The sequence below is a fragment of the Perca flavescens genome, chromosome 2 (genome assembly GCF_004354835.1).
Source record: "Perca flavescens isolate YP-PL-M2 chromosome 2, PFLA_1.0, whole genome shotgun sequence".
Lineage (NCBI taxonomy): Eukaryota > Metazoa > Chordata > Actinopteri > Perciformes > Percidae > Perca > Perca flavescens.
In genome coordinates, this window is record NC_041332.1 from 5957494 (window position 1) to 6029582 (window position 72089).

The 72089-nt window shown below is 40.8% G+C and overlaps 2 protein-coding genes and 1 long non-coding RNA gene across 3 annotated transcripts; all 3 read left to right on the forward strand.

The window, feature by feature from the left end:
- The first annotated feature begins 25143 nt into the window (after positions 1-25143).
- Positions 25144-29803, forward strand: LOC114573777 (transcription initiation factor TFIID subunit 11-like). Its single transcript, XM_028606096.1, has 5 exons — positions 25144-25231; positions 26674-26844; positions 27128-27754; positions 28922-28982; positions 29689-29803. The coding sequence occupies exons 1-5, from the start codon at positions 25144-25146 to the stop codon at positions 29756-29758; spliced, it is 1017 nt and encodes a 338-aa protein (XP_028461897.1). The 3' UTR covers positions 29759-29803.
- Positions 29804-49605: 19802 nt separating this feature from the next.
- Positions 49606-50834, forward strand: LOC114573867 (cell wall protein IFF6-like). The gene is made up of 2 exons (XM_028606103.1): positions 49606-49765; positions 49942-50834. Exons 1-2 carry the CDS (start codon positions 49606-49608, stop codon positions 50832-50834), a joined length of 1053 nt encoding a protein of 350 aa, XP_028461904.1.
- Positions 50835-50879: 45 nt separating this feature from the next.
- On the forward strand, positions 50880-52676 carry LOC114548834 (uncharacterized). Its single transcript, XR_003691430.1, has 3 exons — positions 50880-51073; positions 51163-51223; positions 52511-52676. It is a non-coding gene; the product is annotated as an uncharacterized LOC114548834 (long non-coding RNA).
- Positions 52677-72089: the final 19413 nt, after the last annotated feature.

Here is a 72089-nt window from a genome sequence, read left to right on the forward strand (position 1 = left end):
ATGCAAGTCACTAATCACTGTGAGTAAAACCAGCAAAACATATTTTGTTAAGAGAAAATAACCTTCTTGATACAAGATATGGAGTCAGATAAGATGAGGTCAGAGATGAAAAATAATTTTTTGTATAAATCAAACACATTTTGCTAATGTCTGCATTTTTGTTGTATGTTTATGTAATGACATTGTTTTCATTAACATTCATAGTGTTTTCACACCAAAGGTGTGAAAAATGAAGGATTGTTGAAGTTAAAAAGTTAAAACCCGGCTTATGTTTTGAAAACAATGTTAAATGGGGCCTGCAGCTAAATTTAATCAAGTAACTACACTAATCAGCATTTGACTGCCTCACCCAAAACCTAGCTTCTAAAGAATTGATCAGGTCTTGTCTGACATTTAGCATATGAAGAAGACTCATTGTGCCCACAGGAAAGGTAACTATTGTTTCTGGTAACAAAGGAAATGCAAACTCTGTAAACTTGAACAGAATTGGCACTACCATGTGAAACAACCTTTGACTGTGACCTGGGGTAAACCTAAAATCAGAGGTGTGTCTTTAATCAGAGACCCACAATTCCACAGGAATATAATTTGGAAACTGAGGTGATTTCGGCACTTCAATCTGTGACCCCGACAGGGGAAGCACGTTGAAGTCCGCTGTTTACAGCGTATTGTTTGTCATGTCACATGACTGTTCTTCTGTAACTCCGCAAGGAGAAGCATGAGATCAGTCCACTGTCGGCTGCAGTGTTTTATGTTTTATGTTTGATTGTGTTTTGTCTTGTCGTTTTCATGCAGTTTCATTAAACCTTTTGCTTAACTTTCAATTACCACTTTACCATTGACCCAAAACAATGGACAAAAGCATGCTAACCCACGGCTAATTAGCACCAGGAAGACTACAAACAAACAGGAGGGCTGTGGAATGGGTGATAAATCAACAAGTGGTAGTCCTCCCTGGAACTCTTTTGGTGCAAAGCCCAAGAGTAAATCATTTTCCTGGGAAATGGGAGGATGACTAATGGGCAGGGCACAGCGCCCTGAGATTTGTGATATGACCGGCTGGCCTGCATTATCATCCAGGCAGAGCGCCTCTTCAACCCCTGTACTTAGCAGGACACAGCCGTGGACAGCTGCAAAAGGGAAAATTAACAACAAAATGCCTCCCCAACAACTGAGTGTGCAGGTGGAGAACAGATTTGGTCCTCTGCTGCAGGACCCTGGACATGACCTGGATTGCGTCTCAATGTTACACAGCAGGATAAGGACTGAGAGCCATTCTAAAAGTGAAAAGCTAAAGGGAAAGCTAACGACTGGGCCTCAAACTCTGATTGTGGGTGACTCTGCTGTAAAAGATATAAAAAGCAGTAAAAACACCAAAATACTCTGTTTTCCCAAAGACATTGTGTCTGACCTGGCCTAAAGAATCCCGGATATCATAGCAGCACACCCAACTGTGAAGAACATTATACTGCATACAGGGTTAAATGATGTTGCAAAGCAAGAGTCTGAAGTGCTGAATCAAACTGCATGTACCGACCATTCTCTGCAGTTCATTGAGAATTTGAACATTTTCTGGAACCACAGAAATCTTTTTAAAGCAGATGGACTTTTCCTTAACAAGCCAGGAGTAAAGCTGTTCACTTCTAGCCTCCTTTACTTTCTGCGCCACACATCTCCCTCTGCCAAGGACACGAGATGAGTTGAATCAAAACAAGAGGAAGTCACAACAAAGTGTGGCAGTGATCCACCACAGCCCCCACCTGAGCAAAGATTTGTCCATGGGAAACCACAGAGCGGAGACGAGAAATCTCAACCCCCCTTTTCACCCTTCCAACACTTCTCAAACCCCCTTACCAACCACGATGCCTTTGAGGACCAATCGTTCTCCCCATTCACCATTTCCCCTGTTTCCCCCTGCCACATGTTGGGGTTCACTGACCGGATGGAGCAGCTGGTAGATGCTGGAATCAAGTTTGCCCCACTGCCTTCACCCATCATTTGCCCCCAGAATCAAACTGACCCTGTTTTGACTCAATCACTGAAAGTAAAACGCCGGGCACCTCTGCCCCCTCAAGGACTACAGCGAACTCATTCTCCCCAGACTGATAAGGATGCTTGTGTACAAAATGCAACAAGCTTTAACTGATATGTGCTGGGTCCAGGCTGCACGCCTAGTGGCACTCATGATTCTTTCCAGGACAAGCCTGGGCCCTGTGTATTAAATTCTTCTTCAATCTATGTTGTGATAGGTAATAGAAAAAGAATGGTGAATCCGCTAAGTAAGAAAAAGAAGCACTTAACTGCCAACGTAGCAAATTTAGCATCCATTCTCGTCAGCAACAGCCTGTCCCAAAAATTATTTTAACACACTAACACTAGCCTTACTAAACGTCAGGTCTTTGGCAAGTAAATCATTTTTAATCAATGATTTTATTATTAAGCACAATCTTGATTTTATGTTTTTAACTGAAACCTGGTTAGACCATAATAACAGTGCTGCTGTTCTTATAGAGTCAGCTCCCCCTAACTTCAGTTTTATGAGTGAGCATAGAGTGAATAAGAAAGGAAGTGGAGTCACCATTTTGTTTAATGACTCATTCCAATGTACTCAAATATCTTATGGAAACTTTGCTTCTTTTGAATATGTGGCTCTTCAGCTAAGATCCTCCCCTCGACCTATACTTCTAAATATCTACAGGCCACCTAAATACTGTGCATCCTTCTTTGACGACTTTACTGAACAGCTGTCTATAATCTGTATTAACTTTGATTGTGTAGTTATTGCTGGTGATTTCCACATTCAAGTTGACAACCCCCAGGATAGAGGGACCAAAGAACTGTGTTGTATTTTTGAAAACTATGGACTGACTCAGCATGTGACGGAGCCCACGCACAATAAGGGGCACACACTGGACTTGATTATCTCGAAGGGTTTGAACATTTCCAAGGTTGTGGTGACTGATGCTGCTCTCTCTGATCATTCTTGTGTCTTCTTTAATGGCGCTATCTCTGTGCCCAAAAGTGTCCAAACAAAGGTAATCAGAAAATGGTATATCCCTGAAAACACCAGTGAAACATTCATTCAGCTTTTCTCCTCCACACCCACCCTCTCAGGGGCCTCAGTGACTGAGCTTGTAGACAATTTCAATTGTAAAATTACAAATGTTATTGATGCTATTGCTCCCACTAAAGTCAAAGCTGTCTCTGGTAAGAAAAGATCTCCATGGAGAAATGTCATACTAGTAAGAATAGAAAAAAGAGAGTAAAGATACAAGATATGGAGTCAGATAAGAAAAAGCAGAACGCAGGTGGCAAAAAACAAATCTCCAGGTCTATTATGACACATACTGTATAAAGAGAGACTTCGCATTTATAATTTGGATCTGAGGAATGCTAGGCTGTCCTTCTCGGACATTATTGCCAGAAACAATAATAATTCACGTGCTTTGTTTGCTACTGTCGATAGGTTAACAAACCCTCCAGTACCAGTAGCATCTGAACTTTTATCCACCAAGGCCTGCAATGATTTTGCCACCTTCTTCAAAGACAAAATTCAGAAAATTAGACAAACAGTCAGTGCTTCCATATCGAGTACAGAGTATGTGTTGTCACAGTGTGCACGCAAAACAAATTCCAATATGACCGAATTCCATATGATTAATCGTAAAAACCTGGAGGACATTATACAACATCTGAAAACCTCCTCCTGTTGCCTTGATATTCTGCCAACGGGCCTTTTCAAAAATGTTTCGAATTGTTTGGCTACAGATCTTCTACAGATTCAGGTATCTTCCCACAGGCCCTGAAAACTGCTGTCATCAAGCCAATCTTAAAAAAGAACAATCTAGACACGTCACTAATGAGCAACTATAGGCCGATATCAAACCTTCCGTTTTTAAGTAAAATCATTGAAAAAACAGTTTCACAACAACTCAACCTTTTCTTGTCACCAAACAACAGTTTTGATGCCTTCCAGTCGGGTTTTCGACCACATCACAGCACTGAGACGGCTCTTGTTAAAGTCTTTAATGACATCCACTTAAACACAGATAGTGGCTTAGTATTACTTGATCTCAGTGCTGCATTTGATACGGTCGACCATGACATATTACTAGACCGATTGGAAAACTGGGTTGGTCTTTCTGGCTCAGTACTAAAGTGGTTTGAGTCTTATTTAAAGAATAGGGACTACTTTGTGTTTATAGGGAATTATGCATCAGAGCATACAAATATGACGTGCGGAGTTCCCCAAGGCTCAGTTCTGGGGCCTCTCCTGTTTAACATCTACATGCTTCCACTGGCTCAAATTATGGAAAACAACAAAATAAGTTACCATAGTTATGTGGCTGACACACACATTTATATAACCTTATCGCCAGGGGACTATAGTCCAAAACAACAACTGACTAAGTGCATTGAACAAATTAACGACTGGATGAGCCAGAATTTTCTTAAATTAAATGACGAAAAAACTGAGGTGGTAGTTTTTGGAGCAAAAGAGGAACGATTGAAAGTCAGCGCTCAGCTTCAAACGACAATGTTAAAAAAAACAGACAAAGCCAGAAATCTTGGTGTAGTCATGGACTCAGACCTGAATTTTAAAAGCCACATTAAGACAATTACAAAATCAGCCTATTATCACCTTAAAAATATATCAAGGATTAAAGGACTTCTGTCTCAGCAGGATTTGGAAAAACTTGTCCATGCTTTTATCTTCAGTAGACTGGACTACTGCAACTGGTGTCTTTACAGGTCTACCTAAAAAATCAATCAGACAGCTGCAGCTGATTCAGAACGTTGCTGCTCGAGTCCTCACTAAAACCAAGAAAGTGGATCACATCACTCCAGTACTGAAGTCTCTACACTGGCTTCCAGTGCCTCAAAGAATTGATTTCAAAATACTTTTACTGGTTTATAAATCACTAAACGGTTTAGGGCCAAAATACATTTCCGATCTGCTTCTACACTATGACCCCCCCAGACCTCTCAGGTGGTCTGGGACAGGTCTACTTGTTGTCCCCAGAGTCAGAACTAAACAGGGGGAAGCAGCGTTCAGTGTTTATGCTCCACATATCTGGAACAAACTCCCAGAAAACTGTAGGTCCGCTGCAACTCTGTTCTTTTAAATCAAAGCTAAAGACCTATCTTTTTGATGTTGCCTTTATTTAAATAACTGTTCATTTGTTATACTGAAGTTGCATTGATGACAATGTATGACACTCGAAAACTGCTCTTTAATGTTTAATTACTTATACTGCACTGTAACTTTTAGTCACGTATTTTATCTCTCAGTTCTTTAAATTCTTAAACTGCACTATCAATTTTATTCTTGTCTTTTAATGTTTTAATTAGTTTTTAATCATTTTCTAACTGCTCTTTAATATTTTATGTAAAGCACTTTGAATTGCCCTGTTGCTGAAATGTGCTATACAAATAAAGCTGCCTTGCCTTGCCTTGACAAGAACTTGCAATGTATAACTATGAGACCAACTCGAAACACTACCGGCCCACCGGGAAAAGTCCCAACTCTCCTGATGGCCCTTCAGCCACTGTACCTGGTGCATATGGTTGTTGTTTGAGCTGGTAAAAGATGCCAGTGTTGTAGTACTTGAGATCCGTCTTGGTCTCCAGACCACTTTTTGAAAGTCTCGGTCTCGAAATCTCGTCTCCATCTCAGATAAAGAGGACTCTGGATTTTATTTCAAGACCGGTCAACCAATGTGTTGATGTTGAATGTTTATGATAATGTGAAGGATGAAGGGTTCCTTTATGTTTTGAGAAAATTCTCCTACTCCTTAAGCTAAGTAAAGTTTTTAAAAAGTATCTTGGATCAGCTGGAAAATGCATCGTGACAAAGCTGAAAACAGGGCTGTTTTTCTGACACCATGAAAAGATTAAAATTTTTTAAGAGATACGTGGTTCTCATAGGGCAGCAACACTACTTTAGGAACAGCTGGCCGGTGTACCTGAGTTCCTGCCGAGACACCAGTGGGTGGGTCCCTTCACTCCGCGAGCACTGATTGGTTTCTTTGCTGCGTTGCCTTCTTTTGTTTGACACCGACAACACGCGTCACATTAACCTCTGCATCCATGCACTCCCACCGATACTGACCTTAACACCTCATTGTTATAACACTGTAACTTGCTTTAATACATTTGACCTTTGTGCATCAGACATCCTGGGAAGATGCATGTGTGTTCACTTCCCATGCATTTGTTTGAATCATGTTACAGCAAAAAAATAACCTTCTCCTGCCATCTGGCTCAGTGTTGGTTAAACACTCTGACCCCGTCTGTCTGCAGGTTTTCATGCACAAGTTGTTTATTTAGTTAGTTAGTTGCAGGTTGCGATTTGTGAAGAAAGCAGAGGGTTCTTTTTTTGGATCATGCACAACAAAACTTGCAAGAATTAAATCCCCCTTTCAATACCATGGGTATAGTGCCACTTGGCCGACCATGAGAAAACGCTAATGCACTTAAATATCCAATGGAAAATAATCTCAGAATGAAAGAGCACAATGTGGTGTCAACATAAAACACAGTGCTTTCAAGCCGGAGAGCTTAACCACATTACTATTATGTATCTAATATATATGTGACGGGTTATTGTGATTGTTGGTTGCTCTATTTTGCATGTATGGATTTACACAATGAACATGTGTATAGTTGCATTTGAGAGTAATATGATTCAATAGCAAATAAATGCTAACTATTTTGATCTGCAGTGCTTACTCAGTGCATTTATTGCCAAAGCAATAATAAATGACTATAGTCATGTGAACAACTGACCTAATGTTCATATAAATAGTCATATATAGTTTGACAAAGTTTAATAGTCATTTGAGGATTAAGCAGAAGCGATTGAGAAAAACTGTAAATGTGAATATGTTCTAGTTTCTTCTCTCCTCTGTGACAGTAAACTGAATATCTTTGAGTTATGGACAAAACAAGATATTTGAGGACGTCATCTTGGTCTTTTTGGGAAACACTGATCCACAATAATCAAAAGATTAAAAGACTGAAACCTGAATAGCTTTGGGGTTTGGACTCAGTGGTGTAGTCTATGTGATACACTGGTATACACAGTATACCCACTAAGAAATCTCCAGGATTTCCATATACCAACCTAAAAATGTGCTATGATACGCAACAACATATTTTTGTGACAGACCTTTCAGTTCAGATATTTATATTCACAAATACGGGGCTGAGTAATTTGACAGCAAACTAACCAAACACTGCAGAACATGCAGACAGACTTTTCTCATATTTCATCGAGCCGCACTTTGCTGGGCGCAGTGCGTAGTGTGTGCGTTGCGACTGGGCTCAAATGCTCATTTTCCGGTGTGAGGCCGTTGAGTTTGACACCCTTGAGTTACCGATCAGGCACACGTCTCAACCATGTCCGACAGGACGGGACAAAGCCATTCAGTGATTTATAAAACAATAAAAAAAATCATTCTGTGACAGATAACCAATGTTTAGATTTCAACATACAAGAGTACACCCACGCAACCTGTGGTCACTCTGTGTGATTGTGACTATGATGCTTTATCGTGGCTGTAATTTGATACTAAAGACAACACAAGCTGTCAATGTCATGTTCAGCTGTTGGATGAACAGTCTCTGATTTCATTTTTGGTTGTTCTTTCTATATGTACTTCATGTTTTCACAATGGACACAGAAACTGTGTTGAGTCTTTTGACTATTGTTCCCGTTGCTTTGAGGAAACAAGCCATGATAACAGGTCGGCCCACCGCTTGAAGTCATGATATATAAACTCAGATTTTTCTGTCTGAAGACACAGAGCTGCAAACTTCCATCAACTAAGAAAGTTTATCCTCTACTTGGAACAACATTTGAACCGTAAGAAACATCTTTTTTCTGTTATCATTGTTTGTATTGCCATTTTGTCAGTGCTGTTTTTGGTATATTGTATTTGTTATATTCGATGAAGATTTCATCACGTTTTGTTGCCATGTTTGTTTTACTCTTTGTAGGACCAGTTATTGGTCTTTGCCTGCTACGTTCCTGCTACGTCTTCTGGATACAACTTGTACTTTATGACTGTTTTTACATTAATGTTGGGTATAATTAAAAGGCAGATGGTGTCTTATTAACTTTATTTGCCGTGATGTTGTGCAGATTGTTTATCTAATAAAAGGATGACAACAAAAACATGGACATAAATTTCTGTAAATATAAATCTTTAAATTCAGCCTTTAAGACTTTTTTCCACCTAAGAATAATGTTTGTATGCTTTTTCCTCGGTTCATTTCAATCACAGATTTTCTAGAAATGAGGATAAATATCTCGAAACAAGACGGAAAAAAACTTGCATTTTATCATTTGAATAGTTGACTTTTCAATAGATGATTTGATTTGTTCTGTAGTCAGGTCAAATAATCTCATCCTACTGGCAGATATTTCACTTTTAAAAAGAAATAATGAACATACAGTACAGGACTTATTTGTGTGTCATTGACAATAAAAACTTTATTTTAAGTATGAATTTTTTTTAGGATGCTTATGAAAATATACTTTTAGGGACATGAACATATCTTTCTGTAACTATACTTCTTTAAATTAAGACTTTAACTACACTTTTCTTTTTTGAATAGATGATCTCATTTGTTGTGGAATCAGGTAAAACAACAGTAGATGAAATTCTTCAGCACAGTGTTCTGCAATAATTATTAATAATCAGAATCATCACCGATAGTTCTGCTTTTTCTCACCATGTGCTCCTGACTTTTCTTTAGCAGAAACATGTTTTAAACTCTTCTCACCAACAGACGACCCTGTTCACTGTAAACTCAGCTGAGTCTACACCTTTCAAAAGTTCTGTTATTTGTCAATGGAAACTGGTTCCAAATGCACTGAATGTTTTTCTCAAAAGCACTGAATCTTTTAGGTTTTTTGACAGCACTCGTTTCCAGTTTCTAAAGTGTACTTTTACCTTTTTTTTACCTTTATTTATTCAGGGAAGATACACTGAGAGGCAACCTCTCTTTTGCAGGAACGCTCTGATCACATTTACACAGTTACAGATTCATACCTGGAAGCTGCCCAGTACAACTGCAGTCTGATCTTCTGGCTACTGAGCAGCTCCACTGGAGCAGTTGGGGTTAAGGTCCTTGCTCAAGGGCACCTCAGTGGTGGTAATGAGGGAGAGACAAGAGTTGATCTTTCACTTTCCCCCACCCAGATTTTATCCTCTTGGTCTGTGGATTGAACCGATGACCTCCCGGTCACAAGCTAGCTTCTTTAACCTTTAGGCCACCACTGCCGTTTTGTTGAAGATACCTACATACTTTTACTTAAGAAACATTTTCAATGTAGGACTTTTACTTGTAACGGAGTATCTTTACATTGTGGTATTACTACTTTTACTTAAGTAAAGGATCTGAATACACTGATCAGGTTACATCTTTAAAGGTCCAGTGTGTAACGTTTTTGTGCTGCCCATTCACAAACTTGTCCCTTTTTATGAATATTTAACACCACCACCAATTTCAAGTATTCCTTTTGGCTTGAAATTTTACATTTGCACTTGCATGAACTGGGGTAGACGCTCCCTATTCATGCTCCATCATGAAATACGTTAGCCGGTAAGGGACATACAGGACATGCTGCTCTGCCTTTTGCGTTTTCGCTGTCACACGATAAACTCACAGGTGCTGCTAATGCTGCTAATGGGTATCGTCGCTTCCTGGACCTGGCAAGTTTGAAGAAGGAAACATGGAGGACCACAGCACCGGCGTCATCATAAAAAAAAGAATGAACATTGGAGCTGCCTTCCAAAGATTGAAAGACCTGATGAAGGAAAAGGGGATCGGCTACAGTAGCTGTAAACTGCGTGGCACGAGAGAGTTGATTGCGATATATGATCTCAACGCTAGATGGGAGAAATTCCCACACATTGGACCTTTCAAACAATAAATAATAAAATAATAATGTGCACGTTGCTGTTCTTACAGTGATGATGAACAATCAGCAATGGCTGTCAGACTGGTTAGCTATCACATTCTGCAAACTCATGATGTTAATCATGAACACCTGAGGTTGGCTGATTACTTATGGTTATTATTTGCTGAGTTGTTGGGTAGTGAGCGCATGGCTCTGTTTCAAGCTCTTTTGTGGGACATTTCAAGCATTCTTGGGGCCTCCTGGAAGCCACGGGGCCCTAAGCAGCCGCTTAGTTTACTTATGCGTAGGGCCGGTTCTGGCTGCTGCTGTAAATGGAGCTTGCCCCCGAACTCTTCTTAGGTGTGGGCTGAGCCCAAAATGGCTTCACCCCTGCAAATGAAAACAATTTGACTCACCTAACGTCATCCTCCTCTAACCCTGGTGATTTTTTTTCCCCACAGAAACCGTTGACATGAAGTTTGGGTTGCTGGTGGTATTGGCGGTGGCCGTTCTGGTGCCCAGCCTGTCTGAGGGCCGGATCGTCTCCAGATGCGAGCTGAGAGAAAAGCTCGGGCAGGTGATCACGCTGCCCCCACATCTTCAAAAGTTCAAGCAACAATACCTGGCAAGAGGTGAGATTAATAAATCTCCTGAGAGTTAAATAAGTCACATCATCACCTCCAGAGTGACTAGCATGAATCACTCTCTGACATAATACAGAGCAGGAAGACAGATAAGAGTAAGAGAGTTTGTTCTTGCAAACATGAAGAAAACAAACACTGCAGAAAGAGATGTCCACATGCAAAAGATACATTAATTAATTGATTGACAACAGCAGTGACATGACATGTAAGATAATAAAAGTATAGGGCTGCAACTAGAGCTGGGTGATATGGAGAAAATCAAATATCTCAATATTTTTGACCAAATTCATCGATGTCGATATTGCTGCGATATTGTTGGGTTGACAAAACATTTACACAATGAGATTTGTCATAAATGATCATCAATAATGTTGATATGTTGTCTAAGTGAGTAAAGGCAAATAATAAAACAGAACAGTCTGGTAAGCTCAGAAAATGACATCACTTTACTGTAATGCAGCCTGTAAAACCATGAAACGACAACATTTATATTAAGATATCCATAATTTAACACGATATCTAGCCTCATGTATCGATGCTGATATAATATCAATATATTGCCCAGCCCTGCCTGCAACTAACAGTTGTTTTCATTGACGATTAATCCATCAATGATTTTCTCCAATTATCCAGGAGTTGTTTTCAGTAGCGTTTTATATGTAAAAAACAAATTGGTGGGGCACCAACCATTTCAAAAGATAGGTTTACATACTAGTAAAACTGCAATACTCTGTATCGCTCTCTGTTAACATGTCAAAAACAGCAAACAGCTCCACAAAACACTACACTACACACACACACACACACACACACAGCCTCAAAATTACCACTGTCACTAACCTAAATTGGTAATGAAATATTTAAGGTGACACAAACCAGAACAAATGTGCCCAACATACATGAATAGCATTGAGCTCAACACCATGAAGGCCACAGACTTTTTAGGGATACAGATCTATACAAACCCATTCTATGACATTGACATTAATAGACCAGCATACCTATCAATCGATCCAACGCAACATGACCAATTCACAGACCAGCACCATAAAGGCTGTGTCCCACCTGCAGGGGCATAGAGAAACATTCTGGGCCCTGTAGAAAAGCATTCTCTATGGGCCTCTCCCCGCATAAATTCACTTATTGACTATCACCTTTTTTGTTTTTTACTTCCACTTTATTTTAAAATGTAACCTCTATTTTGTCCTTCTTTGCTTCCTTCCATCTGCATGCATGACTTATTTGTTGCAGTTATCTGTGAGGTGAACAGCCGGTCACGTCTCAACACCGGCCTGGTCAAGGTGTTCGGCAAACACACAACTACAACCACAGCCACGCCAACAACTATGGTCAATGAAACTACTATCCAACTGAATACCGCCCAACCAATCCGGACAGATGCCACAAATTCACCCCTAGTCATAAACAGAAGAAAGCGTGCGGCGAGCAGCGAGGCAGGCAGCGTGGTGTCTGACTTTGTTAATACAACCACAGCCAAGCCAACAACTCCGGTCAAAACACGACGGACTACCATCCAAAGAACTACCAAGCCAACAACTCCGGTCAAAACACAACGGACTACCATCCAAAGAACTACCAAGCCAACCACTCCGGTCAAAACACAACGGACTACCATCCAAAGAACTACCAAGCCAACAACTCCGGTCAAAACACGACGGACTACTATCCAAAGAACTACCAAGCCAACAACTCCGGTCAAAACACGACGGACTACCACAAAAAGAACTACCAAGCCAACAACTCTGGTCAAAACACGACGGACTACCATCCAAAGAACTACCAAGCCAACAACTCCGGTCAAAACACGACGGACTACCAGCCAAAGAACTACCAAGCCAACAACTCCGGTCAAAACACAACGGACTGCCAGCCAAAGAACTACCAAGCCAACAACTCCGGTCAAAACACAACGGACTACCACCCACAAAACTACCACTGCTCCAACGACCACTCAACCAATCCCAATAGGTGCCACAAATTCAACCCTAGGCACAAATGGAACCGGAGATGGCAACAACAGAAGAAAGCGCGATGCAAGCAGCAAAGAGTCTGACTCGGCAGAGATGGACTCGGGGCTGGAGGAACTGCTGAACTGGCGCAACGAGACGGCGGATGAAGACGAGGCTGAGGAAGATGGGGAACATGAGAAGCGACCCAGTGAGGAGACCGAGCAGTCATCTCTCGGCCTTTACGGGATCTTCCAGCTGTCTGACGAGACCTTCTGTAATTCCGGTTATCGCTCCTCCAAAAACAAGTGCAACACAACCTGCGATTGTAAGTCTTTCAACCAGACACATAGAGACATGATGAATATTTAATGACATATTTTGCACATTAAAAACTGTTCTTTTTTCTCCCCCTGAAGCCTTCACTGATGACAACATTACCGACGACATTGATTGCTTTGTGAAGACTGATCAGTGGGGGTAAGTTTCGAAATTTACCATCATTGTATTGGAATTGTTTAAGTTAGAATGAATATTGCGTATAGATAGTGTAAAAGTAATGTATATGTAATAAAGCTCAAAAGACTTTTTGTGAAGGTGACTTTTTGGACACGTGCCAAAAAGTGAGCATCTGACAAGAAGTAGTTGCCGTCTGCAGGAACGCCCTGTGCCTTAAGTCCTTTTTTTTTCCACTTGCTCCCAGAGGTCGTTTGTTTAAGCAGCAACATACGACCTATATTAACATTTATAGCCTGTTTGATAATAAAAAATATTTAGTTATTTTTTCTCTTACGTTACCAAAGTCATGTTCGGTGTCACATGGGTAAAGCCTTTAACTCAAAACATTATCTTTTCCTTAACTTAAATTAAGTAGTTTTGGTTCCAAAACATAACCAAACTGCGACCCAGAAAACGTTAAGAACATGTTTAAATTTCAACCTTTACATAAAAAAAATGTGACCAACGTTCTTTGGTTTAGATATGAGCCATTATTTCTTGCCACTGCTAGGGGCGCTATTTTATGAAAAGCTCCTGTGGGTCGTATTAGAGGATGGGGATAAATAACTCATAGTCTCTCATTGTCAGAGAAAGGTCTGGCTAGTCCACACAACATTCCTGGATGGGAGAAAAATGTGCTCTTGTTTATTGGTATTTCTTTAAACCAATCACAATCGTCTTGGGCGGTGCTAAGCGCTGGGTGGAGCAACGGTGCCTCTGCAAAATAGTCTCAGGAAGGAACTTGTTTTGGTAGAACGTGTGCGTTCAAAAGTAGTTTTAGTCGTGCAACAGAAAACTCAGATTGGACAGTTAGTCTAGCTAGCTGTCTGGATTTACCCTGCAGAGATCTGAGGAGCAGTTAACCATAGTCCTCAGAAATCCACTGAAGTTTAGAACGCCAACACAAAGAAAGAGGAAGGTGACGGATATCGGCGAAAATACATGCATCCGGCGGAATTTGCTGCGGCACCGGAGCAATCCCTGAAGTGGAACGTTGAGGATATAGACTAAAGAACTCATAGCATCGTATGGTTAGGACTTGTTGTTGGAAAGGTTGTTTCTGCCTTAGAATGATTCAAATTAATGAATGAGGCTTATATTTGACAGATAGCCCACCCAGAAGTTTGTACCTTTTGAAATACCTTTTTAAAAAGGGACACTACAACCAGTACATTTTCCAAGGGAATTTTTAACGGGCTGCACACACTCCCACAGAAAGCGATTTTCTCCTTTAAGGATTTTGATTTTTAGCTATAATGTCTAAACCATCCAAGGTAGACAGACCATGAGCTAGGAGGTTGTAAAAGAAAATGAATTGAATTCAAACAGTAAAGAACAATGAAACAATAAAATGATAAAATGCTGCTTACTGACAAATTGATAACGGCTGTACTAACATTCTTTTACTTTTTTCTTCGTCACAATAGGTTGTTTTTAGATTCTCGCGAGTGCCAATATAACACCAAGCACTTCTTCGACGAATGTTAAAAAGAAGCTGACACGTTTTCCACCTGCTGCTGAAGCTCACACCAACAATCATTTCTTCTACCTTCAATGTGACCTTTGACCCTCATGGTTTCATCTCAAATATTGTGGAGCATGTCACCAGCATGTAACCAGTGAGATTTCTTTAATAAAGTTTGTTTCAGTTCCTTTGTGATTGAATTTGCCCCCAAAAATCTCCAGAACTTGAAGTTGAACTGACAAATGTATCTCAGTAATTTGAATAGTTTTGATGATATTGTTTTACCTACTTCTGCTATCTGTGATTTTACAATAAACGTATATCTGTAATGTACGGTTGGTATTTGAGTTTTTATAAATAACACAGACTGATCTCAAGTCTTTTCTGATCAGACTACTTATTCTGATAACTTACAGTAAGGCAAGGCAACTTTATTTACTGTATATAGCACATTTCTGCGACAAAGTACAGTCATCTATTCCAATTCCCTTTTTAACAGTGATATCTGGAAATGGATTGAGGAGACTTCACAGATGACCGATTCAAATGTCTTCAGATTAGATGCAGCTTCATTCAGATCTTTTGAGTTACTTTCACCAAAATAACAGCAGAAGTTTGACTTGGCAGCTAGCTTGTGAATTCTTACCACCGGATCAATAAAGTCTCCTCTTTATCCACTTTAATACATCATAGAGTATTCATAATATTTTGTATAATTAATATGGATATGCAAAGTAATTAAAGCTATAAAAAATAGAGAAGTAAAAACGTACAATAGGCAAGTAGGAAAAAATTAAAATACTGAATTAAAAGTACCTTACAGTTATACGCCATAGTTACATTCCACAGCTGATAAAATGCAATGATGTTTACACAAGCCTGTCCTACAGTGACTGGAAACTTGGTACTTAGCTAAAGCTAATTAGCAGCAAGATGCCTCCCTTCTCCGTGGATGATTATCACAAACTTCTACTGAAGATTGCAGTTCTGGAAACCAAAATTCACCAGTTAGAAGTAAACGTGGAAGTGAATGGACCATATGGGAATGACTTGGCACACTAATGTGGAACTGAGGAATGCAAGGTGGTCCTTCTTCTCTGACATTGTCACCAGAAACAATAATTCACATGCTAAGTTTTGCTACTGTCGGTGGGTTAACAAACATGCATTTTACTGTTTGGGTTGCAGAGATAACAGCTACACCATTTTATAGCAGACATGTGGAACTAGTTTGTATCACATTTTGAACACACTGGCTTAGAAGAAGAAGGAGAAGAGCTCCAAGATACAGACAGAAATGTCAAAAATGTTACAACCATCCCCGGTCTCCCCTACTACAGCCCTGTTTCAAGGCAAGGCAGCTTTATTTGTAAAGCATATTTTAGCAACAAGGCATCTGTTGAAGGCAAGGCAAGGCAGCTTTATTTGTATAGCACATTTCAGCAACAGGGCAATTCAAAGTGCTTTACATAAAACATTAAAGAGAAGTTAGAAGACAATTAAAAACAATTTAAAAACATTAATAAACAAATTAAAAACCTTAAAAGACAAGAATAAAATTGATAGTGCGGTATAAGAATAAAAGTTACAGTGCAGTATAGGAAATTAAAGTTAATAAAATAGATTATTTAAAGAAAAGCAACATCAAAAAGATAGGTCTTTAGCTTAGATTTAAAAGAACTGAGAGTTGCAGCGGACGTACAGTTTTCTGGGAGTTTGTTCCAGATATGTGGAGCATAAAAACTGAACACTGCTTCCCCCTGTTTAGTTCTGACTCTGGGGACAACAAGCAGACCTGTCCCAGACGACCTGAGAGGTCTGGGGGGGTCATAATGTAGTAGCAGATCAGAAATGTATTTTGGCCCTAAACCGTTTAGTGATTTATAAACCGGTACAAGTATTTTGAAATCAATTCTTTGAGGCACTGGAAGCAAGTGTAGAGACTTCAGTACTGGAGTGATGTGATCCACTTTCTTGGTTTTAGTGAGGACTCGAGCAGCAGCGTTTTGAATCAGCTGCAGCTGTCTGATTGATTTTTTAGGGAGACCTGTAAAGACAAAGTAGTCAAGTCTACTGAAGATAAAAGCATGGACAAGTTTTTCCAGATCCTGCTGAGACATAAGTCCTTTAATCCTTGATATATTTTTAAGGTGATAATAGGCTGATTTTTTAATTATGTTAATGTGGCTTTTAAAATTCAGGTCTGAGTCCATGACTACACCAAGATTTCTGGCTTTGTCTGTTGTTTTTAACATTGTCGTTTGAAGCTGAGCGCTGACTTTCAATCGTTCCTCTTTTGCTCCAAAAACTACCAACTCAGTTTTTTCTTCATTTAATTTAAGAAAGCCCATGGGCCCACCACCTGTGGGAGGAACCGTTGGGGTCGGGTGCGATGCCACATGGGTGGCAGTGAAGGTCAGGGGCCTCGACGGACCAGACCCGGGCGGCAGACGCTGGCTCTGGGGACGTGGAACGTCACCTCTCTGTGGGGGAAGGAGCCGGAACTGGTGCGGGAGGTGGAGCGCTACCGGTTAGATCTGGTGGGGCTTACCTCTACGCACAGTCTCGGTTCTGGAACCATACTCCTGGATAGGGGTTGGACTCTTTTCTTCTCCGGAGTTGCCCAGGGTGTGAGGCGCCGGGCGGGTGTGGGGATACTCACAAGCCCCCGGCTGAGCGCCGCTGTGTTGGAGTTTACCCCGGTGGACGAGAGGGTCGCCTCCCACGCCTGCGGGTTGTGGGGGGAAAACTCTGACTGTTGTTTGTGCATATGCACCAAACAGGAGTTCGGAGTATTCGGCCTTCTTGAGACCTTGACTGGAGTCCTGCATGGGGCTCCAGTGGGGGACTCCATTGTTCTGCTGGGGGACTTCAACGCACACGTGGGCAATGATGGAGACACCTGAGAGGCGTGATTGGGAGGAACGGCCTCCTGATCTAAACCAGAGTGGTTGTTTGTTGTTGGACTTCTGTGCTAGTCATGGATTGTCTATAACGAACACCATGTTCGAACATAGGGATGCTCATAAGTGTACCTGGTACCAGAGCACCCTAGGGCAAGGTCAATGATCGATTTCATAATCGTTTCATCTGATCTGAGGCCGTATGTTTTGGACACTCGGGTGAAGAGAGGGGCAGAGCTGTCAACCGATCACCATCTGGTGGTGAGTTGGGTCAGGGGTGGGGAAGACTCTGGACAGACCTGGTAAGCCCAAACGTGTAGTGCGGGTAAATTGGGAACGTCTGGAGGAGGCCCCTGTCCGACAGACTTTCAACTCACACCTCCGGGCGGAGCTTTTCGTGCATCCCTGTGGAGGCTGGGGGCATTGAACCCGAGTGGACAATGTTCAAAGTTTCCATTGCTGAAGCTGCGGCGAGGAGCTGTGGTCTTAGGATCTTAGGTGCCTCAAGGGGCGGTAACCCACGAACACCGTGGTGGACACCAGTGGTCAGGAAGCCGTCCGACTGAAGAAGGAGTCCTTCCGGGATATGTTATCTCGGAGGACTCCGGAGGCGGTTGCAGGGTACCGAGGGGCCCGAAGGGCTGCAGCCTCTGCCGTGAAAGAGGCAAAGCAGCGGGTGGGAGAAGTTTGGAGAAGACATGGAGAAGGACTTTCGGTCGGCACCAAAGTGTTTCTGGAAAACTGTTCGCCACCTCAGGAGGGGGAAGGGGAACCATCCAAGCTGTGTACAGTAAGGATGGGACACTGTTGACCTCCACTGAGGAGGTAATAGGGCGGTGGAAGGAGCACTTTGAGGAACTCCTGAATCCGACTAATACGCCCTCTATGTTAGAGGCAGAGCTGGAGGATAACGGGGATTGTCGCCGATTTCCCAGGCGGAAGTCACTGATGTAGTCAAACAACTACACAGTGGCAAAGCCCCGGGATTGATGAGATCCGTCCAGAAATGCTCAAGGCTCTGGGTGTGGAGGGGCTGTCCTGGTTGACACGCCTCTTCAACATTGCGTGGAAGTCTGGGACGGTCCCAAAGGAGTGGCAGACTGGGGTGGTGGTTCCTCTTTTTAAAAAAGGGGACCAGAGGGTGTGTGCCAATTATAGGGGTATCACACTTCTCAGCCTCCCTGGTAAAGTCTACTCCAAGGTGTTGGAAAGGAGGGTTCGGCCGATAGTCGAACCTCGGGTTGAGGAGGAACAATGCGGATTCCGTCCTGGTCGTGGAACAACGGACCAGCTCTTTCACTCGCAAGGATCCTGGAGGGAGCCTGGGAGTATGCCCAACCGGTCTACATGTGTTTTGTGGATTTGGAGAAGGCGTATGACCGGGTCCCCGGGAGATACTGTGGGAGGTGCTGCGGGAGTATGGGGTGAGGGGGGTCTCTACTCAGGGCCATCCAATCTCTGTATGACCAAAGTGAGAGCTGTGTCCGGGTTCTCGGTAGTAAGTCGGACTCGTTTCAGGTGAGGGTTGGCCTCCGCCAGGGCTGCGCTTTGTCACCAATCCTGTTTGTAATATTTATGGACAGGATATCGAGGCGTAGTCGGGTGGGGAGGGGTTGCAGTTTGGTGGGCTGGGGATCTCATCGCTGCTCTTTGCAGATGATGTGGTCCTGATGGCATCATCGGCCTGCGACCTTCAGCACTCACTGGATCGGGTTCGCAACCGAGTGTGAAGCGGTTGGGATGAGGATCAGCACCTCTAAATCGGAGGCCATGGTTCTCAGCAGGAAACCGATGGAATGCCTTCTCCAGGTAGGGAATGAGTCCTTACCCCAAGTGAAGGAGTTCAAGTACCTTGGGGTTTTGTTCGCGAGTGAGGGGACAATGGAGCGGGAGATTGGTCGGAGAATCGGGCGCAGCGGGTGCGGTATTGCATTCAATCTATCGCACCGCCAGGACGAAAAGAGAGCTGAGCCAGAAGGCAAAGCTCTCGATCTACGGGTCAGTTTTCGTTCCTACCTCACCTATGGTCATGAAGGCTGGGTCATGACCGAAAGAACGAGATCCAGGGTACAAGCGGCGAAATGGGTTTCCTCAGGAGGGTGGCTGGCGTCTCCCTTAGAGATAGGGTGAGAAGCTCAGTCATCCGTGAGGAGCTCGGAGTAGAGCCGCTGCTCCTTTGCCTCGAAAGGAGCCAGTTGAGGTGGTTCGGGCATCTGGTAAGGATGCCCCCTGGGCGCCTCCCTAGGGAGGTGTTCCAGGCACGTCCAGCTGGGAGGAGGCCTCGGGGAAGACCCAGGACTAGGTGGAGGGATTATATCTCCAACCTGGCCTGGGAACGCCTCGGGATCCCCCAGTCGGAGCTGGTTAATGTTGCTCGGGAAAGGGAAGTTTGGGGTCCCCTGCTGGAGCTGCTCCCCCCGCGACCCGACACCGGATAAGCGGACGAAGATGGATGGATGGATAATTTAAGAAAGTTCTGGCACATCCAATCATTAATCTGTTGAATGCACATATTTAATTGTTGTATTGGGCTATAATTCCCTGGCGATAAGGTTATGTAAATTTGTGTGTCATCCGCATAACTATGGTAACTTATTTTGTTGTTTTCCATAATCTGAGACAGTGGAAGCATGTAGATGTTGAACAGAAGAGGCCCCAGAACTGAGCCTTGGGGAACTCTGCACGTCATATTTGTATGCTCAGATGTATAATTACCTATAGACACAAAGTAGTCCCTATTCTTTAAATAGGATTCAAACCACTTTAGTACTGAGCCAGAAAGACCAACCCAGTTTTCCAATCGGTCAAGCAATATGTCATGGTCTACCGTATCAAATGCAGCACTGAGATCAAGTAATACTAAGACTGAAATTTTGTTTAAGTGGATGTCATTAAAGACTTTAACAAGAGCCGTCTCGGTGCTGTGGTGTGGTCGAAAACCTGACTGGAAGGCACCAAAACTGTTTAGCGATAAGAAAAAATTGAGTTGTTGAAAAACCACTTTTTCTATGATTTTACTTAAAAATGGAAGGTTTGATATTGGCCTATAGTTGCTCATTAGTGTCGTGTCTAGATTGTTCTTTTTTAGGAGTGGCTTGATGACTGCAGTTTTCAGGGCCTGTGGGAAGATACCTGAGAGCAGAGACGTGTTTACAATCTGTAGAAGATCAGAAGCCAAACAGTCCGAAACATTTTTGAAAACACCCGTTGGTAGAATATCAAGGCAACAGGAGGAGGTTTTCAGATGTTATATAATGTCCTCCAGGTTTTTAAGGTTGATCGTATGAAATTGTGTCATGTTGGAATTTGTTTTGCGTGCACACTGTGACAACACATATCCTGTACTTGATATAGAAGCACTGACTGTTTGTCTAATTTTCTGAATTTTGTCTGTGAAGAAGGAGGCAAAGTCATTGCAAGCCTTGGTAGACAACAGTTCAGATGCTATTGGTACTGGAGGGTTTGTTAATCTATCAACAGTAGCAAACAAAGCACGTGAATTATTATTGTTTCTGGCGATAATGTCAGAGAAAAAGGACCGCCTTGCATTTCTTAGTTCCAGATTATAAATGCGAAGTCTCTCTTTATAAGTGTTATAATGGATCTGGAGATTAGATTTTCGCCAACTGCGTTCAGCTTTTCGACACTCTCTTTTTTCTGTTCTCACAACTATAAAATTTCTCCATGGAGATCTTTTCTTACCAGAGACAGCTTTGACCTTAGTGGGAGCAATAGCATCAATAACATTCGTAATTTTACAGTTGAAATTATCTACAAGCTCAGCGACTGAGGCCCCAGTGAGGGCGGGTGTAGAGGAGAAAAGCTGAATGAATGATTCACTGGTGTTTTCAGTGATATACCGTTTCCTGATTAACTTTGTTTGAACACTTTTGGGCACAGAGATAGTGCCGTTAAAGAAAACACAGGAATGATCATCAGTCACCACAACCTTGGAAATGTTTAGACCCTTTGAGATAATCAAGTCCAGTGTGTGCCCCTTATTGTGCGTGGGCTGTGTAACATGCTGAGTCAGTCCATAGCTCTCAAAAACACAACACAGTTCTTTGGTCCCTCGGTCCTGGGGGTTGTCAACATGAATGTTGAAATCACCAGCAATAATTACATGGTCAAAGTTAATACAGATTATAGACAGCAGTTCATTAAAATCGTCAAAGAAGTTTGCACAGTATTTAGGTGGCCTGTAGATATTTAGAAGTATAGCTTGAGGGGAGGATCTTAGCTAAAGAGCCACATATTCAAAAGAAGCAAAATTTCCATAAGATAATTGCGTACATCGGAATGAGTCATTAAACAAAATGGCGAATGGTTGAAGAGAATATAAAGAATATAAAAACAGCTAATGCTGACCTTACACCAAACGACTTTTCAAACAATTCCACTGTTGCAGACACATTTACATTGTCGGAATGAAATCAAGAGTCTGCTAGAGTTGGGGCGCACTCCCGTCGTCCCAATCGTTTGGTGTAAGGTGGTCATAAAATCATGTGTAGTTTGTTCCTACTTTGTAATGCGACCCAGAGCAGTATTTTCCGATCTCATATCTAAACCAGAGAACATTATAGTCGTTAGTGAAAAGGTTGCAGTTTGAGTACATTTAGGCCCCAAAACTACTTAATTAAAACATTGTGGTTTGTGTTAAAATCAGACGTTAGTTACTTCAGTTGTGCACGTGACGCTGAACGCTGCTTCGTAAAGTAAACCTCACCGTTTACTTCATGTTCAAATAAAAAATGAACCCCGGTATCCTGGGTTGAAAGTCCTGTGTTTGTTTGACCCATGGTCACTATCACTATAAATGTAAATATATTTTTTTTTTCGGGAGAGGGGCTTAAACAGAAAGGCACCAAAATAGAGCTATTCAGCCAGAGGGTGAATAAACGTTTTTCACGGCAGACATGTTGACATGTCATAGTAGGAAAAGCACAGGTGTATTCAAAACCATTTCTGATGGCTGTATTCCACTTAGGAGAGGTCCTGGTATTAAACCATTACTGATGGCTGTATTCCACTTAGGAGAGGTCCTGGTATTAAACCATTACTGATGGCTGTATTCCACTTAGGAGAGACCCTGGTATTAAACCATTACTGATGGCTGCATTCCACTTAGGAGAGGTCCTGGTATTAAACCATTACTGATGGCTGCATTCCACTTAGGAGAGGTCCTGGTATTGTGCATGCTGACTCACTGAAATATCTTACTGGGACACTTGATGGAATTGAGCCATCGTTATCAATGTCAGCTGTGCTTTTCCTACTATGACAAGTCAACATGTCTGCTCTGAAAAAGGTCCATACAGGTATATTCAGACAGACATTATGACATTAAAGCATGTAAACAAATTCTAGTAAAAACCCAAAATACGTAAGAATCTGAAAATGAGCATGATATGGGATCTTTAATCTTTGATGTTCATAAACTAAAGTAAAATATCTGAATACTTCTTCAACCACTGGTCATATGATAGTAAGCTAAATATATTTTGGTTTTGGACTGTTGCATAGTTGGAGGAGGAAACAAGCACCTTGAAGGCACCACATTGGCTTCTGGAGCGAGGAGTAATGAGCTGAAACCTGTGCGCAGTGGTGTAGTCTACGTGATACGCAGATATACGCAGTATACCCACTAAGAAAGCTCCAGAACCTCCATAAACCCACTTAAAAATGTGCAATGGCACGTAACAACATGCTTTCCATTATAATTATGATATTTTTAAAATGTAGGACTGTACTTGAGTGGATGTACTTAGTTACATTGTGGAGCTGGACTTGATGCATGTGGTTGTTGTTTGACAGCAGCTGGTAAACAACATACTTAACGTTATATTTTTGATATATTTTGAATTGTTTTTTTTTCTTCGCATAGGCTAAATAAAGGGATTTCCACCGTTAATTGGTGCATAAAAGTGTATCAGAATGCAGGAAATAAAGTCTTTGATGCTCACAATTTCCCTGGGGGAGGATACCCAGACCTTCCACTTTGATATCCCCCCCCCCAGGCTCATATATACAGGCCCATACATATACAATACAGTATACCCCACTACAATACATTAGACTATACCACTGCCTGTGTGGGTGTGTAAGATGAGGCTGTGTCCGTGCGAAGAAACAATGGTTACCTGTTGCGTTGTGACATGAAAAGCACCTGTTTGACTCTAACTGGACTTACCTCACAGTGAACAAAGAGCTCAGGTGTTTGGGGCTTTCATGATTAACATCATGAGTTTGCAGAATGTGACAGCTAACCAGTCTGACAGCCGTTGCTGATCGTTCATCATCTGCAGGAATCCAGTGAAGCAACGTGCACTATATCACCTTCTTAATGTTTTAAAGATGTGATCTAATCAGTGGTGGAAGAAGTATTCAGATCCTTTACTTCAGTAAAAGTACTAGTACCACACTGTAAAAATACTCTGTTACAAGTCAAAGTACTGCATTGAAAATGTTACTTCAGTAAAAGAATGTTAGTATCATCGGGAAAATGTACTTAAAGTAGTAAATGTGCTCAATGCAGAAAAATCCTCACATTTTAGAAACTGGAAACGATCCAGATACAGTTCTATGTTTAATGGTCTAATCATTTCGGCTTGAAATGATAGAAGGAGAGTTTTAATTTTCAGGCTGTGAAACAGGTTGCTGTGAGTCGGTTGTGTGGTAGCCTGCTTTTTATTTGTTTATGTATTCACCTTCGAAAAGGCAAATTCCAGGATACTTATTGTGGCAATAAAACCTTCTGATTCTGGTTTTGATTTGCCAAACTCTATGATGGCTAAGGAACTTTTGTAGGGCTTTTTGTTGGGTAGTCTTTGTCCACTTCCGGGATGCTCCGGTGCCGCCGGAATTTCCACCGGATGTCCCTCATTTAGGCCGGATGTCCGTCACCATCCTCTTTCTTTGTGTTGGCGTTCTAAACTCTGTTGGATACTGTTTGAATTCAGTTCATTTTCTTTTACAACTTCCTAGCTCATGGTCAGTCTACCTTGGATGATTTAGACATTATAGCTCATAATCAAAATCCTTAAGGACAAAATTTCTTTCTGTGGGAGTGTGTGCAGCCCGTCAAAAGCTCCTTTGAAAAATTGTGTTACTGGTTGTAGTGTCCCTTTTCAAAAAGGTATTTCAAAAGGTACAAAGTTCTGGGTGGGCTATAATCTGTCAAATATAAGCCTCATTCATTAATTTGAATCATTTAGAGGCAGAAACAACCTTTCCAACCAACAAGGGCTCCTAAACTCGACCTCCTCGACGTTCCATTTCCGGAATTGCTCCGGTGCCGCAGGATATTTCGCCGGATGCATGTATTTTTGCCGATATCCGCCCCCTTCCTCTTTCTTTGTGTTGGCGTTCTAAACTTCGGTGGATTTGAGAGGACTATGGTTAACTGGTCCTCAGATCTCTGCATGGTAAATCCAGACAGCTAGCTAGACTATCTGTCCAATCTGACTTTTCTGTTGCACGACTAAAACAACTTTTAAACGTACGCATGTTCCACCAAAACAAGTTCCTTCCCGAGGCCATTTTGCAGCGGCACCGTGGCTCCATACGGCGCATAGTGCCCACCCAATACGATTGTGATTGGTTTAATGCCAATAAACCAGAGCACGTTTTTCCCCATCCTGGAATGCTGTGTGGACTAGCCAGACCCTCCTCCGCAGCGCTGTGGAAGGAAGGTCATGTGTTGGGTGAACAGTCTCTGATGTCACTGTGGGTTTTAAATGTACTTCATGTTTAAACAATGGTCACAGAAACTGTGTTGAGTCACGGTGACTTTGAATATTTAATCGGCTCTTCAAGGAAACGAGCCATGATGACTCGTAAAACAGGTCGGTCCACTGCTTGGTCATGGTATATAAACTCAGATTTTTCTGTCTGAAGACACAGAGCTGCAAACTTCCATCAACAAAGAAACTTTATCCTCTACTTGGAACATTTGAACCGTAAGAAACATCTTTTTCTTCTTTTTTTTCTGTTATCATTGTTTGTATTGCCATATTGTCAGTGCTGTTTATGTTATATTGTATGAAGTTTTATTTGATGATGATTTCAAAACTTGTTCTGTTGCCATGTTTGTTTACCTCACCACTCTGTTTGAAGCTTAACAAAACACAGAATAATTGTAAAATAACTTTTAATATATCCATAAAAACATCAATCAGCAATATATTCACCTAGGGACAGTTTTTTGTCTCTGCTTACTTTAAGCTGTGTACAACTTTTACTTTATGGCTGTTTGTGATGATGTGCAGATTGGTTATCTGAATTTGTAGAATAAGGAGGACACAAAAAACTTGTGTGCTTCTGCAAATATAATTTTAAGAACATGAAACTACATTTCTGTTAATATACTTCTTTAAATTCAGACTTTTAGACTTTTATTTCTTAAATTGGATTTGGATGCTTGTTTTTCTCGGTTCACTGGAAATGAGGATATATATCTTGAAACTAATTAGATACAGGATGTAGCTCTACAGCAGTGGTTCCCAATGTAACAGCCCTGTCAGATGAACTCACGTACACCTTCATCAATTCCCAATCTATGTTCCAACTGTGAATGGATATTTTTTATTATTTCATACGATTCAACTGACAAACTTTAGGTTGGTTTGGTCAGCAATTCTACTAACTTGGAGTGAAGCTGAATGTTTCAAAATTATTATCCATTACTTTTAGCTAATTATTTCAACTTTTATCTATTTTAAATGTTTTTAGCTGATTATTTGAACAGTAAGTCATCCCTTTTAGCTATTTATTCATACCAATTAGTCATTTCTTTTGGCAAACATTCTGTTCTCGCTTGCTAACTAGATTTTTACACACTTTCAGATAACTGCAGCATGTAATGTTCAGGTTTTAACAGCTGATCTATTCTTCCATTTAGATCATAATTTATCAGTAGAGCTCCTCTACTATCGTTCCACGTACCCCCTGGCAACTGCAGAAGTACCTGGGGTACAGCTATCCATGGTTGGGAATCACTGATATACAGGAAGATTGTTTTCCATGGCGACTATCACGTTTTCCCAAATGATGTAAAGATTTTCAGGCATTCTATTAACAAATTGCTTGGAAAAGAAGTGTACAAATACTGCCCTATATGGAGCATTCTCGGAAACTCCCTAGGTTTTGGGCTCAACTCCGATTGTTTCCAACGTCTGGCTTTGCCCCTGCAAATGGAAACACTTTGCATTGGTTGAGGTACACTGTACACAGGGTGACTCACCTAACCCCCATCCTCCTCTAACCCTGATGATGTTTTTCCCCACAGAAACCATTAACATGAAGTTTGGGTTGCTGGTGGTATTGGCGGTGGCCGTTCTGGTGCCCAGCCTGTCCGAGGGCCGGATCGTCTCCAGATGCGAGCTGAAAGAAAAGCTCGGGCAAGCGATGACGCTGCCCCCACAGCTTCAAAAGTTCAAGGAGGAATACCTGGCAAAAGGTGAGGATAATAAAACTCCTGAGAGTTACATAAGTCACATCATCACCTCCAGAGTGACCAGCATGAATCACTCTCTGAGAAAATACAGAGCAGGAAGACAGATAAGAGTAAGAGTTTGTTCCTCAGCTCAGTTGGTAGAAAAGACAAAAAATAAATGTCTGGGTATCCTACCTCTGCAACCTGTATTTTCGTTGACGATTAATCTGTTGATCATTTATAAATGACTTCTCTTCCCTTTCTTCTTTGCTTCCCTCCATCTACGTGCATGGCTTGTTTGTTGCAGTTATCTGTGAGGTGAACAGACGGTCCAGTCTCAACACCGGCCTGGTCAAGGTGTTCGGCAAACGCACAACTACAACCAAAGCCACGCCAACGACTACGGTCACAACTCTCGCACCACGAGTCAATGGAACGACCGCTGCACCAACAACTACCCAACTGAATACCACCGAAACAACGACCACCGCACCAACTACCACCCAAACAACTACCACCCAATTGCCGATCACCCCAACACCTCCAAACAGAAGAAAGCGCGGTGTGAGCAGTGAGGAGTCTGACTCTGCAGAGATGCACTCTAGCCAGGGGGAACTGCTGAACGAGGGCGACGAGGTGAGGAGTCAGGGTGTCAACGGCACGGTCGATGAGGATGGAGACAAGGCTAAAGGCAGTGATAACAGGGATGAAGACGAGGATGAAGACGAGGATGAAGACAGCGATGAGAGGGATGAGGAGGAAGGTGGGAAACGTAAGAAGCGATCCAAAGAGGACCGATCCAGTGAGGACCGATCCAGTGAGGAGACCAAGCATTCTTCTCTTGGCCTTTACGGGATCTTCCAGCTGTCTGACGAGACCTTCTGTAATTCTGGTTATCGCTCCTCCAAAAACAAGTGCAACACAACCTGTGATGGTGAGACACATACAGACATGATGATAATTTAAAGTGGCTATATGTAACGTTCAGTTTGTGTTTGTGTTTGTTAGAGGTTAAAGGTTAAAAAAGACCTTTATGACAGCAGGTGTGGTAAAAACACGACCGCTAGAATCAACAGTTAACTAACCAGGAGGTCATATACTTGTGTGTTTCTCAAACAGAAAATCATTCTTTGGGGTTAGTTTTGAATAATTTACAATCCTTCGTTTAATTTCCTTCTTTTTTTTTGTGATGGTCCTGCCCCAGTATCAGCCATAACTATAACAGATAACTTCTAAAATAAAATGAAAATACTATTAGGCATATATGAAGAAATCTGCTAGTACCTTTTACCTGGCTCCGCCGGCTGGATACAATTACAGAGGTTTTTTTGGTGTTACACCGAAATCTGTGACCTGCCAGAAAATGTGCTCTGTCACACTATGTGACTTTGCGGGGAAAATCTGACCCAGGCAGATACATTACTAAAAACTATTTAAAAATAATGTTCTTTTCACTGTTAAGCGCGATTCATGCTTCTACCTAAAATCTACACCGTGGTTAAGTACGCAGGTATGTGGAGACAGGACCCTACACCGTAGCCTGATGTGCACCTCTCAAAAAATTTAACTACACGTCACGGCGATGCACGCCGCTCGGCCATGGCTTAGTAGCATTCCATTTCCCCCCGACTCGTTTCCTGGTTCTCCTCCATAAATAACATGAAATCAAGGAGAGGGTTAACTTTTTCCTGCTACAGATTTCCCACCGTGGTCAGAAAGAACAAGAGAGACACTTTGTTTCTCTCACTATTGGCGTTTTTTCCATTACATGACTCGCCTTTACTCTACTCGCCTTTTTTGGTTTTCCATAAAGAAAAAAGTCCCTGGTACCTGGTACACACACACATGCCGGCCCTGCTATTCTCTTAAAGAGATCGACGCACACACCAACGCACAAGTATAAACTTCAGGCCGCTTACATAGGCTACGGCGACACCTGTGTGTGGAGCCTCCGCAGGACCATAAATCACGCTTTAGTCTTGTTTGTTGGGAAAGGTCATTTGAGAAATTTCACAGTTTCAGAAACATTTTCGAAGTTACATATAGTTACTTTTATTGAGATATTTTAAATATTAAAAGCCATTCTTTGTCTCCCCTGAAGCCTTCACTGATGATGACATTTTGGACGACATCACTTGCTTTGTGAAGACTAATCAGTGGGGGTAAGTTTCTGTACAGCAAAATTAAAATGATACAGCTATAAAATGCAAGTACAGCTGGTTTATTCATCAACCATGTCTTTTAATTTAGCTTATTAGTGAATTGATTAAACTCTGCAAGGAGCCTGGAAGATGTTCAAATGTTGTCGCAAAAGAGATGTTGAATAAAAAGTTAAAAATAGAATATTTTAGTCAGTATTTGGGATGTAACAATGCAACGTGAATTGGTTAAGAGATAAAAAAGAAAGAATTTAACTTTAAATGGCTTTATTAATTCATTTTAATTTTATTAATTTTACTTTAGATTTCCCTTCAGACTTCCGACTTCAATACGTCTTCTTAGTTTATTCATTTGATGAGATTTGTTTTCTATTTATTGAGTTATTTTGATGTGGGATTTGTTCTTGAAATCTAATTAATTTGTTAACTTTTCTTCTTTAAGATAAACTACAATTTCAGTTGCACTTTTGATAAGAGGACACATCTGTTGTTTTGCACAGTTTAAATAAAAAAAAATTGAAGTCACAATGAAGATTATATTCTGTATCCAGCCAGGAAAGATACTAACAAACAAAATAGAAGTGCAGGCATTTAACTTCAGACAATGAAGAGTAAAGAAACATAACAGTTATGGGACCATGTGCTGCTTACGGACAAATTAATAACTGTTGTTTTAACAAATTGTTTCACTTTTTCTTTGTCACAATAGGTCGTTTTTGAAGTCCTCCTCTGGCGAGTGCCATTATCGTATCAAGAACTACTTTGAGGAGTGTAAATGAGCAGCTGACACGTTTTCCACCTGCTGCTGAAGCTTACACCTACAATCATTTCATACCTTCAATGCAGGGCATGAACTACGGGGGAGCTAGGGGGAGCTCGCCTCCCCTGAATATTACATTTTTTTTTGTGTCTTCTGCTATCTGTAACTTTCCAATAAACATATTTAGCAATTTATGGTTTGTGTTTGAGAACATGTTTATTATAAAAACCCTGACTAAATCTTAACTCTTCTCTGATCAGACTACTAATTCCTACCACTGTAAAGACAGTGTGCTTGGTGTGTTCACCTTTTAGTGCTCAAGGAATATAACATTTAAAGCTGGTATCAGACTCATTTCCTGTTGCATCCTGACCAGTTTAGGCTACAGTTGAAAACACAACGACACATTGTTGAAATTGCACTTCATAAAAAAATCATCGACAACATCGGAACTGTCTGTGCTTATTCAATAACAAATATATACTAAGATTGGCATCTGAGCCCTTATTTCAGTGCCTGCTTAAAGCCTCCTAAACTTCTGTTCTGACCATCTTTAGATTTCCTGGCAACCTGTTCCACAGGCTCGTTGCTACATTACGTAAATTACTCTTAACTCAAGGAGGTACAAAATCAGAAGAGCTGCCCCTGGTGGAGTAGCTGGGAACATAATTATTAAAATAATTAAAATAATTGATTAAATATTTGGGTCAATATCCACCACCTGCTTCCTATGCTTCAGATAAGAACTCACCCATCTGACTGCTAAGTCATTAAAACCAATGGCTTTTAATTTATGTACCAAAATGACATGGTCGACGGTATCAAAGGCCTTCTGTAGGTCTAACGTGACCATACCAAAATAATGACCTTTATCTACCTCTCTCCTGCTGTAGTCAGTTAGATACAGTAAACAGCTGTCAGTGGAATGTGATTTACGAAAGCCAGACTGGAACTCATATCATCTACAGAGTAGATTGTGTGATGCCAGATACTTGTCAATCTGTTCAAAAATTATCTTTTCAATTATCTTTGACAGACTACACAGAATAGAAACAGGTCCATAGTTTCCATGGTCTAATACACTATATGACAATAGGAGACAACACACATGAAACCCTGTGATCAGTTTAAATCTCTATGTGATTGTGATGCGTCATTGTGGCTGTAAATCGATACGAAGACAACAAAAGCTGTAAATGTCACGGATCAGGTGAACAGTCTCTGATGGCACTGTGGGATAAAAAAAAGTTCTCCTATGTTTTCACAATGGACACAGAAACTGTGTTGAGTTACAATGACTTTGACAGTTTTTTTTAGCTTTTGAGTAAATGAGCCATTATAACTCTTTAAGTCATGATATATAATCTCAGATTTTTCTGTCCGAAGACACAGTGCTGCAAACTTCCATCAACAAAGAAACTTTATACTCTACTTGGAACAACTTTCGAACTGTAAGAAACATCTTTTTTTTTGTTATAATTGTTTGTATTGCCATATTGTCAGTGCTGTTTTATTTGATGATGATTTCAACACTTGTTCAGTTGCCATGTTTATTTACCTTACCACTCTGTTTGATGCTGAACAAAACACAGAAAGATTATGAAATAATAACTTTTAATTTATTCATAAAGACGTATCCAAATCAGCAATAAATTCACCCAGGGCCAGGTTTTTGTCTCTGCTTACTTTAAGCTGTGTACAACATTTACTTTATGACTGTTTGTGCATTAATGACGGATATAATTAAAAGTGTCTCTCATTAACTTTACCCCTGATGATGATTTGCAGATTGGTTATCTGATTTTGTAGAATAAAGGACACCTACAAAAACTTTAAAATGTTTTCTAAACATGAATTGTTTTTAGAGCGCTTCTGCAAATATACTTTTAAGAACACTGACATCCATTTCTATAAATATACTTCTTTAAATTCAGACTTTTATTCTTAAGGAAAATGTTTTTCTCAGTTCATTTTGAAATTAGGATCAATATCAGAAAAAAGCATTCATCATTTGAGTAGTTGACTTTTAAATAGTTTATTTCTTCTGGAATCAGGTCAATTAAAATCATCCCACTGGCAGGTATCCTACTTTTAAAAAGAAATATAATATAACATTATATTATTATTATTATTATTATTATTATTATTATTATTATCATATTTTAGCATTAATGTGTCTTGGAGAAATTTTCCAATAATCCAGTGATGACAAAAACTTTACAATATGTTCTAAACATGAAAAGTTTTTTAAGTATGCTTGCACATAGAGTTTTAAAAACATATATACTTTAAAAATGCATCTTTTAAGACTTTTTTCTCATAAGAAAAAGGTTTATGTGCTTGGTTGTTTTAGTTCTCGGTTCATTTCCCTTAGTCACAGATTTTCTAGAAACAAGGATAACTATCTCAAACCAGGACGGAAAAGAAATTGCATTTTATCATTTAAAAAGTTGACTTTTCAATAGCTGATTTGATTTATTCTTCTATTTATCATTGTGAACTGGTTCCAATGCACCAAATGTTTTCTTAAAAAGCCCTTAAAAATCTTTTTTTCATTTTTAAAGATAATTTTTTGGGGCTTTTCTGCCTATACTTTTGACAGGACAGCTAGGTGAGAATGGGGAGAGAGAGGGGGAAGACATGCAGGAAACCATCACAGGTCGGACTCGAACCCTGGATCTCTGCATCGAGGCATTAACCTCCTAGTACATTTTTTTTAGATTCAACTTTATTGTCATTGTGCAGAGTACAAGTACAAAGACAGCGAAATGCAGTTTGCACCTCTGTCCCGTTGATGAGATGGGGTGTGTGTGCTAGCTTTAGACTTCCTGAAGTCCACAATGAGCTCTTTGGTCTTCTTGGTGTTGAGAGCCAGGTTGTTGTCAGTGCACCACTATGATAGGTGTTGGATCTCCTCCCTGTAGGCCATCTCATCGTTGTTGCTGATGAGACCAATCACCGTAGTGTCGTCTGCAAACTTTACAATGGTGTTGGAGTCATGTACAGGTGTGCAGTCCTAGGTGAACAGGGAGTAAAGGAGAGGGCTCAGCACACATCCCTGTGGTACGCCAGTGTTCAGGGTGATTGTTGAGGAGGTTGCGTCCTGCTTCTGCTATGCCCTGCTATGCTCTGCTGTGCCTTGCTACATCCTGTAACGCTCTGCAGTGCCCTGCTATGCCATTAACTACTACAACTACTATTTCTAGTCACTGTTCCATTATCTTTATTGTGACTGTTATTGCCACTCTTCATCACACCCCCAACCGGCACCGTCAGACACTGCCTACTAAGAACCTGGGTCTGTTCGAGGTTTCTTCCTAAAAGGGAGTTTTTCCTTGCCATTGTCCCACTAAATGCTTGCTCTTGGGGAAATTACTGGAATTGTTGGGTGTTTGTATATTATAGAGTGTGGTCTAGACCTACTCTATCTGTATAGTGTCTTGAGATAACTCTTATATTTGATTATGATTTGATACTATAAATTCAATTGAATTATCTAGCCTAACAGACTGAGGTCTGTTGGTTAGGAAGTCCAGAATGCAGTTACAGAGGGAGGTATTGATGCCCAGTTCACTGAGTTTGGTATCACTTTGGAGGGGATGATGGTGTTAAATGCTGAACTAAAGTCAATGAACAACATTCTCACATAGGTGTTGCTATTGTCAAGATGGGACAAGGCAAAGTGAAGTGCCGTAAAGATGGCATCCTCTGTGCTCCTGTTCTGACGATAGGCGAATTGGAAGGGGTCCAGTGAAGGTGGTAAGCAGGTCTTGAGATGGGCCAGGACCAGCCTCTCGAAGCACTTCATAATGATGGGGGTGAGTGCAACTGGACGGAAGTCGTTAAGGCTTGCTGCAGTGGAGTGTTTTGGCACCGGCACGATGGAGGTGGTTTTAAAGCACATGGGGACAGCTGCCTGGGCTAGTGACAGATTAAGGGCCCTAGCTTGCACTCAGCGCAATTGCCTTTGTACCCTGACGCATGTATCATTCCTATTTTGCACCCGACACACAGCGGACTTTTCCCTCTACAGACGCACGTTGGTAAGTTAAGGAATGTATTTGCGCTCCCGGGGGCGGTTCAGCGAAAAGAGGAGGTGTGTTCCGGCGCAAACTTTGCCTGGTGCTATTTTGCAATTTCAGAAAACAATTCTGCCACAGACCAGGAAAAACCTGGTCTAAAGTCAGTGGCGCTAGTCTTAAGTCAGTGACGCGTTATTCAGATGCTATTTTAGGGGCGCATGCTTGGCCATAATGTAGCGTGTGCACAACGCGCATACACTTTGCTTCTCTCATCTACACGGACGCAGCAGTTTCCGATTTTTGCAAACCATACATAATTACAAGGAAAGATATTACTGAAAATGCGCTTCAGGTGTTTGGATCGGTCAGGAGGCACTTTACAGTACAATCCTCAAAAAGTCGCAGCATTCTTTGTGGCTTGTTGTGTTTTACAACATTTCCATGAATCATGGATGTGTTGATGACATAAATGAGGAAATATTAGAGGACTTAAGGAGACGTGATGTTGAACTACGGCGGGATTGGACACTCCGGCGGGTTCTGGTCCAGGAGTAATGCGCAATGTGCTCCTGGTGGAGTGGGTGGACGGAGATGGAGTTGGGGGGGGGGAGGAGGAAGGGGCACAACAGGAGCAGCTGGTGCGTTTGGAGGCCCACGCTCCATGGCTGCAGCAATCCTCTCCAGACTTGAGGAGATGCGCCCGAGAGGCCGCAGCAACATCGCCACCCGGCTAAGACGGGCATTGATTACTTAAAGTCATTTATCCCGCCGGTATAATAGCAACAGCGCCAGAGATCCTCCCACAAAGCTACTTGCGTTTCACGTTTGATACTTGCGTTTCAGATCATTAAAATAGGGCCCTAAATATGTCAGTCCAAACCTCAGTCAGCTGCACAGCACAGGCCCTGAGTTATGGTGCGTTCTTTTTGTCCACCGAAGTCGATCTACGAGTCGTTTTCCAGAGTTATGAACCGGAAGTTGTAAAAAGAACGCCACTGAGGTTGTATATACGACTCGTCAAGTCGCCTGAAGTCAGAGGACCCCGAGTTCACTTTCAAAGATGGCTACGTCGTGCATCACACCATTGTGGTTTTCTACAATTTTAAGCACTTTTGTCTTTGTTGTAACCAAATGAAGAAGTCGTACATATAGCACTGTATACTGCTACCTATAGGCAAGTCTCTACAGTCTTATTAGGAGTTAAACATAGTGCTGTATACTGTTACCTATAGACATGTCTCTACAGTCTTATTAGGAGTTAAACATAGTGCTGTATACTGCTACCTATAGGCATGTCTCTACAGTCTTATTAGGAGTTAAACATAGTGCTGTATACTGCTACCTATAGGCATGTCTCTACAGTCTTATTAGGAGTTAAACATAGTGCTGTATACTGCTACCTATAGGCATGTCTCTACAGTCTTATTAGGAGTTAAACATAGTGCTGTATACTGCTACCTATAGGCATGTCTCTACAGTCTTATTAGGAGTTAAACATAGCGCTGTATACTGCTACCTATAGACATGTCTCTACAGTCTTATTAGGAGTTAAACATAGTGCTGTATACTGCTACCTATAGACATGTCTCTACAGTCTTATTAGGAGTTAAACATAGTGCTGTATACTGCTACCTATAGGCATGTCTCTACAGTCTTATTAGGAGTTAAACATAGCGCTGTATACTGCTACCTATAGGCATGTCTCTACAGTCTTATTAGGAGTTAAACATAGTGCTGTATACTGCTACCTATAGGCATGTCTCTACAGTCTTATTAGGAGTTAAATACCGCCTAATTAGGTATTTTGTAGCTTGTGCAGCTGAAATTGGCTAGAGACGCTCGGTTGCTATATGACAACAATCTGGAGCTGAAAGCAGAGCAGTAGCCTAACATTAACGTTAATCAAAACACCAAGACCCGCCCTTCAATAGCATTTATTGGCCAGGGGCGTACCGCTCCCGGTACTACCGCTGCTCCCGATACTACCGCTGCTCCCGATACTCTGCTTGGTCATATGTGAAGCATCTGTTCACATAGGTTTAATATACAACACGTATATTTATCTTAAAAACACTCACGTTCCTCCTCAGCTGTGAAGACACGTACTTGTCGCTAGATAAATGTGTGCAGCATTCACTGTCCCGTGGGAAATAATGCAAAGTCGAGCTTCATGCAGATCACCCTGATAGATAACCAGAATTGTAAGTCAGAATGTAAACTGGACCACAAGATGGTAACAATTAAATGAACCTAAAACTAACTTAATTAAAATGACACAGCCCATACTTTCTTTTAATTATTAGAATATAGACATTAAGAGAATAAATCATTATGCAAGTACTTTTACTTTTAATACTTAAAGTAGATTTTAAAGGAGGTACTTTTTACTTTTACTTAAGTAGGATTGACATTGTGTTATTTGTACTTTTACTGACTCTCAGTACTTCCTCCACCACTGGCAGAATTCAGTTCTTTCATGGCAGTCTTAGCGTTAGCATCAGGAGGAATGTAAACTGCTGTTATTACAGTTGATGTAAACTCTCTGGGCAAATGGAAAGGTCTACACTTAACCATGAGATACTCAAGGTTAGTTGAGCAGTGACTCTCAGTGATGGTGGTGGCATTAAAATGCTCAAACACTCATCTCTGGTTTTGCCGGAGTCAACAGCTGTTCTGTCTGCACGGAGGAGGCAGCGTCCAGCTAGCTCGATAGTGCTGTTGTCTATTCCGTTGTTAAGCCAAGTTTCTGTGAAAATCATGTTGTTGCAGTCCATAATCATTCTGTGTGTGGTGATCCGCAACCGCAGTTCAGGTGGCAAGAGGGAAAATCCTCAACATTAGTTGTGTTCTGGTTTCAGAATAATGAAGACAGTTGGAGAACAGTTAGATACAAAACAGGATGTAGGCTCTGGATGATTTTATTTCTTATAGTGCGGACCCTCGCTAGGTTTGGGCTGAGCGCTGAATATTTACGTCTGGCTTCAGCCCTGCAAAAAACACTTGTCTGCATTGGTTGAGGTACACTGTACACAGGGTGACTCACCTACAGTAACCCCCATCCTCCTCTAACCCTGATGATGTTTTTATCACAGAAACCGCTGACATGAAGTTTGGGTTGCTGGTGGTATTGGCGGTGGCCGTTCTGGTGCGCAGCCTGTCCGAGGGCCGGACCGTCTCCAAATGCGAGCTGAAAGAAAAGCTCGGGCAAGCGATGACGCTGCCCCGACAGCTTCAAAAATTCAAGGAGGAATACCTGGCAAAAGGTGAGGATAATAAAAGAGTCACAAAACTACCAAAAAGACTATTGACTATCATTTTTTTATTGAACTTCTCTTCTTTTTCTTCTTTGCTTCCCTCCATCTGCGTGCATGGCTTGTTTGTTGCAGTTATCTGTGAGGTGAACAGCTGGTCCCGTCTGAACACCAACCTGGTCAAGGTGTTCGGCAAACGCATAACTAAAACCACAGCCACGTCAACAACTACAACTCCTTTCAAAACGAGTAAGTCAAAACGAGTCAATGGAACGACCGCTGCACCAGCAACTATCCAACTGAATACCACTGGAACAACAACCACCACACCAACTACCACCAGGCCAATCCCAACAGGTGCCACAAATTCAACCCTAGGCACAAACGGAACCAGAGCTGGCATCAACAGAAGAAAGCGTGACGCAAGCAGCAAAGAGTCTGACTCAGCAGAAATGGACTTGAGCCAGGAGGAACTGCTGAACAAGGTGGCGCTGCAGGGTGTCGACAGCATGTCCGATGAGGATGGAGAAGAGGCTGAGGAAGGTGGGAAACCTAAGAAGAGATCCAGTGAGGAGCGATCCGGTGAGAAGAGCATGAGTTTGTCTCTCGGCCTTTACGGGATCTTCAAGATGTCTGACCGTGGGGAGAGAAGCAGGGTGAGCAGCAAGGAGAGCAGTAAGGAGAGCAGCAAGAAGAGCAGTAAGGAGAGCAGTAAGGAGAGCAGCGAGGAGAGCAGCGAGGAGAGCAGTAAGGAGAGCAGTAAGGAGAGCAGCGAGGAGAGCAGTGAGGAGAGCAGCAAGGAGAGCAGTAAGGAGAGCAGCGAGGAGAGCAGCAAGAAGAGCAGTAAGGAGAGCAGCGAGGAGAGCAGTAAGGAGAGCAGTAAGGAAAGCAGTGAGGAGAGCAGCGAGGAGAGCAGTAAGGAGAGCAGCAAGGAGAGCAGTGAGGAGAGCAGCAAGAAGAGCAGTAAGGAGAGCAGCGAGGAGAGCAGCGAGGAGAGCAGCAAGAAGAGCAGCGAGGAGAGCAGCGAGGAAAGCAGCAAGGAGAGGAGCAAGGAGAGCAGCAAGGAGAGCAGCAAGGATGAAGACAGTGATGAGAAGGATGAAGACAAGGATAAAGACAGTGATGATAAGGATGAAGATAAGGATGAAGACAGTGATGAGAAGGGTGAAGATGAGGATGAAGACAGTGATGTGAAGGATGAAGATGAGGATGAAGACAGTGATGAGAAGGATGAAGATGAGGCTGAGGAAGGTGGGAAACATAAGAACCAATCCAGTGAGGAGACCGGGCAGTCGTCTCTCGGCCTTTACGGGATCTTCCAGCTGTCTGACGAGACCTTCTGTAATTCTGGTTATCGCTCCTCCAATAACAAGTGCAATACAACCTGCGATGGTGAGTCTTTGAACCCGACACATACAGACATGATAAATATTTAAATGAGATATTTTGCATTTTAAAAACTGTTCTTTTTCCACCTGAAGCCTTCACTGATGACAACATTATGGATGACATCGCTTGCTTGATGAAGACTGATCAGTGGAGGTAAGTTTCTGTACAGCAAAGTTAAAATGATACTGCTATAGATGGATAGTGTAATAAGTTATTTTATAAACAATGGGAGGTGTATTTACATACATATACCTACATACATACATTTACATATACAGTATATATACCCTTCTTAGGTATGTCATATTTGTGTTTAGTGAGTTGAATTCTTTGCTATGCAGATATTAAACCAGCCATCTCTGGTAGCATTTAGCAGCCACGACTTGCACAATTGCCACCAAAGTTATAGCTGGTCAGTATATACAGGGCTATATCAGCATATTTAGGGGGCAAAAATGCCAAATGGAGTTACCCACAATTTATAGCGTTGGAAGCGTTTCAGAAACTTAAAGTGGAGTGATGTTCAGCCTGGCGTATTAAATTTACATAGAAACATTATCTTAACAATAAGGATTTAAGATGGTACAAAAAAATACATGAAATCAGAGTTAACTTTATTGCTGAATACAGTGTTTATATACAGATCAAGTGGAGTCACAATGAAGATTATATTGCATAGAAATTCTGTATCCAGCCAGGAAAGTTACTAACAAACAAAATATAAGTGCAGGCATGTGCTGCTTACTGACAAATTAATAACTGCTGTTTAAACAAATTGTTTCACTTTTTCTTCGTCACAATAGGTTGTTTTTGAAGTCCTCCTCTGGCGAGTGCCATTATCGCACCAAGAACTACTTTGACGAGTGTAAATGAGCAGCTGATGCGCTTTCCACCTGCTGCTGAAGCTCATACCAACAATCATTTCTTCTACCTTCAATGTGACATTTGACCCTCATGGTTTCATCTCAAACATTGTGGAGCATGTCACAGTTTTTCATTTTAATCAACCTGTGCGATTTCTATAATAAAGTTATTTTGTCTCAGTTCCTTTGTGGGTGAATTTGCCCCCAAAAATCATCAGAACTTGAAGTTGAACTGACAAATGTATCTCAATAATTTCAATAGTTTTGATGATATTGTTTTACCACTTTAATCTACTTTAAAGTGATTTTTTCAAGATGTGAAAACTAAGAAAATTATTTTTGCATGTTCTGCTATCTGTAACTTTCCAGTAAGTGAGAATAAATGAGAACATGTTTATTATAAAAACACTGACTAAATCTTCTCTGATCAGACTATTAATTCCTACCACTGCAAAGACAGTGTGCTTGGTGTGTTCACCTTTTAGTGCTCAAGGAATATGATATTCAATGCTGGTATCAGACTCATTTCCTGTTGCATCCTGACCAGTTTAGGCTACAGTTGAAAACTGAGACACATTGTTGAAATTGCACTCATAAAAAAAATCATCAAGGTCTGTGCTTCTTCAGATCGGGTCTAACTGTCATGTTAGTCTAATTCTATCACACCACACAACGACCATCAATGGCAATAAAAAGTGTTAACGGGGATATTATTAACGATATAGTCAAGAAGAGATGTGAACCCCTGTTACATGTCTCCGTGCCTTTGAGTTCTGACCTCAGGAACAATCAGGAGGTTGGAGTTAAAAGGATCTGAGGGACGGAGCAGGCACAGATGTCTCAACCATGTCTGACAGATAGGATGGGGCAAAGCTATTCAGTGATTTCTAAACAAATTAAATAATTTTAAAAGTCATTCTGTGACAGACAGGTAACCGATGTAAGGATTTAAAGACGATTGATTGATTTTATTTGACCCTTTCGTTATAAGATACGATACAGCTTTGCACCATACATTAAAAAAACAAAACAAAGTCAGGATAACACAATAAAGCCCTGGGGCTTATTTCCATTGTGAGCAAGTGGCAGCAGATCAAGCATCAATCATCACATCTATACATATGTTAAATAAATCCATCAAGACAATACAGTATTAAAAAAAAACATACTAACATTGGCATCAGAGCCATTTTTTCAGTGCCTGTTAAAATCTTTCTAAACTTCTGACCATCTTTCGATTTCCTGTTAGCCTGTTCCACAGGCTTGTTGCTACTGTGGTGTATGTAGTATCGATGGTGTAATGCTGTATGTAGAGGAGTCCGCTGACACTGTTTCTTGATTATAAAAGTTTATTTACATCACAGAATTCAGCATCAATTTACAAGCTCTGCAGAGCCGGAGAGCAACAGTTTTCCAATTCTCCAATGGTCACTCTAAAGTTCTTTGTGTGAAACCGCATATCTATACTTCATAAATTGGGGTGGGATCAATAATTGACCAATGGCTACAAGCCAACTGGCCTTCTTTTCAACAAAGACATCACTATCTTGGGGGCCCCACTGAGAACACATTCCAGATGTTTCCAGAGAGGTGTCCTCTGAAAGTAAAGTTAATCTGAGTCCTCATGCCGAATCTTACTGTAAGTACAAGTCATAAATTATTATTTGCTTCATTTCAGACATGTAAAAACTGGTCCATATTACAGAGAAGAAAAAAAACACACATAAAAAACAATACATTTATCTCCTCGATAGGCTCATAAGCCAGTGAGTCCAAATACCAGAGGAGTATCGTACAGAGCTTAGTCCAGGATTTATCAGTGCAGTGATGATACTATTCGCTGAGCTCGAAAGCCTGCACATACACCTGTACATAAGATTACGTAGTACAGCAGGGCAATTTGGCAAACCCACATTTACAAACATTTGGCTTGCACTACTCCATCGTGGGACCCTCAGTAGCATCCGCAAAGCATCATTATACGCTAACAGGTGTGCAGTATACATGGTAGTGCAGTACGCCTTAAAGAGTCTGATTTTAACAGGTATTGAGCACATTCCAAACCTACGGATCAGCATGTTAGCCTGCCCATAAAGCATGCCGCACTGTCTGTAAATGTCTGTCGTCAGACAAGTCTGCAGTCACATAGTGTCCCAAATATTTACATTCATTTGTAACCTTAAGTCTGTTACCTGACAAAAAGAAATCAGGGAATGTCAATTTGGAGTCATCTCTACTTCGAGTTATCATAATAATACTTTTCTTTGAGTTGTATCTTGTATCAAAGTCTGTTCCATACTGTGAGCACAAATGTAACAGCTCTTGTAACCCGGCGCTGTATGGACAAAAAATAACAAGGTCATCCGCATACATTAAGTGGTTAATGGTACTGTTGCCAACCCTGCAGCCCATTCCACAATCATTTAAAAATCTTGAAAGTTCATCCATATAAACAAAAAGATGCAGATAAACAATTTCCCCATTTTACAGACATTAACTGATGGCCATACCAAAAAAACAGAATTCTCACAAGACATTTATTGGGGCACCTTTCTTATACAACTTAGAGAATAATTTTTCATGGTTTACATGCCTTTGAGGCGTCAATAAAACTCATACAAAATTTTGTATTATGTCTATTGTACAGATCCAAGATTTCTTTCAAAGCAAAACTGTACATATCTGTTCCATGTTTGGGTTTAAAGCCAAACTGGTTCAGAAATCAGAAAAAACTCTCCATCTTATTCAGAATGGACCTTTCCAGTACCTTAGACAAAGTGCTGGCCAGAGCTATAGGTCTGTAATTGTCTTTACTGTTAATTTTTCCAGTTTTATCATTTACAATTGGAACCAAAATGACAGACAATAATCGGTAAGGTAGGACTCCATGAATTAGAAAGCCTGTAAAACAAATGGCGAGCAGGGGATACAATTTACTGCAAGCATATTTTAAATGCTCAGCAGATATCCCATCTGCACCACATGCCTTGTTGTAATCCAGCTTCATCACTATCTCAAAGACTTCTTGTGGAGAGACAGACACATCTTCACTCCTCTCAATTTTGTTAACAATAAAAGGATTACTCTTAACAGCATTAAAAATCTCAAAGTAATGTTTTTGCCACATCCGTGCAGTCTGTTCTGCTCCATTTACACCCTCAATATGTGTGGGTAAGAAGAGTTTATTGCTATTCATTCTTTTTATTTATTTCCAAAAATCTGTAGGGCTATTACTTTGCAGTTTTCTTGCCAGTAAGTCAGCCTTAAGATGATCTCATTATTTTTAATAAACCGTAGGGCATATTTAAAATTTGTCTTTGCTTTCTTCATATACTCAAAAACATGACCAAACTTGGGTCTGCCTGATTCAACCCAAGCCTTAAAGGCCCTTCTAGCCTCAGCATGAGACTGCTCCACATATTCATTCCAGCCCGGTTTAGCTTTATATGTCTTTATCTTATTCAAATGCTGACTTGAGACCAGGAGAGAGTCTACAATTTTATCATACAATGACCACAATTCAACTCTGTGTTGCAGATTCTGACAGTTAATATCATTACAGGTTACAGTACTGTTAGGCAGCTCAATATTGCTCAGCCTAGTTTCAGTCTGGGCAGTATATGTACAAATGTCCTCTGTCGTTGAAGTGGACCACTTAATTTTTTCAACTTGCGTTTCATTGCTCACACACTTAAGAGATGGAACTTTGCCCACATTCACCACCAAGGAGAAAGGAATAAGAATAAATAAATGTTCAGATAAAGCTTAAATACAAGTTATATAGAATGGTCAGATAAAAATACACTTCACTACATACAAAAAGGACTCCTTACCTAAATTACTCTTAACTCTAGGAGGTACAAAATCAGAAGAGCTGCCCCTGGTGGAGTAGCTGTGAACATCTCTCACTCTGTTAAAGTAATTGATTAAATATTTGGGGACAGCCCCATGCACAGTCCTCTGTACCATGCACGGGTGAATCTGACATACTTGATCTTCTACTTTTAACCACCCAATGGTCTCAAAATGAGAAGTGTCAAGATGAGATCTCATGGGGAGGTTCAGAATAAGCCTTATAACCTTATTTTGAGCAGTCTGAAGCCTATGTTTCAGGTGCTTTTAGACGCCATTGTACCATGAGCAGAATAGTCAAAATAACGCTGAATTAGAGCACTTGCCAGAGTTAACATCGTGTTCTTGTCCTGAAACCTTGAGGTTCTGGCCACGAAACTTACTCTTTGGTTTACCTTGGTAAGTACCTTTTGCGCTTGGCCCACTCCAGACAAGTGGCAGTCCAGCACACAACCAAGGTAACTAACTGAGTCCTTTACATTAATCTCATTACCTCCAACTAAAACCTTAAAACCAGTTTTATCTTTGAACAGTATGGCTTCCGTTTTCCCTAAGTGAACCTATAGAGAGCTGAAGTCACGCCCTTCTACTTCCGGCCAAGGGGACCTATCCTTCGACAAAATATGAACGTGAGTCAATGGAGAGATAATAATTATGTTTGATCCCGTTTGAATTGAGCCATGGATTCCAAAATGATGTTTGTCAATTTAAAAGATAATTTTTCAACCAAAGAAAGTCTCAGTTTATTGTTAAACTGTTGAAGTATAAGTAGAAAGACTACACACTTCAGTGTCGCATGGATGATGTCTCTCTAAAGGTAAGATGTCTGCGTGTACCATACCGGGGATGTAACGTTACTCTAATGAGCAGAGGATCTCGCTTCTTCTTTTAATTATCTGCTGAAAACTCTTCACTGTATAAAACACAGCAGTTAAGATAACGTTACATGTGTTGTTTAACAGAGCTAAGCTAGCTAGCTAGCGAGCAAGTTGAGCATCAAGCTAGGTGACATAAATTGTGTGAGATAAGCGATGTAGTTCACTGAGCGGTTTCACACAAAACTAAGTGGTCATATGACTAACCTACGGCTAACTGAGATTTTCTTCCGTTGAAAAATTATCTTTTAAATTGACAAATCATATTTGTAATCCATGGCTCTATTCAAACGGGATAAAAAAATGATTTGCCTCTCCCCGTTCACTACCATTCATTTTTTTTCCAAATTAAAGAAACATGAGGTCCACCGGAAGGGGCGTGACTTTGGGCCTCTATTGTCTGACATCCACCTGCTGACATTCAATAGTTCTACACTGAGAGATCTTTCAGCTATGTTCTTATCTTTACGTGAAACCAATAACGCAGAATCATCTGCATATAAAAAGAGTTCACATGAACATACAGACTTAAGGTCATTTATATATAGAAGGAAAAAAGTGGACCCAAAACACTCCCTTGAGGAACCCCACAGTCTATGCATTGTGGTTGAGACATTGTTCCCCCAATATCCACCACCTGCTTCCTATCCTTCAGATAAGAACTCACCCATCTGACTGCTAAGTCATTAAAACCAATGGCTTTTAATTTGCATACCAAAATGCAATGGTCAAAGGTATGTTAATGTTTATGTTATGTTAATGTTTAATGTTTAATGTGACTCCCTTGAGTGTAAAACAAATTCCCCTTGGGGCAATAAAGGTTTCATTCATTTATTCATCAAAGGCCTTCTGTAGGTCTAACGTGACCATACCACAAAAATGACCTTTATCAACCTCCCTACTTCTCTAGTCAGTTAGATACAGTAAACAGGTGTCAGTGGAATGTGATTTATGAAAGCCAGACTGGTAGATTGTGTGATGCTGGATACTTGTCAATCTGTTCAAAAATGATCTTTTCAATTGTCTTTGACAGACTACACAGAATAGAAACAGGGCTATAGTTTCCATGGTCTAATTTACACAATATGACACTAGGAGACGACACATATAAAACCCTGTGATCAGTTTAAATCTCTATGTGATTGTGATGGAGATGCGTCATCATGGCTGTAAATCGATAGAAAGACAACAAAAGCTGTAAATGTCACGGATCAGGTGAACAGTCTCTGATGGCACTGTGGGTTCAAAAAAATAATGTACTCCCATGTTTTCACAATGGACACAGAAACTGTGTTGAGTTACAATGACTTTGACAGTTTTTTTTTTATAGCTTTTGGGAAAACGAGCCATTATAACTAATAAAACAGGGCGGTCCCCTGCTAAAAGTCATGATATATAAACTCAGATTTTTCTGTCTGAAGACACATAGCTGCAAACTTCCATCAACAAAGAAACTTTATACTCTACTTGGAACAACGTTCGAACCGTAAGAAACATTTTTTTTTGTTATGTTTGTATTGCCATATTGTCAGTGCTGTTTTTGTTATATTGTATGAAAAGTTTTATTTGATTATTTCAACACTTGTTCTGTTGCCATGTTTGTTGTTTACCTCACCACTATGTTTGAAGCTGAAAAAAAACACAGAAAGGTTCTAAAATAAATTATAATTTATTCATAAAGACATTTAAATCAGCAATATATTCACCTAGGGCCAGTTTTTCTGTCTCTGCTAACTTTAAGTTGTGTACAACTTTTACTTTATGACAGTGCATCAATGTCAGATATAATTAAAAGTGTGTTAAATTAATAGGTATCTGACTTACTATGAACATTATTTACCAAAACTAAATGCCACCAGCATCTAACAAGAAACAATACTAAGAATTACATTTATTACTCCGTAATAATTAACATAAATGTAACATATTGCTCAGCAACACAAACTGAGAATAAGCAACATCTATTACAGCGCACATATCCATTATGGAGCAAACAATGTAAAACCTTTAATAGGTAAGCATGGCGCTCCACAGCGCTAGACTGTTTACTGGCGATTGCATGTTGCTGGCAAATTGCCCTAACACAACCTGAATATGAACATGCACAAGTAATATCAAACAATCTGCACATCTATCAGCTATGCATTAGGAAATACAGCAACAGCAATATTATAATATTATCAAGGCGATAATATATCTCTCTCACTCCAAATAAATGTAATGTCGTAACATGGGCTAAACCTATCCACATTGTAGCAGTACATTTTATTCATATTTCAATAATATTGAAATACGAATAAATGTAGCTTTAATGTTTACACAGATAACGACGCAGTAAAGCCCATGACAGCTACTGAATAGTTTTAACTTATGTTCTGGGCTACACACATCACTTCAACAAGTCCGAAAATGGGAAAGGAATGATGAAGAAAAAGTCTGTTTACACCTGCTGCCTTCTGTCCCCTTCTCCTGTCAGAGCGCGAGTGATTGGCAGGAGATCAAAGCGCTGACTCTAGTCACTGATTGGCCGATCATCTCAGAAGAGAGAGCAAGTGTTACTATGGCCTTTTCTATAGTTATTCTACTGTTAACAAACAATGAAATGATAATTAATCATGTTTTTTACAAAACATTTTTGAAAACATCATAACATTTGATTGATGCGTTGTCACACGGGTGGCAGTGAAGGTCTGGGGCCTCGACCGACCCGGGCAGCAGACGCTGGCTCTGGGGACGTGGAACGTCACCTCTCTGTGGGGGAAGGAGCCGGAACTGGTGCGGGAGGTGGAGCGCTACCGGTTAGATCTGGTGGGGCTTACCTCTACGCACAGTCTCGGTTCTGGAACCATACTCCTGGATAGGGGTTGGACTCTTTTCTTCTCCGGAGTTGCCCAGGGTGTAAGGCGCCGGGCGGGTGTGGGGGTACTCACAAGCCCCCGGCTGAGCGCCGCTACGTTGGAGTTTACCCCGGTGGACGAGAGGGTCGCCTCCCTATGCCTGCGGATTGTGAGGGGGAAAACTCTGACTGTTGTTTGTGCATATGCACCAAACAGGAGTTCGGAGTATTCGGCCTTCTTGGAGACCTTGACTGGAGTCCTGCATGGGGCTCCAGTGGGGGACTCCATTGTTCTGCTGGGGGACTTCAACGCGCACGTGGGCAATGATGGAGACACATGGAGAGGCGTGATTAGGAGGAACGGCCTCCCTGATCTAAACCAGAGTGGTTGTTTGTTGTTGGACTTCTGTGCTAGTCATGGATTGTCTATAACAAACACCATGTTCGAACATAGGGATGCTCATAAGTGTACTTGGTACCAGAGCACCCTAGGCCAATGGTCAATGATCGATTTTATAATCGTTTCATCTGATCTGAGGCCGTGTATTTTGGACACTCGGGTGAAGAGAGGGGCGGAGCTGTCAACTAATCACCATCTGGTGGTGAGTTGGGTCAGGGGGTGGGGGAAGACTCTGGACAGACCTGGTAAGCCCAAACGGGTAGTGCGGGTAAATTGGGAACGTCTGGAGGAGGCCCCTGTCCGACAGACTTTCAACTCACACCTCCGGCGGAGCTTTTCGTGCATCCCTGTGGAGGCTGGGGGCATTGAACCCGAGTGGACAATGTTCAAAGTTTCCCTTGCTGAAGCTGCGGTGAGGAGCTGTGGTCTTAGGGTCTTAGGTGCCTCAAGGGGCGGTAACCCACAAACACCGTGTTGGACAACGGTGGTCAGGGAAGCCGTCCGACTGAAGAAGGAGTCTTTCCGGGATATGTTATCCCAGAGGACTCCGGAGGCGGTTGCAGGGTACCGAGGGGCCCGAAGGGCTGCAGCCTCTGCCGTGAAAGAGGCAAAGCAGCGGGTGTGGGAGAAGTTTGGAGAAGACATGGAGAAGGACTTTTGGTCGGCACCAAGGTGCTTCTGGAAAACTGTTCACCACCTCAGGAGGGGCAAGCGGGGAACCATCCAAGTTGTGTACAGTAAGGATGGGACACTGTTGACCTCAACTGAGGAGGTAATAGGGCGGTGGAAGGAGCACTTTGAGGAACTCTTGAATCCGACTAATACGCCCTCTATGTTAGAGGCAGAGCTGGAGGATGATGGGGGATCATTGTCAATTTCCCAGGCGGAGGTCACTGATGTAGTCAAACAACTCCACAGTGGCAAAGCCCCAGGGATTGATGAGATCCGTCCAGAAATGCTCAAGGCTCTGGGTGTGGAGGGGCTGTCCTGGTTGACATGCCTCTTCAACATTGCGTGGAAGTCTGGGACGGTGCCAAAGGAGTGGCAGACCGGGCTGGTCCCCCTTTTTAAAAAGGGGGACCAGAGGGTGTGTGCAAATTACAGGGGTATCACACTTCTCAGCCTCCCTGGTCGGCTAGATCGGTTTGCAGCCGAGTGTGAAGCAGTTGGGATGAGGATCAGCACCTCTAAATCTGAGGCCATGGTTCTCAGCAGGAAACCGATGGAGTGCCTACTCCAGGTAGGGAATGAGTCCTTACCCCAAGTGAAGGAGTTCAAGTACCTTGGGGTTTTGTTCGCGAGTGAGGGGACAATGGAGCCGGAGATTGGTCGGAGAATCGGCGCAGCGGGTGCGGTATTACATTCAATTTATCGCACCGTTGTGACGAAAAGAGAGCTGAGCCAGAAGGCAAAGCTCTCGATCTACCGGTCAGTTTTCGTTCCTACCCTCACCTATGGTCATGAAGGCTGGATCATGACCGAAAGAACGAGATCCAGGGTACAAGCGGCCGAAATGGGTTTCCTCAGGAGGGTGGCGTCTCCCTTAGAGATAGGGTGAGAAGCTCAGTCATCCGTGAGGAGCTCGGAGTAGAGCCGCTGCTCGCCGGCGTCGAAAAGGAGCCAGTTGAGGTGGTTCGGGCATCTTGTAAGGATGCCCCCTGGGCGCCTCCCTAGGGAGGTGTTCCAGGCACGTCCAGCTGGGAGAAGGCCTCGGGGAAGACCCAGGACTAGGTGGAGGGATTATATCTCCAACCTGGCCTGGGAACGCCTCGGGATCCCCCAGTCGGAGCTGTTTAATGTTGCTCGGGAAAGGGAAGTTTGGGGTCCGCTGCTGGAGCTGCTCCCCCTGCGACCCGACACCGGATAAGCGGACGAAGATGGATGGATGGATGGATAACATTTGATCTATTATAATAAACTTATTGAAAACTTTTTAAAGCATCTAACATCATTCAGATTCGTTGCAATTAGTGGAAACTTTGTAATAGACACACACAATGTTTACACTTTTTAGGTGGCAAGAGGGAAAATCCTCAACATTAGTTGTGTTCTGGTTTCAGAATAGTGAAGACAGTTGGAGAACAGTTAGATACAAAACAGGATGTAGGCTCTGGATGATTTTATTTCTTGGCAACTATCGTGTTTTTTGCAAATAGTGCACAGATTTTTAGGCATTCTGTTATCAAATGGTTTGAAAAATAGTGCACATGCCCGCCGTTTATGGAGCATTGCCCCGGACCCTCGCTAGGTTTGGGCTGAGCTCTGAATATTTACAACAGCTGGCTTCGCCTCTGCAAAAAAACTTGTTTGCATTGGTTGAGGTACACTGTACATCCTCCTCTAACCCTGGTGATGTTTTTCCCACAGAAACCGTTGACATGAAGTTTGGGTTGCTGGTGGTATTGGCGGTGGCCGTTCTGGTGCCCAGCCTGCCCGAGGGCCGGACCGTCTCCAAATGTGAGCTGAAAGCAGCGCTCGAGCAGGCGATCACGCTGCCCACACAGCTTCAACAGTTCAAGGAGCAATACCTGGCAGTAGGTGAGGAGAATAAAAGAGTCACAAAACTACCACAAAGAGAGACAGAGTGACCACAAAGAGACACAAAACAACTATAAAGACAATATTCCACTTATTGACTATCACTTTTTTATTGAACTTTTCTTCTTTTTCTTTTTTGCTTGCCTCCATTTGCGTGCATGGCTTGTTTGTTGCAGTTATCTGTGAGGTGAACCGCCAGTCCCGTCTGAACACCAACCTGGTCAAGGTGTTTGGCAAACGCACAACCACAGCCACGCCAACAACTCTGGTCAAAACTCTCGCACCACGAGTCAATGGAACAGCCACTGCACCAACAACTATCCAACTGAATACCACCGGAACAACGACCAACAGACCAATCCCAACAGGTGCCACAAATACAACCATAGGCACAAACGGAACCAGAGCTGGCATCAACAGAAGAAAGCGTGACGCAAGCAGCGAGGAGTCTGACTCAGCAAAACTTAAAGAAAGATCCAGTGATGAGCAATCCGATGAGAAGAGCAAGAGTTTTTCTCTCTGCATTTATGGGATCTTCAAGATGTCTGAAGAGACTGAAGGCGAGGAGAGTAGCAAGGCGAACAGCAAGGAGAGCAGCAAGGCGGTGAGCAGCGAGGAGAGCAGCAAAGAGAGCGGCAAGAAGAGCAGCAAGGCGGAGGGCAGCAAGGCGGAGGGCAGCAAGCTGGGCAGCAAGGCGGCGAGCAGCGAGGAGAGTAGCAAGAAGAGCAGCGAGGAGAACAGCGAGGAGAGCAGCAAGAAGAGCAGCGAGGAGAGCAGCGAGGAGAGCAGCAAGAAGAGCAGCGAGGAGAGCAGCGAGGAGAGCAGTGAGGAGAGCAGCAAGAAGAGCAGCGAGGAGAGCAGTGAGGAGAGCAGCGAGGAAAGCAGCAAGAAGAGCAGCGAGGAGAGCAGCGAGGCGGCGAGCAGCAAGAAGAGCAGCAAGGAGAGCAGCGAGGAAAGCAGCAAGAAGAGCAGCAAGAAGAGCAGCAAGAAGAGCAGCGAGGAGAGCAGTGAGGAGAGCAGCAAGGCGGCGAGCAGCAAATCCGATGAGGATGAAGACAGAGAAGGATAAAGACGAGGAGAAAGACAGTGATGAGAAGGATGAAGACGAGGATTAAGACAGTGATGAGAAGGATGAAGACGAGGCTGAGGAAGGTGGGAAACGTAAGACGCGAGCCATCAAGGACCAATCCAGTGAGGAGACCGGGCAGTCGTCTCTCGGCCTTTACGGGATCTTCCAGCTGTCTGACGAGACCTTCTGTAATTCTGGTTATCGCTCCTCCAATAACAAGTGCAACACAACCTGCGATGGTGAGTCTTTGAACCCGACACATACACAAATGACAATTATTTAAATGAGATATTTTGCATTTTAAAAACTGTTCTTTTTCCTCCTGAAGCCTTCACTGATGACAACATTATAGATGACATCGCTTGCTTCGTGAAGACTGATCAGTGGAGGTAAGTTTCTGTACAGCAAAGTTAAAATGATACTGCTATAGATGGATAGTGTAATAAGTTATTTTATAAGCAATGGGAGGTGTATTTACAGCATATACATACATACATTTACACACACACACACACACATATATATATATATATATATATATATATATATATATATATATATATACAGTACAGGCCAAAAGTTTGGACACACCTTGTCATTCAATGCGTTTCCTTTTTATTTTCATGACTATTTACATTGTAGATTCTCACTGAAGGCATCAAATCTATGAATGAACACATATGGAATTATGTACTTAACAAAAAAAGGTGAAATAACTGAAAACATGTCTTATATTTTAGATTGTTCAAAGTAGCCACCCTTTGCTTTTTTATTAATAAGGGAAATAATTCCACTAATTAACCCTGACAAAGCACACCTGTGAAGTGAAAACCATTTCAGGTGACTACCTCATGAAGCTCATTGAGAGAACACCAAGGGTTTGCAGAGTTATCAAAAAAGCAAAGGGTGGCTACTTTGAACAATCCAAAATATAAGACATGTTTTCAGTTATTTCACACTTTTTTGTTAAGTACATAATTCCATATGGGTTCATTCATAGTTTTGATGCATTCAGTGAGAATCTACAATGTAAATAGTCATGACAATATAGAAACACATTGAATGAGAAGGTGTGTCCAAACTTTTGGCCTGTACTGTATATATACACCCTTCTTAGGTATGTCGTATTTGTATTTATGTGTCAAAGTTGAATTCTTTGCTATGCAGATATTAAACCAGCCATCTCTGCTAGCATTTAACAGCCACAACTTGCACAATTGCCACCAAAGTTATAGCTGGTCAGTATATACAGGGTTATATCCTCACATTTAGAGGGCAAAAATGCCAAATGGAGTTACCCACAATTCATAGCATTGAAAGCATTTAAAAAACTTAAACAAAGTGGAGTGGCACATGTGGTGTTCAGATTGGCATATTAAAATCACATAGAAACATTATCTTAACAATAAGGATTTAAGATGGTACATAAAAATACATGAAATCAGAGTTAACTTTTTTTATATACAGATCACAATGAAGTCACAATGAAGACTATATTGTATAGAAATTCTGTATCCATCCAGGAAAGTACTAAGAAACTAAATATAAGTGCAGGCATTTAACTTCAAACAATGAAGAGTAAAGAAGCATTACAGTTATGGAACCATGTGCTGCTTACTGACAAATTAATAACTGCTGTTTAAACAAATTGTTTTACTTTTTCTTTGTCACAATAGGTTGTTTTTGAAGTCCGCCTCTGGTGAGTGCCATTATCGCACCAAGAACTACTTTGACGAGTTTAAATGAGCAGCTGACGCGTTCTCCACCTGCTGCTGAAGCTCACACCTACAATCATTTCTTCTACTTTCAATGTGACCTTTGACCCTCATGGTTTCATCTCAAACATTGTGGAGCATGTCACAGTTTTTCATTTTAATCAACCTGTGAGATTTCTATAATGAAGTTATTTTGTTTCAGTTCCTTTGTGGGTGAATTTGCCCCCAAAAATCACCAGAACTTGAAGTTGAACTGACAAATGTATCTTATTTTTGAATCTTCTGCTATCTTTAACTTTCCAATAAACATATTTAGCAACTTAATATTTGTGTTTGAGAACATGTTTATTATAAAAACACTGATTAAATCTTAAATCTTCTCTGATCAGACTACTAACATACATACATAACAAACTGTAAGGCAAGGCAACTTTATTGACAGTATGTAGCACATTTCATCAACAAGGTACAGTCATTTAATTCAAATTCCTCCATAAAACCTTTAAACAGAGTCGGGCTGTGTGGAAAATATGTAGCGCATACTAAACATGTATTCTATCGTTCAACATCATTTTGGGTAAATAAACAGTAGTGTGTATCTTTTTGGATGACAGAGCTGTAATGTTAAACATCACTTCCTCAGAGCCTCCTTTGCCTGTTAGAGATGTCTAACCATGGTAACACCTGTAAACCTCAGCTCTAGCGGCATCGCAAGATGCCTATATCTTTCACAAAGGTAACAAATCCCAGATATGTAATACGTAGAAATGTATGGCCAGATCCACACTACAGTATATAGAAAGGCCACAGACAAAAACACTGTGCTAAAAGCAGACAGCTCTCATCCTAATTGGCTTAAAAACAACATAAATTTTGGCCAATTCCAATGTCTTTGACGTATTTGTGACATAGACCTAGAGTTTGGAAAGCAGGCCGAAATGTTGTCAGACCAATTAGCACATAGAGGTTATATAACATTAAACTGTCCAGGATGTATTTATCAAGCTTCCCAAAGTGGCATTTTAGTCTTAAGTGCTGAAAATTCACGAAATGTAGTCCTACTTCCAAACGTAAGTATAAAAGCAAGTTATTAAATGTCTTAAAGCAAAGAATGACTTTAAAGGTTGATTTATACTTCTGCGTAAAATCTACAGTACAGGCCAAAAGTTTGGACACACCTTCTCATTCAATGTGTTTCTTTATTTTCATGACTATTTACATTGTAGATTCTCACTGAATGCATCCAAACTATGAATGAACACATATGTAATTATGTACTTAACAAAAAAGTGTGAAATAACTGAAAACATGTCTTATATTTTAGATTCCTCAAATTAGCCACCCTTTGCTTTTTTGATAACTCTGCAAACTTCACAGGTGTGCTTTGTCAGGGTTAATTAGTGGAATTTTTTCCCTTAATAAAAAAGCAAAGGTTGGCGACTTTGAGCAATCTAAAATATAAGACATGTTTTCAGTTATTTCACACTTTTTTGTTAAGTACATAATTCCATATGTGTCCATTCATATGCCTTCACTGAGAATCTACAATGTAAATAGTCATGACAATAAAAAGGAAACACATTGAATGAGAAGGTGTGTCCAAACTTTTGGCCTGTGCTGTAAATAGGTACGTGGAGACATAAACCTACGCAGGGCCCTACGCCATAGCCTGACGTGCACCTCTCAAAAAATGTAAATAAACTTCTCCATAAACAACATGGAATCAAGGAGAGGGTTAACTTTTCCTGCTCCAGATTTCCCACCATGGTCAGAAAGCATAGGGGAGACTCTTTGTTTCTCTCACTATGACTCTAGAGTCACTACTCACTCTGAAGATAATCACCAACACTCTCTCACTTCTCCCTCTCTCTACCACAACCCCCCCCCACACACACACACACACGTACCGGCTCGACACACACACCAACGCACAAGTATAAACTTTAGGCCACGCTTTACTCTTCCAGTTATTTCAGACAGCTCCAGAGCTCTCTCCAGTGGTTAGGAGTTGCCAGTAGGGGCTGGTGATGGTACTGAGGAGACAGAGACATGCACCAATCTTTCAGGAGAAGAAGAATGTTTTTTAAATGTTTGACGACGAGCAGTTAATCAAATGATATCATTTGGAAAGAGCAGGCATAACATATCAGAAAATCTAGGCTATATATATGCAGGTCAGTTAACAGCACACCGGTTTAAAATTTGTAATTAGAACGTGGTGGAAAACGTGTTCATCTTTCATTTCCAATGTGTATACCAAAATGTGTTCTCTTGATAATGATTTATTGTCGAATGTGTGTTGAATGTAAACTTCTCTTAGGAATTTCCCCATTCAATGTGAATTTATCTGAGAATATTCTTAAATGAGGAAATCTCTTCAGTGATTGGTCCCGTTTGTGGAACAGCAAAGTGTCGTGAATCATCTCTAAGACTGACACTTAAGATATAGTCCTCCACTTCACTCAAATTAAGACTGAGATGCTGTCACGAACACCCGGCCATGACACTTGTATGTGATTGTGTTTGTTTGTCTTTATCTGTAGTATGCTTGGTGTGTGTTCTCTTTGTGCGTCTTTCTCTGTCCCTCCCCTGGCAGTCGTTTGGGCGGCGTGCCTGGTCTGGTCCTCCACACACCTGCACTGAATCCACCTGCGCTAATTTCTTTCTCCACACCTGTACCTCATCCGCTTACTAGTACTTAAAGGGATATTTCACTGTTGGAAAGATGAATATATCTTTAAATTGGGTAACTTATGTAGTAGAAATGTGAAATTAATTTTTTTAATTGTTGGCTTCTAGGTCAAGAAAAGCCAGAAAATGTTTTTTTTGGCTCATGTGGATGAAAGACACCAAATCCCAGAATACACTTGCTTCGCTGCTTCAGCGTCTACTCCCAAGCCACGCCTACCGTTTACAGACAGACAGTGAGGCATTCAACTCAACTCAAGTGTGTTTTATTGTCATTTCAACCATATACACAAACCGTTTCACCGTGGCTCAAATGGTGTTACACATTCAAAATATATAAAAGCGATATTATATAAAAATGACATACGAAACAGGCTACATTTAGTGCACACATATCATATGCTCCGTAAAGTTCAGCTAACACATACTAGCAGTGGTTAAATTGGGCTGGGGCTCTCCGGGGCTCAGCCCCGGCACATAAGCCTGCTTGTTTGGGTCCGGATGTAGCTGCTTGCAGTCAGTTGGCTACTGGAAATATGTCACATAAAATTTGATGAAAGCGATGCTTTTGAAAACATGATATTTCTGACAATAAATGAAAGATTTTTGAAATGCCATGTCTATTTTGTCTCGGCGGAGCTGAGATGAGAACAATTGGAACACGGCAACAACCCGCTCAGAAATTCACCACTGCGGGTTAACAACATAACGGCAAACGTCGGTAGGATTAACAGATATAATGCCTTCTCCTAAAGCTAAAAACCCCGCTCCCCGGAAGCTCGGTGCTCGGAAGCTCCAACGGCCGCTACGAGGTCATGTCGCTGACCAAGCCGTTGAACCGGTCCTCGTGATAAAACACTGCAATAAAACACTGCCAGCAGTGAGCTCAAAAACCTGCCTCCCCTCCAGTAGTCACATTTTAGAGTCCCGGATCATTGTAAATTTCAGAATTATATTTCCCTGCACTTGGGGACAATTCTATTCCCATTGGCCCATCGTTGGCATGGTGATGTGTTGGGAGCATCTCATTGGCTTTCCTCATTGCCTTAGGTAACATTTAAAACACACTCTGGGGTTCCTGCTGGTCACAGATCAAATAATAGCATGTGAGGGTCAATTCTTTTCAACCTTACAGAGATAAACATTTCTTATTGTTCCAATCAAGTCTCAACTCAGCAGGGGATGGTTTCAACCTGGAGCAAAATGTTTGCTTCCTGCTGTGGGACAAAAGTTTTTTGTCTATATTTGTTAATTGACAGACATGACCTAATTAATTCTTTAGAAAGTTGGGAAGGTTTGAGGCAGACATGCTGATTAAGTCTGGTGTGATGCAATCGGTATTGATTCAGTGTTTTTTCCTAGCTGCAGTGTTCATTTAACTACAAGTATATTTTTTTTATCAGACATCACCAATGGTTTAACTTTTTTAACTTCAACAATAGTTAGCTCGTTCTGGTTTTCTAACTGCGTCGCGAGTTATAGGAGCTTAGCTGGGAGCTTCATGGGGACAGCTAAAGTTAATGTTAGCTGCCCTACAGCTGTCACAGTACCTTTTACTTCATATATTACCTTCTAACAGCTGGATTATCAGTAACGTGACAATCTGTAAGAAACTGGTTGCTTTTAAATCACTAAAATAGTAGTGACAGCAGTGTTTGGCTTAGTTACTTAGCACACACATGCTTTTTAACGTGAACATGTGCCAGCCCAGGTCAGACATAGAGACAGACAGTAACTTCATTATTTTGATTGTAGGCTCCTCATCTAATAGTAACAGTGTTTTTTCCTGTAAAATTAACTAAATTGCCGCAACAGCCTTTTTCAGTTTAGTGTGAAATTTATGTTGAGATTTTATTTATTCCAATAACACCAACAAAAATTAAAATGATTTATTGAAAATTTTTAGCATTAAACACTTAATTTCCTGCATTCTGGTGAATGTTTATGCACATATTTCTACCTTTTTATGAATCAATGTATGTTGCAAATATCTTTATGTAAAGAGAAACATAGAAAACAATCCAAATATAAAAACATAATGGAATATATTGAAGTAAGGCTCTCAGGCATTCTGTATTGCTTTCAACTATTTATTCTCCTTTGGATCGACTTTTCTAAATATATCTGAGTCAGCACACATGTAGCCTAGGCATCATTTACTCCTCCCTCCTCCTTTGTTGGGGAAGTAACCTCCTTAAATGTGCATATGACAATTATTCACCTCAATGATACATTCATTTTATATTTTTTTATTTTACCTTTATTTAACCAGGAAAAGACTCATTGAGATTAAAAATCTCTTTTTCAAGAGTGTCCTGGCCAAGATAGGCAGCAGTACAACCACACTTACAAAACATACAAACTACACAAAACACTAAAAACAACTGAAACAGCAAGTCTTTCAAAATCAACCACAATCCTAAACACATCAGGCAAAAAATCTACAGCCAGATGTGGCTGCCTCCAAGTCAATCAACATCCTAAAAATAAATTAATTAAAATTAATTTTAACGAATTAATAAAGCCCTGGACTGTAATATTTCAGATGTGTTTGACGAAGATTTCTGCTCATGTTCAAAACTTTGTGCACATTCAAAATATAACTCATCCCATCTGTGTTCTCTGAGATTTGGAGGAGTCGTGGAGGAGTACTTAAACTTATGTTGTCCTTTTCTTTAACCTTATACTCAAAAAGTTTTCACTACCTTATGGAGTTAGATTCACCTTTACACCTTGTAGAATGTAACAACCAGAAACACCAGCACATTAGATTCATCCCCAAAACATGTAGGCTAAGCACTACTGCTTGCAGTCGCTATGGCGACAACACATCATGGGCTTTGCTTATCTGATCTCCTGGATCTTCGAGTTGGTAGCCTAGCGTGGCGGCGGTCTTGTAGTCTCTCGTACCCGTGCTGAGCAGGCGAGGTCTCACTGTAGGTTCATAGTCTTGACTTCTCACAGCGTGACACGCGATCAGGCACACGCAGGGGCGGATCTACAGGGGGGCAAGGGGGCAATTTAATTTTAAATGTAATCTTAAGCCCCTGCCCCTCAAATATTTAGCTACGTCCCTGATTTAAACGTGCGAGCGGCGTTCACTCAGTCTGGCTCACACACAGTGAGTCAGCTGCGGTGCGGTGGCCCTGCAACCCCGGCTGGAGAGACTGAGCTGCTCCCCCGTGCAACGTGGAATCTCCATAGACAGTATGGGAATCTGAGACTTATTTGCACGGCGCTCGTTTTTCGACTAGTTATGACTGGTTTCCAAGATGGCTCCCGCAAGTAAACATGAACGCGACTGTCTTTATAATCTATATTTTTAATAAACTATCTGTACACTTACAATGTTGTCAATGCTTCGGTTCACATTTAGGGACCCTCATTATGCTAACGTTATGGTGTGGTGATATTTCAAGCCTTTTTAGTGGTATTAAATAATGATTTAATTTGAGTGTCCCTATGCCCCAAATACTAGCATTGTAAGCTAACCAGCGGTCCGCGGTAGCCTCGTCAAAGCTCCAAACTCATTGGATTAGCACGAAAACATGTCCCAGAGAGCGACAGAGTAGGTACACATCAGTTAATAACCCCTAGGTTCGTTTTGCGCCGGAATTGTCCTTTAAAGCCATTCACATATAGGGATTCCCACATACCGTATACCCATGCCACCCTGCCAAGACTTGCCCCCCTTTGCCACCCAATGTAAAATTTTCTAGATCCGCCACTGGGCACATGGAGAGACCGACGGACGGACAGAGATACACACACACACACACACACACACACAGCCACATATAGGCTAAAATTACCATAGTTTTCCCCCCTCATCCTGTCTCTTTCTATCGGAGAGAGAGAAAGAGAGAGATAGAGAGAAAGAGAGCAGCAGAGAGGGGAGGGATCGCTTTATGACAGGAATGGAGAAATAAGCGTCAAGAATGAATGGCCAGGCGATCAGGCATGTTTACATAGGCTATTGTCATATTTGTCAAAGTCAACTTTTCAAAATACATTCGGGTCTACACTCAAAACATTCAAGGCTGAAGCCGTGGCAAAATCGTCTGAGGCCGCCTCTGAATCCAAGCAATTAAGTGACTGTAACACTATGTTTGTTGTGTACCGTTTATACCTTACCTGTGGTTGTTTTTACATTGACCAGAAAAAAAGACAAGTGAAAGACATAGTCTCTGCAGTAAGGCTACACACTGTCAAGCATAGGCTACTGTTCACGCAGGCGCTGCCGGTGCAAAACGTCTTTGTCAAAAAAGAGATAAGTGGACACAGTGTCATGTTTTCAAAAGAAAGAATTGACCAGTTCTCCACAGAGATACTGTAAAGACTTGTGTGCTTGGTGTGTTCACCTTTTAGTGCTCAAAGAATATAATATTCAATGCTGGTATCAGACTCGTTTCCTGTTGCATCCTGACCAGTTTAGGCTACAGTTGAAAACTGAGACACATTGTTGAAATTGCACTTTATAAATCCTCTAAGACATCGGAGCTGTCTGTGCTTCTTCAGTTGGGGTCTAACTGTCATACGTTAGTCTACTTCTATCAAATCACACAACGACTACCATCAAGGGCAATAAAAAGTGTTAACAGGGACATTATTAACGATATATATATATATAGTGTTGGAAATAGGTAGGGGTACAGATTAAAGTATTGGCATATAATCAAAGATGTTTTTTATCAATATTAATTGACAAACAATCAAAACGGGGCACCACCCTGGAATCAGGGACCAAGAGCTCAACTGTGAAACGGTCTCATAGGTGGTGTTCCCTTTAAAATACCGATCCTAATTAATTGGAATCTTCTGGTATCTTTTAAAGAAACAAAAGGAAGGGTGAATTTGAGCACTGACTTTTATCAACCCACAGTTATTACAACAAATACACAAATAATCACAAACTACTGCTGTTTAAAGTATAACAGAATTTATTTAACTTCCAAAATATCAATTGCCGATTAATAGTTCTTCAATCAATAAACCTATAGCGACCAAGGCCACCGCTGTAAGACAAGGGAGGGGCGAGGGTTTAGCGCATTTATGCTCTAGCAGCACTGGATGCTGCGTTGGTGACGTGATGGTGATGGTGATGCGTCATTGTGGGTGTAAATCAATACGAAGACAACAAAAGCTGTAAATGTCACAGATCAGGTGAACAGTATCTGATGGCACTGTGGGTTCAAAAAAACATGTACTCCCATGTTTTCACAATGGACACAGAAACTGGTCCTTTAACGAGCCATTATAACTCATAAAACAGGGCGGTCCACTGCTAAAAGTCATGATATATAAACTCAGATTTTTCTGTCTGAAGACAGAGAGCTGCAAACTTCCATCAACAAAGAAAGTTTATACTCTACTTGGAACAATGTTCGAACCGTAAGAAACATCTTTTTTTGTTATAATTGTTTGTATTGCCATATTGTCAGTGCTGTTTTTGTTATATTGTATGAAAAGTTTTATTTGATGATGATTTTGTTTACTGGCGATTGCACATTGCTGGAAAATTGACCTGATACAACTGAACATATCTCTCTTACTCCAAATAAATGTAATGTCGTAACACAGGCTAAACTTATCCACATTGTAGCAGTACATTTGATTCATATTTCAATAACATTGAAATATGAATGAACGTAGCTTTAACGTTTACACAGATAACGACAGTTTAACAAGTCCGAAAATGGGAAAGGAATGATAAAGAAAAAGTCTGTTAACAGTTGCTGCCTTCTGTCCCCTTCTCCTGTCTGAGAGTGAGCTACTACAATTTGCATACAGGAAAAACAGAAGTGTTGAGGACGCCATTTCCTTTGCTTAAACTCTGTCTATAAGCATCTAGATGTACATTAATCATATGCTAGAATGCTATTCATAGACTATAGTTCAGCTTTTAACTCAATGGTCCCAACAAAGCTCATTCACAAACTGAAATTTCTTGGGCTTGATGATGCCATTTGTAAATGGATTTTTAATTTTTGGACTTGTCGACCACAAAGGGTCAAAATCAATGGTTGTATCTCAGATGAGCTGTATGTTAGCACTGGTTCACCGCAGGGGTGTATTCCGAGCCCCATGCTGTTTACATTGTATACTCATGACCTCGCAGCATCTCATGATAATAATGTGATAATCAAATATGCCGATGATACAACTATTGGGCTGATCAGTTCAAACGATGAATCTCATTATTGCGAGGAGGTGGAGAATGTTGTTCAATGGAGTAAAGAAAACAATTTGCTTTTGAACACTTAAAAAAATGTGTCAACTTGTTATTGATTTTTGTCACAATAGGAATCAGTTGCCTATTACTATCCATAATTCTGATGTGCAGATTATTGAGAAATGTAAATTTTTGGGTGTGACTCTTTCTCATGATTTAAATTGGAGTTCTAATACAACTAACACTGCGGTATCGTTCTGTCAAATGTTCTACTGATCGCCATTTAAACAGTTTCTTTCCACAAGCTGTGATTACTTTAAACAAAGCTCCTTAAACTATGCACTTTAAATTTATGTATGGATTTTTTTTTGTACAGCATTTTAATATTGAGGTTTTATGTGGCTTTGTTTGTCTGTTTTTATGTTGTGTCCTCTTATGTGTTGACCTTGCACTTTGAGCTACTTACTTTTAGGCGGTTACACTGCAAATGGCTAATAAAGTGAATCTGAATCTGAAATGAATCTAAATCTGAGCGATTGGCAGGAGATCAAAGCACTTACTCTTGTCACTGATTGGCTGATCATCTCAGGAGAGAGAGCAAGTGTTACTATGGCCTTTTCTACAGTTATTCTACCGTTAAACAATTAAATGATAATTCATCATGTTTACTAATTATTATTAATGTTATAATATGTATATATATATATATATATGAAACGACTGCTTCACCAGCTACTATCCAACTGAATACCACCGGAACCAGGCCAGCTGACAGTCTTGCCTGGGCCCGGGACGAGATCTTAGATGGGGCCCCCTCGCGGCCAGATCTCTCCTTTTCCCTTGCTCTTCCTCTCCTCACAGCTCTCACTGAAATTAAGTGTGTAATCAGTCTCTGATCCATCCTGCTCAGACTCTCCGACAGGGCAGCGAGCCCCTCCCGCATCACTCTCTCTATCTCTCTCTCTCTTCTCTCTCACGGGTAGCCTGACTCTGTCCCTCCGTTGCGGGGCAGCGGGCCCCCATCACTCTCTCTGTCACCTGACTGCATCTGGATCTCTCTCTGTCTCATCCTTACTGACGGAGCTACCAAACTCAACTGTTTCTGTCAAAGTAAACCTGTTGTAACTTGTGTCAGGCTTTTATACAAGCTAATGGACGTTAACATTAGAGCTGGCCTGTTAAGTTACGTTACAAGGCTCGTAAACGTTGGCTGCGCTGTTTCTTACCTTGCTCTACGTTGACCGTTCCAGCTTCACCGTCACCACCTTTTTTTAAATATTTGTTTAGAAAATCTCTAAGGCCTCTATTTTCTTCTTCTCTTTTCTTTCCTTTTCCGAGCTCCGGACTTGTGCTGACCGAACATTTTGAGCGTACTGAACTTCAAATCAAGTGACAACATCAAATTTTGATCAGTGGCCAAACCAATTTTTATGGTGGGGGTGGGGTTCCTGACCACCATTTCCAGGACAATTAGGAAGAAAACAAATAAAAAGCTTTTATGTAATTCAAATATTATGCTACATATTTTTTTCCACAAATAGGCCTATTTAAAAAAGATTTTTAATTATTCCATAATTTAATGAGGGCCCAGTTCTGGGCCCCCCCCTACTGTGGGCCCGGGACAAAAGACCCGTTTGTCCCCCCCTGTCGGCGGGCGTGACCGGAACAACGACCACCAGACCAATCCCAACAGGTGCCACAAATTCAACCCTAGGCACAAACGGAACCAGAGCTGGCATCAACAGAAGAAAGCGTGATGCAAGCAGCGAGGAGTCTGACTCAGCAGAGATGGACTCGAGCCGGGAGGAACTGCTGAACGAGGTGATGGCGCAGGGTGTTGACAGCATGTCCGATGAGGATGGAGAAGAAGCTGAGGATGGTGGGAAACGTAAGATGAGTTCCAGTGAGGAGCGATTCGGTAAGAAGAGCATGAGTTTGTCTCATGGCCTTTACGGGATCTTCAAGATGTCTGAAGAGACCGTTGGCGAGGAGAGCAGCAAGGCGAGCATCAAGGCGCCAAGCAGCATATCTGATGAGCATGAAGACAGTTTTGAGAAGGATGAAGACAGTGATGAAGACAGTGATGACAAGGATGAAGACGAGGCTGAGGAAGGCGGGAAACGTAAGAAGCGATCCATCAAGGACCAATCCAGTGAGGAGAGCGAACAGTCGTCTCTCGGCCTTTACGGGATCTTCCAGCTGTCTGACTAGACCTTCTGCAACGGTGAGTCTTTAAACCCGACACATACAGACATGATGATTATTTAAATGAGATATTTAGCAATTTAAAAACTGTTCTTTTTCTCCTGAAGCCTTCACTGATGACAACATTATGGATGACATCGCTTGCTTGATGAAGACTGATCAGTGGAGGTAAGGTTCTGTACAGCAAAGTTAAAATGATACTGCTATAGATGGATAGTGTAATAAGTTATTTTATAAGCAATGGGAGGTGTATTTACAGCATATACATACATACATACATTTACATAGAGTATATATATATATATATATATATATATATATATATATATATTATATATATATATATATATGTGTGTTGATAGGAAGGGGAGGTTGGATATGTGTCGGAAGTTGGACATGGTGTTCGGGTTTAGACCAGGTTTCTTGAGGATGGGGGTGACTGATAGCGTTGAAAGAGTTTAAAAAACTTAAAGTGGAGTGGCACACGTGGTGTTCAGCCTGGCGTATTAAATTCACATAGAAACATTATCTTAACAAAAAGGATTTAAGATGGTACATAAAAATACATGACATCAGAGTTAAATTTATTGCTGAATACAGTGTTAATATACAGATCAAGTGAAGTCACAATGAAGATTATATTGTATAGAAATTCTGTATCCTGCCAGGAAAGTTACTAAGAAACTAAATATAAGTGCAGGCATTTAACTTCAAACAATGAAGAGTAAATAAACATTGCAGCTATGGAACCATGTGCTGCTTACTGACAAATTATTAACTGCTGTTTTAACAAATTGTTTCACTTTTTCTTGGTCTCAATAGGTTGTTTTTGAAGTCCGCCTCTCGTCTGTGCCAAATTGGCACCAAGAACTACTTTGACGAGTGTAAATGAGCAGCTGACGCGTTCTCCACCTGCTGCTGAAGCTCACACCAACAATCATTTCTTCTACCTTCAATGTGACCTTTGACCCTCATGGTTTCATCTCAAACATTGTGGAGCATGTCACAGTTTTTCATTTTAATCAACCTGTGAGATTTCTATAATAAAGTTATTTTGTTTCAGTTCCTTTGTGGGTGGATTTGCCCCCCAGAATCACCAGAACATGAAGTTGAACTGACAAATGTATCTCAGTAATTTGAATAGTTATGATATTGTTTTACCACTTTAATCTACTTTAAAGTGATTATTTCAAGATGTGAAAACCAAGAAAATTATTTTTGCATCTTCTGCTATCTGTAACTTTCCAATAAACATATTTAGCAATTCATGGTTTGTGTTTGAGAACATGTTTATTATAAAAACACTGACGGTTCAAGGGAGATGTTTCCCAATTGGATGCTATGGACATTTGCTTACTGATCTTCGGCGCTTTGGTCCTTGTGCTTGATGCACTGAGGCTTCCTCGCCTGTCCGGAAATGGTTTTGAGGTGCCACGCTAAGTATCCAGTGCCTTTTTCCCCATCATAGAAATGTTCCGGTTACATTTAAATGAATAAACACAAATAATCACAAAATGATCTTACAGAAGGTGTAGCTGCAGCATTGTGAAACAAAAGAACAATTAATTATTTAATAGATTTTCTTTTTTCAAATTAATGTGCAATATCCTTATAACCCAAGTAATTTCAAATCAGGGCACTATGAAATCTTTTCACTTTTATAAGCAACTGTAGTTATTTTATAATGAAAACTACAACGGCAAAGCCCTTTTCTGTAAATCTGGTGCTATGTTTTCTTAATAAGGTTGTAAAACTTACATAGCCCTTTGGAGAAAAAAGATCTTTCAGTGAGGGAAAAAGAGTGTAATAATTCCCAGGGCATACTTCTCCTTCTGCTGACGGGAAGGAATCCTGCTATAGAGAGAAGAAAGACAATCTTTAATATTTTTTCTTTATATAACACAAGAAAAATTAGTTATATCATTACAAGATTACAGCCTTTTATTACATTCCTTTATAATAAGAACCTTTTTAAATCTTACCCATGTCTCTCAGTCATATCACTCGCCAACATGGCGACAAGCTGTCTCCAAGTGCGGTGCATTAGTGAATTTTCTGACTTGTACTCTTCAAGAATATCATCTCCTCCAGGCTTCTTAAGCATGGCATTTTCTACCAACTATTCGCATAACAGGAAAAGGAAAAATAAGTTTTAGTGTTCAATTCTGTCTATTAGATAAAATCATTTGAAAAAACACATACCACAACATGTCTGTATAGACTAATGGTGAAAGTTCAGAGGAACATAAAAAAACATTTGTATTGTGAAAGGTAAAAATCTAGGAAAGGGGAAAATTAATAACATTTTCTTTGATAAAAAGTGAGTTTGGAACCAAATGCTTTGATTGGTGATAATCTCTATTTAGCGTGACACCTTATAATTCAATAATCAAAATAATAAGACGTTTTCAGCTCTCAATTACCTCCTTTGCCTCCTCTGACACAGTAGCCTTTGTTGCAGAACTGCTCATGTCTTATATGCTGGATCTATTTCTGCCTGTGGGAATACCCAGTTCTCTAAGGTCACTGTCACTTGAAGAAAGTGATATGTTATCCGTGAGGGAAGATAGTATTGAATGATCTAAAGGAGAAAACTCTTTAAAAAGAGATCATTTTTTTAACTTAACATTTTTTCGCACTCATTGACGTCAGGAACATACGATGAATGCTCCTGACTCCTTGAAATGACGCCCCCACAGAGCTTTTTCAGCAGTACAAGTGTTAAAATAACACAAATCAACACCCATTCACTGGGAATTTAACTCAAATTAACACTACAGATTTTGCTGTGTACAGTTGAAAACTGAGACACATTGTTGCACTTTATAAAAAAAAAATCATCAACGACATCAGAGCTGTCTGTGCTTCTTCAGTCGGGGTCTAACTGTCATACGTTAGTCTACTTCTATTACACCACACAACGACTACCATCAAGGGCAATAAAAGGTGTTATCGGGGACATTATTAACAATATAGTCAAGAAGAGAAGTGAACCCCCGTTACATGTCTCCATGCCTTTGAGTTCTGACCTCAGGAACAATCAGGAGGTTGGAGTTAAAAGGATCTGAGGGACGGAGCAGACACGGATGTCTCAACCATGTCCGACAGATAGGACGGTGCAAAGCTAGTCAGTGATTTCTAAACAAATGAAAATAAAATTCATTCTGTGAAAGACAGGTAACCGATATGACACTAGGAGACAACACAGGTGAAACCCTGTGATCAGTTTAAATTTCTGTGTGATTGTGATCCTGATGTGTCATCGTGGCTGTAAATCGATATGAAGACAACAAAAGCTGTAAATGTCATGTGTCAGGTGAACAGTCTCTAATGGCACTGTGGGTTTAAAAAAAAATTGTACTCCTATGTTTTCACAATGGACACAGAAACTGTGTTGAGTCACGATGAATTTGACTTTTTCTTTTAGCTTTTGAGTATGAGCCATTATAACTCATAAAACAGGGCGGTCCGCTGCTAAAAGTCATGATATATAAACTCTGATTTTTCTGTCTGAAGACACAGAGCTGCAAACTTCCATCAAAAAAGAAAGTTTATACTCTACTTGGAACAACGTTCGAACCGTAAGAGACATCTTTTTTTTGATATAATTGTTTGTATTGCCATATTGTCAGTGCTGTTTTTGTTATACTCTATGATGATTTTAACACTGGTTCTGTTGCCATGTTTGTTGTTTACCTCACCACTCTGTTTGAAGCTGAAAAAAACACAGGAAGATTATAAAATTACTTTTAATTTATTCATAAAGACGTATTAAAATCAGCAATATATTCACTTTATGAATGTTTTTGCATTAATGACGGATATAATTAAAAGTGTGTCTTATTAACTTTACCCTGATGATGATTTGCAGATTGGTTATCTGATTTTGTAGAATAAAGGACGACAACAAAAACGTAATTGTTTTTTAGAGTGCTTCAGCAAATATACTTTTAAGAACATTGAAATACAATTCTATAAATATACTTATTTAAATTCTGACTTTTATTCTTAAAGGAACACGCCGACTTATTGGGAATTTAGCTTATTCACCGTAACCCCCAGAGTAAGACAAGTCGATACATACCCTTCTCATCTCCGTGCGTGCTGTAACGCTGTCTGACGGCTCCAGCATTAGCTTAGCCTAGCACAGATCCTGCAGGTAACTGGTTCCAACTAGCCTACTGCTCCGAATTGTGACAAAATTGACAAAATAACGCCAACATGTTCCTATTTACATGTTGTGATTTGTAAAGTCACAGCGTGTACAAAAAACAACGTAAAATGAGACACAGCCATCTTCTAACAGTAAACAAACCGGGAACTATATTCTCAGACAGGCTTGCTGCGAGCATATCACTCCGCCCAAGTACTATATTCTTCCGCCTGAGAATATAGTTTGTGGTTTGTTTACAGTTAGAAGACGGCTGTGTCTCATGTTACGTTGTTTTTTGTACACGCTGTGACTCTACAAACCACAACATGTAAATAGGAACATGTTGGTGTTATTTTGTCACTTATTCAGAGCAGTAGGATTGCTGGAACCATTCACCTGCAGGTTCTGTGCTGGCCTGATGCCGCTGAAGCCGTCGGACAGCATTACAGCACGCACTGAGATGAGAAGGGTATGTATGGACTTGTCTAACTCTGGGGGTTACGGTGAATAAGATAAATTCCCAATAAGTCGGCATGTTCCTTTAAGGAAAATGTTTTTCTCAGTTCATTTTGAAATTAGGATCAATATCTTGAAGCAAGACAGCAAGAAATGCATTTTATCATTTGAATAGTTGACTTTTAAATAGTTTATTTGATTTCTTCTGGAATCAGGTAAATTAATTTCATCTCACTGGCAGGTATTCTACTTTTAAAAAGAAATGTAATATAATAATAACAATAATATAATATTTTTTTAGCAATAATGTGTCTTGGAGAAATTTTCCAATAATCCATTGACTACAAAAACTTTAAAATATGTTCTAAACATGAAAAGTGTTTGTAAGTATGCTTGCACATATAGTATTAAGAACATCAACATACATTCCTGTAAATATACTTCTTTAAAAATTCAGCTTTTAAGACTTTTGTGCCCATATTATGAAAAAAAACACTTTTTCTGGGATTTGGGTTGTTATTTTCTGTGTCTGGTGCTTCCACACGCATTCAAACTTGGAAAAAAACCCATCCATGCTGTTTAGAGTGAGATATGGTTTCAGAACGTGTCCTGCCTTCAGTCTCGGGGTGAGCTGGTCAAAATCTGGACGGCTTTCTACGTCACTAGCCGAAACTAAGGGGCTAACCGTAGCATGCTAGCGCTAGCATGCTAGCTCGTTCTCAATGGCAAAACACTGCTACAAAAAACACTAGTTCACCATAATCTACAAAAGAACTACTTACATTTCCCTGTTCTGCAGGTATTTCACGCAAAGTTGGAAGTGTGCCCTCGTTTAGAAGAAGTCTCCCGGCTAATCCTGCCTTGTAACTGACCGAAGTTGTTTAAACAGCTAGCTAGCTGATATATGATCCTTACCTAGTTACTGTGCATGTGCCACTGCCAACAAAGATGGAACAGAAGTGAGATGTCTCACTCTGTAGCTAAAACAGAGAGCTAAACACACAGGGTGAAAAGAGGAGCTGCAGCAATGTGCAGTACAACAAAAATATGGTGTTTTTTGAAAATTAAACCATATAAACCTATTCTGGTACAACTTCTAAATACAATTATGATCCTGAAAATGGAGCATAATATGGGCGCTTTAAGAAAAAGGTTTGTATGCTTGGTTGTTGGTTTTCTCGGTTTATTTCCTTCATTCACAGATTTTCTAGAAATGAGGATAAATATCTGAAAAATAAAAAATAAAATTGTATCGTTTAAAAAGTTGACTTTTCAATAGCTGATTTGATTTGACTTGTTCTGGAATCAGGTAAAATAGTCTCATCCCACTGGCAGCTTTTTTCACTTTTAGGATTTTCTTTAGCAACAAAATATCTTCACCTTTGTGTCATTTCCCCTCCGTCTCTCTGACTGGACCGGCAAATCACTGAAGCAAAAGTGGAAAATAGTTCCAAATGAAGCAAATCTTTTTCTCAGAATTAACACAGAACCATGAATCATACTTAAGTGTTTCCTGTTGTGTATAAAAGTAGTTGTAGTTGTAGTTGTAGTTTGTGGTAACTCCGCTTTCAGTGCTCTCCTTAAAAACAGAAACTCATCCCTGATAGTTGAGACTGCGCAGATGATCCATTACAACACTTTTCTGTCTTTCTAGTCTTTCATCCTTCTTTTCCTGTAATCTAGGCCTGGGCGATGTGGAGAAAATCTAATTTCACGATATTTTTGACCGAATACCTTGATATCGATACTGCAACGATATTGTAGTGTTGACTATTGGTGCTTTCACAAAATATATACACAATGAGATTTTTGATACATAATCATCAGTAATGTGGATATAATGACTAAGTGGGTAAAGGCAAATAATAGAATAAGTACAGTCTGGTAAGTTCAGAAAATGACGTATATTTACTGTAATGCAGCCTTTAAAACCATTAAAAGACAACACTTATACCATATTAAAGTGGCGGTTCGGAGTAATTTCACCGTAGGGTCCTTTGCACCATGACCTCGAGCCAAACAACCCCCCAGAAGCTTTTTTCCCCTGGATTGAACATTGGGAGAGTTAGCGTTATTAGCTGAATAGCTTAGTGCAGGTGGTAATGGATCCAACTGTGTATTTCGTAAATTACCCCACTAATAATGCCCAAAATGATACCAAATTTCTACACTTTTATAAATAGGTGTACTAATAAAACGATGGATTGGAAAGTTTGTAAGTACACCAGGATCTCTGCTGCTGAGTGCTTAGGGACATCTACAAATTACAACACCGAAAAGAGATGCAACAAAAATATTTATTAATTTAATGATTAAATAAGGTAGTGTCTCCAAACTTACCTCAATTATAACCTGTATCCTGCTAGTTTTACTACAGCACTTACTTTAAAAAAAAGTTAAATTAAAGTTAAATTAATGAATATTTTAGTTGTATCTCTCAACAGTTGGTGTTGTAATTTGTAGACGTCCCTAAGCACTCATCTTACTGCCGGTAGCAGCAGAGAGCAGAAGCCAGCAGGCAAGTGTTATTTAAATAAACTCCTGGTGTACTTACAGACTTTCCAATCAATAGTTTTATGAGTACATAACCTATTTGTATTTCTGTAGAAGTTTGGTAGCATTTTGGGCATTATTAGTGGGGTAACTTACGAAATACACAGTTGGATCCGTTAGCGCCTGCACTAAGCTATTCAGCTGATAACGCTACTCTACGCTAACGCTCCCAATGTTCGATCCAGGTGAAAAAAGCTTCCTTGGGAGTTGTTTGGCTAGAGGTCATGGTGCAAAGGACCCTAGGGTGAAATTACTCTGAACCATCACTTTAAGATATTACGATATCCAAAATCTAAGACGATATAGTCTCATATCGACGATATCGATATAGTATCAATATATTGCCCAGCTCTACTCTAATCCTTCCTCTTTATTTTCTCTCTCGTGCTTCCAGAGGACTTTACAAAAGGTGAATCTAACTATCCGTACAGCTTCCATGTTTGGTCCAAAGGTGCTCATCTTTTAGAGTTTTAAAATACCTGGAGCGGCGAATCAGTGGAGCAAAAGTTCTGTTGGGAAATGTTGCTCATTCATTGTGTGAACTCTAGTAAAAATAGGTTTCAAGATTGGTAATGCTGTTCACGCCCATTCAGAGTTAATTGAACAGTTATTCTACTGTTAACAAACAATGAAATGGTAATCAATCATGTTAACTAATTATTAATAAAGTTATAATTTGTTATTTTAACAGTTTATTGTTGAAAACATCATAACATTTTATATATTATAATACATTTTTAAACTGTGGACAAAAACATGCATTATTTGGATAGCTATTATAAAGTTGCAGTTGATAATTATAATAACCTTGTTAATGGTTATTGAAAACTTTTTAAAGAATCTAACATTATTCAGATAGCTATTCTTTGCATTAGTGGAAACTTTGTAATAGACACACATAATGTTTACACTTTTTAGGTGGCAGGAGGGAAAATCCTCAACATTAGTTTTGTTCTGTTTTCAGAATAATGAAGATAGTTGGAGAACAGTTAGATACAAAACAGGATGTAGGCTCTGGATGATTTTATTTCTTGGCAACTATTGTGTTTTTTGCAAATGATGTGTAGATTTTTAGGCATTCTGTTATCAAATGACTTGAAAAATAATGCACCTCTCTGTCGTTTATGGAGCATTGCCCCGGACCCTCGCTAGGTTTAGGCTGAGCTCTGAATATTTACAATGTCTGGCTTCACCCCTGCAAAAAACACTTGTCTGCATTGATTGAGGTACACTGTACACAGGGTGACTTACCTACAGTAACCCCCATCCTCCTCTAACCCTGATGACGTTTTTCCCACAGAAATCGTTGACAT

Excerpts from the sequence above, each read along its gene's own strand:
- LOC114573777 (XM_028606096.1), top strand. The coding sequence starts at position 25,144 with ATGGTCACAGAAACTGTGTTGAGTCACGGTGACTTTGAATATTTAATC. Across the intron at positions 25,232-26,673 it reads CATGATGACTCGTAAAACAG|AAACCATTAACATGAAGTTT; the intron begins GTCGGTCCACTG and ends TTTTCCCCACAG. Across the intron at positions 26,845-27,127 it reads GGAGGAATACCTGGCAAAAG|TTATCTGTGAGGTGAACAGA; the intron begins GTGAGGATAATA and ends TGTTTGTTGCAG.
- LOC114573867 (XM_028606103.1), top strand. The coding sequence starts at position 49,606 with ATGAAGTTTGGGTTGCTGGTGGTATTGGCGGTGGCCGTTCTGGTGCCC. Across the intron at positions 49,766-49,941 it reads GGAGCAATACCTGGCAGTAG|TTATCTGTGAGGTGAACCGC; the intron begins GTGAGGAGAATA and ends TGTTTGTTGCAG.